This window comes from Rana temporaria, chromosome 9 (genome assembly GCF_905171775.1).
Source record: "Rana temporaria chromosome 9, aRanTem1.1, whole genome shotgun sequence".
NCBI lineage: Eukaryota > Metazoa > Chordata > Amphibia > Anura > Ranidae > Rana > Rana temporaria.
This window is the reverse complement of record NC_053497.1, coordinates 36,864,601-36,936,689: the sequence shown is the minus strand read 5'-3', so window position 1 is coordinate 36,936,689 and position 72,089 is coordinate 36,864,601. Positions and strand designations below refer to the sequence as shown.

General features: G+C 46.1%; 1 protein-coding gene across 2 annotated transcripts; it reads right to left on the bottom strand.

Annotated features, from left to right (window-relative positions):
* Positions 1-11,831: 11,831 nt before the first annotated feature.
* Positions 11,832-52,775, bottom strand: RAB4B (RAB4B, member RAS oncogene family). 2 transcript variants are annotated; one of them, XM_040323178.1, is made up of 8 exons: positions 52,626-52,775; positions 41,828-41,908; positions 35,962-36,076; positions 34,586-34,648; positions 25,704-25,858; positions 17,989-18,084; positions 15,338-15,465; positions 11,832-12,774 (listed from the first exon to the last, which is right to left on the bottom strand). In XM_040323178.1, exons 1-7 carry the CDS (start codon positions 52,639-52,641, stop codon positions 15,350-15,352), a joined length of 642 nt encoding a protein of 213 aa, XP_040179112.1. In that variant the 5' UTR covers positions 52,642-52,775; the 3' UTR covers positions 11,832-12,774; positions 15,338-15,349. The 2 variants fall into 2 exon arrangements, with proteins under 2 accessions (XP_040179112.1, XP_040179113.1); XM_040323179.1 differs by having other exon boundaries at positions 11,832-12,776; positions 15,342-15,465.
* Between the last annotated feature and the right edge of the window lie 19,314 nt (positions 52,776-72,089).

The following is a 72,089-nucleotide window of genomic DNA, read 5'->3' as shown; positions in this document are numbered from 1 at the left end:
CATACTAAAAAAACATATTTTCTTGTTATACATGCTTTGCTTCCTCCTCGGTAGTCCTGCAGTGTGTGCTTCATCACTTTTCTCAGTTCAACAGAAATTCAGCAAGGATGCAGATTGAACTGTCACATAGCCAGTATATGTATACAGAATACCAAAATAAATATGCATGCAAGAATATGCGAACTCGCCCTTAAAATGTCAAATAAATTGACATCATTATTGCAAAATGTGCACAAAGAAGGTAAATTTTTACAATAGTTCCCCTTTAACAGACATGTGATTTTTTTTTCTTTTATTTAGCCTGTCTCTTCTTCACTTCCTATAGTTCACTGTTGCTCAGGAACTTGAAAAGCCTGGAGACCTCTGCTTCACATTGTGCTGGTTCTAAAAATGCATGTTATAGTTTCTTTATCTGTTTTAACCTGTCTCCTACCCTTCCTGCTACCATTTCCTGCCTCATACCGCAGACAATGTATAGATGAAGACTATGTAGCTCCATTGACCCGACACAATACAAGCTCATGTAAGACAAAGTAAAACTCTGCATTCCTCAGAACAGCCAATCGGATTTCTTTTTTTTTACCCAGTTCAGGTCAATAGGGAACGTAGAATCTGTTCAAGATTTGTTTAAAAGAAATGAGCTTGGTTAAAATAATATCTCAGTATGTGTAAAAGCCAAACTCTGGGCATTTATTTTATATTACATCAGCCCCAGGCAATGAACAAAATTAAAAAAGCAGCCACGGCTGCAATACACATATTCAGTCTGGAGCTGTGCCCAGCAGTACTTCTTGTTGACCACCAGATGTCCTCAGTTTCCCAAGTTGAATGACACCCAGCTTAATTTAAATCAGAAGACTAAAGACATACTATGAGGCGGGTTGTCATGGACTCACATCCCGAGATAGTGGCATCACCGCTACATTCTTCACTTACAGTGTATTGAAACAGAGAGTGTGACGTTACATGTAGAGGGACCAGGGAGCTCTTAGTAGGCTATGCTTTAACCACCTCAATACATAGTTACCGTATTTATCGGCGTATACTGCGCACTTTTTCCCCCTTAAAATAAGGGGAAAATCGTGGGTGCGCGATATACGCCGATCCCCGCGCTGTGTTTGAATGCCGCCGCCGACATATACCGAGCGCAGTACACTCGACCAGGCTTGGCTCCCCTCACGGTCACGCCCTGTGCCGCCTTCTAGCCTTTATGCGAAAGGAGCTGAGCGTGCCCGAGTGTACTGCGCTCGGTATATGTCGGCAGCGGCGTTCAAACAGCGCGGGAATCGACTCAGAAACAGCGCGGGAAAAGCGGGGAGGACACCACCAGGGCCGCAGACGGACGCCAGACCGAACAAGGCCGCCGATGGATGCCGGGCAAGACACCGATGAGGGGCATTCAAACTAAGTATTTTCCCTATGGGGGGTGGGGATGGCGATTTGGTTTTGAAGCACATGGCCCAGTGGGATCAGGAGTTGGGCCTCGAATATGACTACAAGGACTGGGAGACATGCTGGCAGAACATGAGGAAATGTTCTGTCTCTCTTTCAGTTAGGGAGACAGCAGTGAAATTGTTCACACGATGGTACCTCACCCCTCTCCGTTTGAGTAAAATTTTTCCTCAGAGTTCCCCCTTATGCTTTCGCGGATGTCCCCATCAGGGTTCTTTCTTGCATTTGTTTTGGGAATGTGAAAAGTTGCGCCCAACCTGGGGGGAGGTCTTGGTCTTGATGGATAAGTTGGCTGGGGGAGGCATGGCTCTGACACACACTCACTGTTTGCTGTTCGAGAGTATCCCCGATACTCCTAAACCCCTGATGCGGCTGCTACACACTATCTGTGTGGCAGTTCAGTGGACAATTGCGCTCCACTGGAAGTCCAGTGTGGTCCCTCTGGCACAGATAGTAGCTAGGGTGGATCAGATTATGCTCACAGAGAAGATTCATCACACTCTTAGAGACACTATGCATCTTCATGATGCTAAATGGAGCCCTTGGTTCTTACATCGTATAATGGAACAGTCATAGACTAATTTAAGTATATGGTTTATTAGAGAAGAACTATCTCGATCTCGTTCAGATGATAAGTGTGATTTCATGTGATTCGTTATGATTTTTGTGTCTTTTATTTTTTGTCATCTTTTTTGATTTGTTTTTTACTTTTCTTTGGCTTTTCCACGTTAACCTGGTTGACCCTTTGCTAAAGGCTTTCCTTATGACACTTATGACAGATGATGGTTACGAGTTCAAATTAACTGTCTTCGTGGATATGATGTCTCTGTTCTAATTGATGATCACAGAGGGCCTTTCCTCTGACTGTTTTATGTTGGGATATGCCTTATCGGAATGTTCATGCTTATAACCAACCTTGTTGGATGTATTTTGTATTTTGTCTTCTTCAAAAATAAAAATCTTTTCAGTAAAAAAAAAAAAAACTAAGTATTTTCTTTTTTTCAGGAAATTTCCCTTCCAGGTTGGGGGTGCGCGCTATACGAAGATAAATACGGCAAACTGTTGGCGCTATATAAATCCTGTATAATTATAATAATAATAATAATACATAGTACAGGTGATACTCGAAAAATTGGAATATCGTGCAAAAGTTGATTTATTTTACTAATGCAACTTAAAAGGTGAAAGTAATATATGAGACTCATTACATGCCAAACAAGATAGTTCAAGCCGTGATTTGTCATAATTGTGATGATTATGGCTTACAGCTCATGAAAACCCTGAATCCACAATCTCAGAAAATTTGAATATTACATGGAATCAATAAAACAAGGATTGTAAATAGAACAATATCGGACCTCTGAAAAGTAGAAGCATGCATATGTACTCAGTACTTGGTTTGGGCCCCTCAATGCGGCGTGGCATGGAACCTATCAGCCTGTGGCACTGCTGAGGTGTTATGGAAGACCAGGATGCTTCAATAGCGGCCTTCAGCTCCTCTGCATTGTTCGGTCTCATGTCTCTCATCTTTCTGTTGGCAATGCCCCATAGATTCTCTATGGGGTTCAGGTCAAGCGAGTTTGCTGGCCAATCAAGCACAGTAATCCCATGGTCATTGAACCAGGTTTTGGTGCTTTTGGCAGTGTGGGCAGGTGCCAAGTCCTGCTGGAAAATGAAGTCAGCATCACCTTAGAGCTTGTCTGTGGAAGGAAGCATGAAGAGCTCCCAAATCTCCTGGTAGACGGCTGCGGTGACCCCGGACTTAATGAAGCACAGTGGATCAACACCAGCAGATGACATGGCTCCCCAAATCAACACAGACTGTGGAAACTTCACACTGGACTTCAAGCATCTTGCAGTGCGTGCCTCTCCATTCTTCCTCCATACTCTGGGTCATTGGTTTCCAAATGAGATGCAAAATTTGCTCTTATCAGAAGACTTTGACCACTGAGCACCAGACCAGGTGTGTTTTTCTTTAGCCCAGGTAAGACGCTTCTGACATTGTTTGTTGTTCAGGAGTGGCTTGACAAGAGGAATACGACATTTGATTTGTGATTCCTACTGAACCCAACTGAGAGACCATTTAACCACTTAAGGACTGGACCAATATGCTGCTAAATGACCCAAGGGGTTTTTACAATTCGGCACTGTGTCGCTTTAACAGACAATTGCGCGGTCGTGCGACGTGGCTCCCAAACAAAATTGGCGTCCCTTTTTCCCCACAAATAGAGCTTTCTTTTGGTGGTATTTGATCACCTCTGTGGTTTTTAATTTCTTGCGCTGTAAACAAAAATAGAGCGACAATTTTGAAAAAAAATCAATATTTTTTACTTTTTGCTATAATACATATCCCCCAAAAACATATATAATTTTTTTTTTTCCTCAGTTTAGGCCGATACGTATTCTTCTACCTATTTTTGGTAAAAAAAAAAAAATCGCAATAAGCGTTTATCGATTGGTTTGCGCAAAATTTATAGCGTTTACAAAATAGGGGATAGTTTTATTATTATTTTTTTTTTTACTACTAATGGTGGCGATCAGCAATTTTTTTCGTGACTGCGACATTATGGCGGACACTTCGGACAATTTTGACACATTTTTGGGACCATTGTCATTTTCACAGCAAAAAATGCATTTAAATTGCATTGTTTATTGTGAAAATGACAGTTGCAGTTTGGGAGTTAACCACAGGGGGCGCTATAGGAGTTAGGGTTCACCTAGTGTGTGTTTACAACTGTAGGGGGGTGTGGCTGTAGGTCTGACGTCATCGATCGAGTCTCCCAAAAAAAGGGATCACTCGATCGATGCAGCCGCCACAGTGAAGCCGTGTTTACATACGGCTCTCCCTGTTCTTCAGCTCCGGGGAGCGATCGCGAGGGGGCGACTAGAAACGAATAAATAATTTTCTGAGATTGTGGATTTGGGGTTTTCATGAGCTGTAAGCCATAATCATCACAATTATGACAAATCGCGGCTTGAACTATCTTACGTTGCATGTTATGAGTCTATCTCATATATTAGTTTCACCTTTTAAGTTGCATTAGTGAAATAAATGAACTTTAGCACAATATTCAAATTTTTCGATTACCTGTAACTTACTTCCCAGGCCATTTTTCAGCTTTGAGCTCTGTGACACTTTGAATGACAATTGTATGGTCATGCTACACTGTAGCCATTTGATTTTTTTCACACAAATAGAGCTTTCTTTTGGTGGTATTTAATCACTGGATTTTAAATCCCCCCCCCCCCCCCCCCAAAAAAAAAGACTGAAAATTTTGAAAAATAAATTAAGTTTCTGTCAGTAAATATGTAATTTTTCTTCTTCACTTCAATGGGCGCTGATGAGGAAGCACCTATGGGCACTAATGAGGCAGCACTGATGGGCAGATAGCCTGCACGGATAGGCAGCACTGACTGGCATCACTAATGGCCACTGATTGCTGGCACTAATTGCTGGCAGTAGTGGGCACTTAATTGTAATCAGTGCACTGATTACATACCTAGATGTCCTATGCAAGCAGATGCTGCTGATCGGCTATCCTCTACTCACTCTCTGTGTGCGGCGAGGAGCGACGATTACCAGCATCTTCATGTTTACATGTGACCGGGTGTAATTGGACACAGCCGATCACATGGTTAAAAAGCTGCGGCTCTTTGCAGAAATCGGGTCCTAGCATTACGGTGTGCTCGCGGGCGCATGAGATTGATCGTTCTGGGAAGCGGGTCAAATGACATCTACCCAGAACGAGAACCGCCCCGCCGTTATTTGACGGTGGGAGGGCAACAAGTTAATTTCACAAATGTAATTTATGAATCACAAATGTACGTTGGGGCAGCCATATTTACTCATTACAAGTTGTGTCTAAAAAGTTTGGTGAATTGTAACAAAAAAGTGAAGGTACAAATGACCTTTAAAATAATGGCCATCCCTCACAGCACACTTATAAAGCTTCTGGAAACTGACAGCAAAGGCCTCTTTAGGAACAGATTGCAGAACATTCTTGAATTGTCACCACGTCCACCTTCCATGACGCTCATTAGGTAGGGAAACAAAAAGTTTAGCAGGCGCAAGATCAGGGGAGTACGGCGAATGACTGAGAACAGGAACACACGCCGCTTGGTCTCCAGATCGAAGTGGTACACTAGGTCTCATCCCCTAAGGCAGTGTTTCTCAACTCCAGTCCTCGGGGCGCACCAACAGGTCTTGTTTTCAGGCTTTCCATTATTGTGCACAGGTGATTTTATCAGTTTCACTGCCTTAGTAATTACCACAGCAGTTTGATCTGAGGGAAATCCTGAAAACATGACCTGTTGGTGCGCCCCGAGGACTGGAGTTGAGAAACACTGCCCTAAGGTGATGGTTTGCAGAAAGGATGGATCCTAGTCACACATGCCTCCAGAGGTTTCCATCCGTTTTGCTTTCCACTTGTCAGCTTGTATGGCACAAACCGAGAACAGATTTTCCGCTTACCCAAATCTTTGCAGACAATGGTACGCACCCAGTGTCCTTGCTAATGCCCAATTCCTCCACCATTAATCGTAGAGTCAGTTGCCAATCGTGTGCCAGCATCTGTCAAACTTGTGTGATCATGTCTTGGGGTTCGGCTTGTCGATGGCCAACCTGAGCGTGGCTCATCCTGTTTCCTTCCCGTCGCAAAAGCGTTTAAACCGAGCACCTCTTCTAAGTGGTCTTGGTACAGTACGCTTAACTGTTCCTGGGCAGGATCCAAAGCACTCACACCATGCAAATGAACTGGACAAAGGGAATGAACTGTGCAAATAATGGTATGAGTGCAGCCTCATACACACGGTACAATTGTTGGCCAACCAAGCGTCTGATTTTTGTCAAAAGGGCATGTGCCAGGATCCTGTGTTGCATACTAAGGCCGCTTTCACATTGAGCCGTTGGCGGTAAAGCACTTCTATCTGTAGCGGCGCTTTACCGTAGTTTTTGCTGCGATTTTCAGGCGCTAGCTGGGTGCTTTTAATTTCCGCTACCAGCCGAAAAAGGGTTAAAACCGCTGGCAAAGCGCTTGTATACACGGGTCTTACAACGATGCAAAGATGCGGCTAGCAGAACTTATTTTACCAGCACGAAAGGAGAGGCTATTTCAGAACGCTTTGCAGGCGCTATTTCGCCTGCAAAGCACCTCAGTTTGAAAGCAGCCCAACGTTACACAATTGTTGTGCCAAAACCACGAACCTAGTGACGTACTACAAGGAATTTCAGCTCTTCAGCACCATCTTTTGTGCCCCTTCTGCTAATTTCGTGTTTGGGGAGCATTGATTCCAAGCATGCTTGTTTGTACTTTCAACTAGTGTGACGGATTTGTGTACTGACCATACGAAAATATGACGTCAAACCACTGTCTGCCGAAAATGTACTAGCCTGTCATCCAACATTTGTTGACCTTAAGTTGGACAATTGTCAAAAGGAGCATACTAACAGTAAGATTTAAACAGTCTGTCAACAGATAATCCCCTGCCAACAATCGTACCATGTGTACAAGGCTTACAGCTCCATTCACACTTGTAGGATTCCAAAGATGTGTGCTCTTATCCCAGCGATTGCTCAGAGGAAGAGAGCCGGTCGGATCATCAGAGAGCGGAACATCGCTTTAATTTCAATTGCCGTGTGTTCCCCGCACTTGCTGTCACATACAGCCCCACGTCCTAGCCCAGGTACTTTGATAGACAGATCAGTCCAATCCCGGGACGTGTGACGTATATCAAAGTCCCCAGAAGGCGGGGCTGTGACGGCGGGAACACAGCAATTGAAATGAAGGCTGTCACAGTCATGTTCCTTTGCGCTCTAATGATCCCGTTTGCAATCCTCTTTCTCTCCTCTTTTCCCTGCACAGGTGAGGCAGCATTGATGGGCACTGATAAAGTTGTTGTTAATATTTAATTTTATGACTTAATTCTGCATAAAACATTTAAGCTGGAGTCATACTAGTGTGAACTGGAATCGGATTCTCCCTGTATCCAATTCGCAATAGCAGGAGATCGTGACCGGCTCTCTATGGAGCCGGTTCACATATGTCCACAGTGGCTCCGGTGCAACTTGCACAGGAACACTGTGCGTCTTTTAATCCATTTCAGGTCCGAATTCAGCCCAAAATTTGGGCTGAAACGGTGAATGAGGACACACCGGACTCCTGCTGTGAGCCGCTGCATGCTCATATGTGAACCCAGCCTTAAGTGTAATTTCATGAGATCATTTATAAGAGCGTGTTAAGGGCTAGAATTAGGGGCAGGGTAGGGCAACTGGTGGCGAGTAACCCTTGAGGCCTGGCTAGTAGCTCGGGCCTTGGAATTTTGAGCCCTGGTATAACATTCAGACATGACTTTCCAAGAAACTTTTGAGTCAAAATTTAAGTCTATGGCCCTCAAGTTGCATCAAATTCAGACCCAAGTAGTGCATGTTCATGCATCTTTTGAAGTCGCTGCATATATGAATGGTTATCATTGGAAAACGACTTGTAACGCGACTTTTATTTACAATGTTGCATGACAGGTGCCACAAGTGTGAATGGAGCCTAAATCTACACCAGTGCCTGAACTCTACATACTGTTCAATAAGAAGACTCCTGACAGTTGTACAAGCAAAGTTATAAAATAGTTATACAATATAGTGAAACTAACTCAGAGTTGGGCACAGATAAGTCTTTTATGACTAATAATGTGGACATTTCCATACCGGGCCTATTTTGGCACTTCTCTCCTACATGCAGAAATCATAATTTTTTTGTTAGAAAATTACTCACAACCCCCAAACACTATATATGTTTTTTTGTGACAGGTACTCTTTATGGAGAGATGCAGGGTCAATAAGACCCCACATCTCTCCTCCAGGCTGGAAAGCATTAGATCGTAAAAAAAAAATCACCGATCGAATGCTTTCAGCCGCGATTGTGGCTGTGTTTACATTCCAGGACCCGGGCGTGACGTCATAACATCGAGCCCGGGCCTCCGACGATCATAGAGATGACTGGTGACCATCTGGTCACCAGTCTACTCTATGGTTTCCATCGGACACCGGCGGATCGTTTCTCTGGGTCTCCGTTGGCAAAGGAGAGCCCGGAGAAGCACCGGATGGCGGCGGGAGGGGACGCCCCTAGGAAACGCCGCTATGATCGTTTTTATGGTGCAGGGATTCGTCGGCTGAAGAGATGGATATCTGAATGATGCCTGTGGCTGCAAGCATCTTTCAGATATCCCCACTGAAAGTCCAGGACGTCATATGACGTCCTTGGGCTGGAAGTGGTTAAGCATTGACTTTAAAATAGTTTGAAATGGAGTGCAAGTTCACTTTAAAAGATAAATCTACAATCCCAAGCCATCACCTTTTACAACATACTGTTATCCAGAACTACATGTGCGCTTTCAAGAAACATTGTCACCAGAGGGTGAAAATCCTCCTAGAATCCCCTGTGCACATAGCACACAGTACTGTTAAGTTGTGTCAATTCTGTGCTGTAGCTTCACCCCAGACTAAAGCACAATTTGTGGGCGTTCCTATAGGGGAGCTAGAGTACAGCACTGAGACCCTGTCCCTTCTTTGAGCTGACTGATCATTATGAATGAGCAATCAGCACTGCAGGGCTATGTGATAAATCTGCCAGCTGTAATAAACCTACATGGCACCAACAGATCTATCACACAGATCTAGCCCAGACAGTGCCAACTGCTCATTTACAACAGTAAAAGTTCAGTCAGTGGTGGGGCTGTGTGAGCTTTCTGCCAGCACAGTGGATGTTTACTATCAGCTGATAGATTTACCACACAGCTCTACAGCGCTGACTGATCCGTTATGTTTGTGAATGAACAGCGTGTGTTGTGACTGGAGCCGACTCCGCACCCTGTCTCCAGAGTGCCCCTACTGCCAGAGACCATCGCTGTCAATCAGCCCTCATCATAAATTTGTCTCCTTGTTGGCAGCGTCGTTGGAAAGCAGTGGGCGAGGAGGCAGGCAAACTGTCCAACCACGCAGTTCAGCAACCACAAGATGGATTTGAACATGATCAAGTGCTACAGGGTGGATTTGAACATGATCAAGTGCTACAGGGTGGATTTCATAAAACATTTAAAAATAAAGTTATACTACTTCTTTTAGGGAACAAACTCAAAATTTGACTACATATTTCATGAAATGATTGGACGCTGTCAAATGGCATCTCCGTACACAGTCCTGGACTAGCAACAATCAAAAATTTCCAATGCAAATATCTGATTATTGTGCTTAGATAAACCTTTTGGTCGGCATGTGGAAGCTACATGGCTTTGTTAACCCCTTCCTGCCCAACCTTGGCAACCCTTTAATGGAAAGGAGAGACGATCACTGGATGTGAATGATTGGCAATCATGTGACAACTGATCAGCTGCCACAGTGGTTAATTGATCAGGAATCAGCCTTGACAGCTCTGTGCTGCCCAGCCCAGGGATGCATGCATGCATGTGTGTGTGTGTGTGTGTGTGTGTGTGTGTGTGTGTGTGTGAGTGTGTGCGAGTGTGTGAGTCAAAGTTAACCGCAGGTCAGCAACAGGTTAGGATTATTAATCATATATGGCATTTTGTCTACAAATCAAATGAAATATTGATAAATATTACATATAGATTTTATTTAATATTGTATTTATAACACACAAATACAATTATAACAGTATTTTCTCTTCCTTCCATCCCAGGCATCATTGCAGAGAACGTCGATGACAAGTGTGGTCAGGCCAGTTTTTTCTACCGTCAATTATAAAAAACAAAACCAAAAAAAAAAAAAAAAACACACAATAGTGGAGGTTTAATGATAATAAAAAACATTACCAGTTTGACTTTTTTTTTTCTATCTAACTGGGGCCCTTAAGTTTCATTGCGTTATCCACCGCCTGCAAGTCCAGGGGTTTAGCAGGAATGGAAGCTGAAACCAAAAATCACTCTGCGGCACCATCTGATGGAGAATTGTTTATACCTAAAGTGGTAGTAAATCCAGATAAAAAAAAAACACATTCCAGGCCCCCTGCAAGGTAATAGCATAATGGGCTAGTATGCACTGCCAAAGCCAACCCCACCAGCAGCGCGCAGTCACCGGTCTACTTTGCGGGTTCATGGGCTGGGTTGTTTGAATGGGAGCTATGATCATGGCACAGCGCACTGAAAGGATGGCATACCGAGTATGCCGTCCCTTTAGAGCGCACTGTGCCGGTGCTCACCGGCTGCAAAATGTGAATATATCCTTAAAGCGGATCTCCACCCTAAAGTGAAGTCGCGCTGATCGGCACCCTCCCCCCTCCGGTGTCACATTTGACACCTTTCAGGGGGGAGAAGGGTGCAAATACCTGTCTTTAGACAGGTATTTGCACCCACTTCCAGCCACACGTCACGGGCAAAAGACGGGTTTTTCCTGACTTCCCGTCTGTCCCCCGTTGTGTGCTGGGAACACTCGGTTCCCAGCACACAGCGTGTGAGCCAATCGGCGGGCGCAGCTCGACTTGCGCATGCGCTGTAGGGAACCGGGCAGTGAAGCCAGAGCGCTTCACTTTCTGGTTGCCTCACCGTGGATGGAGGGGGGAGCAGCAGGGTGACGAGCGATCGTTCGTCCTCTGCTGCGGACACCGCTGGACTCCAGGACAGGTAAGTGTCCTAATATTAAAAGTCAGCAGCTGCAGTATTTGTAGCTGCTGGCTTTTAATATTTTTTTTTGAGCGCACATCCGCTTTAACGGTGCACATTTAGGAGATCCTAATTTTACCTACAAGTAAGCTTTATCATAAACTGACCTGTAGGTAAAAAGTTGCAAAGCGCAATTTACTACCACTTTAAATCTGCTATAAACCACAGTGGGACAAGAGTCCTGCAACGGTTCACAACAGGGTTGCAATGAGTTGGAACCTCTCTGGGTTACTATAAGGAAGGGTATCATTCAAATAGGTTTTCAATTAAACTGGAATTTAACTTAGGAGGAACCTGTCTGAATAAATATGTGGAAGCTGCCACTGCCAAAACATATCCGTAGATGCAAGCTTCAGGTCGATCCTTATTCTTGCTTCACTACTTACTGTACATCTTTCCTTTGGTTAAACGCTATAAAATTGAAATGAAATTAAGTGAAATGAAAAGGAAAGCAGATACCCTCTGGGGATATATAGATATATAACCTTAAAGCTCTACTCCTAAAACCCAAGCTGCTCCTATATGCAAATACTGCCTTGGAATCAAGGGTTGGCCTGTCCCCTCCTAGGCCAAGCATGGTCAGGCTTGCTGCATGCTTGTTCTTGCCAGTGGTTTTACTAAATGGTGAACCTGAGAAGACAGCCCTGAAGCATGCACCTTCAATAGCAGCTCCCCTACTTGTTTCCCGACAGGTCTCTTTTAAAACGCATGATAAAAAAAAAAGAAAAAGAAAAAAAGTAAAGCAACATTTTCCTGTTCATCAAACAAGATAATTAAGACAGACACAAAACATATATATATATGGTAGACATGTACATAGAAATACAGTTTCCAGCCATAGTGATGTATAGAACAGGACAGAGCACAGAAGGCCAATGTGTCCTGTAGAGCCTCAGAAATCAAATTATGGCAACTTAATATGGCGGCAGAGGAGAACGTCAGCTCTGTAAAGCAGCAAAGCATTATGGGACGTGGATAATACGCAGTACATAAGCACTGGAGGCATTAAGTGGGCAGCTGTCTGCCACGGACGGACTGGGGCTCAGGACCTGTTCTTTATTCTTAATACGCAAGCTCAGATTCTTCTCAGGAGAGGTGAGGACTTCAGTGGTCAGATTTTTGGCTGTACCGCCGGCGTAAAAAAAAAAAAAAGTCTTCAAACACGTTTGCTCCATAAAAAGGTGTGTGCCACTGGTTAGGGCAACTCTTCGTTCTCAGCTTCTGATAAACAAAACGAAAAAAGTGATTTCACTACCAGCAAGTCCTCTCCGAGTAATCTCACTCCAGGTCACACCTTCACCATCGGGCCTCAATGTCTCCTACGCCTGGTCTACTAAAGTCACTTGAAAAGGACTCACCGGCAGCAGCGCCGACTCTTCAGCACTTTCATGGAATGGAGGTAACAGGCTATGAGAGAAGCAGGGATGGGAGATTATTAAATATTACGGGTGCGTTGAGAGCCGTATCAGGAGCCAGGCCGTCATGGGGGCTTCTAAACACAGATATACATATATAGAAAGAGAGGAGACAGTTGGGATAGCCTTCATGTAGATTAAGTGCAATATTTCAGGGAAACGTGCAGTCTAGTCCTGGGGGTGGGGGGGGGCATGACGAAAAGTGCATCGTCGTCTGAACAGTAGATTCACAGGAATATTTCTGGGGGAAAAAAAATAGGAAATTATCAGCAGGAAAAAAGGAAATGCAATAAAATAATGGATCTACTTGTATGCAACGCCTCTATGTATCCCCAGATAAAGCATTTAAGTCTACCCTCTCATATAAAAACTCTATCCATCAAATATAAAAACAGATCGCAGACTTCCATCTCCTACAGCCCAAAAAAAAAGTTAAAAGGGGTTGTAAAAGTTTGTCTTTTATTTTCTAAACAGGTTCCTTTAACCACTTAAGGACCGCCTCCTGTAAATATACGTCAGCAGAATGGCACGGCTAGGCATATGTACGTACCGGTACGTCCTGTACATCTACCCAGCCGTGGGTCGAGGGCACACGCCCGCGACCCGGTCCGAAGCTGCGGGACCCGATCGCCGCTGGGGTCCCACGATTAGTCCCCGGAGCTGAAGAACGGGGAGAGCCGCGTGTAAACACTGCTTCCCCGTGCTTCACTGTGGCGGCTGCATCGATCGTGTCATCCCCTTTATAGGGAGACACAATCAATGACGTCACTCCTACAGCCACACCCCCCTACAGTTGTAAACACACACTAGGTGAAACATGACCCCTTCAGCGCCCCCTTGTGGTTAACTCCCAAACTGCAACTGTCATTTCCACAATAAAGAATGCAATTTAAATGCATTTTTTGCTGTGAAAATGACAATGGTCCCAAAAATGTGTCAAAATTGTCCGAAGTGTCCACCATAATGTCACAGTTACAAAAAAAACAAAAAACAAACGCTGATCGCCGCCATTAGTAGTAAAAAAAAAAAAAAATTAATAAAAATGCAATAAAACTATCCCCTATTTTATAAACGCTATACATTTTGCGCAAACCAACGGATAAACGCTTATTGCGTTTTTTTTTTACCAAAAATATGTAGAAGAATACGTATCGGCCTAAACTGAGGAAAAAAACTATTTTTTTATATATTTTTGGGGGATATTTATTATAGCAAAAAGTAAAAAATATTGCATTTTTTTTTAAATTGTCGCTCTATTTTTGTTTATAGCGCAAAAAATAAAAACCGCAGAGGTGATCAAATACCACCAAAAGAAAGCTCTATTTGTGGGAAAAAAAGGACGCCAATTTTGTTTGGGAGCCACGTCGCACGACTGTGCAATTGTCAGTTAAAGCGACGCAGTGCCGAATCGCAAAAAGGGGCCTTTACCTGCATTTTGGTCCGGGGCTTAAGTGGTTAAGCTAGTGCATTGTTGGTTCACTTACCTTTTCCTTCCATTTCCCTTCTAAATGTTTTATTTCTTTGTTTGAATTTCTCACTTCCTGTTTCTCCTCAGTAAGCTTTCCACCATCATCCGAGCGGTGGAAAGTCATTTAGAACAGCTTACTGAACAGCTTACTGAGGAGGAACAGGAAGTGAGAAATTCAGACAAAGAAAAAAAACATTTAGAAGGGAAATGGAAGGAAAAGGTAAGTGAACCAACAATGCACTAGCTTAAAGGAACCTATTTAGAAAATAAAAAACGAACCTTTACAACCCCTTTAAGTGTTACTAAACCCAGGACTCTGCATTCGCTATATCTGGTATCCCACAGTACATGGAAATACAATTATTTTAGTAAATCTAAACTGATAAATACCATCTCCTCAGCCGTATAGAGCAGTCTTATGACTTCTATCAGTGTCTGGTTAAACCTTGTAGGAGTTCATCCTACTTTGACTGTCCTACGAGGTTGCAGGACCCCTGATCATCTTGATCACAGGTGTCAAACACAAGGCCCGCGGGCCGAATCCGGCCCTCCAGGCCATTTCATGTGGCCCTCGCATCGCTCCAGCCCTCCTCTGGTTCTACTCCAGACCATTACTTTCTGCTTTCAAGCAATGCATCCAGCTTCTTCCCAGCAGCAGCATAAGGAAAGGGGGGTGCACTGTGGTGCAAGGGAGAGTGGGGGACTCAACTTCTGATGGTGGGGGGGCTCTTGACATCTAATGTAAAGGGGAGGGGATGCGCTGGACGTCTAATCTTACAGATACAACCGGCCCTTTTGAAGCCAATTATAATGCTGATGCAGCCCACAATGAAATCGAGTTTGACCCCCCTGCTCTAGACAGTGGGGATTGGCCCTGTGCTAATCACATCCACTCTCCCAAGAAAAAAAAAAAAAAAAAACTCTAGCAATACACACCAAAATGAACATGTACAGAGTGCCCCTAATGCTCTATTCTATCTGGAGATGGTTTGGGAACTGTGGGAGGAGCTCAGCAATGCTGCAACAGGGGAGATGGTGGACTACACATGTGTGGGGGTTTGAAAGCGCATTCCTGTGAGAAGTAACAGCTGGGAGTGTCTTAGCAATGTCCTAGCAATAAAGCAGGACAGAATAATGCCCTTTCTGGGAGATGTATGTAAAGGGCATCATCCAACTTTATTTAGAGCTGCTCAGTTTGTTTTTTATCTACAGTTACTCCTCAACTGCATGGGCAGTTTTTTTGGTAAATGTGAACTAATATTGAAATAATAAAAGTGAATAAAAAAGGTTAAAACCTGAAAGAATATAGGAGAACACTGAAGGGGTTAAAGTTTACCTCTCTTGCTGCTTAACAGTTGCACTGTTGTCTGTTTTGCAGCTGCGTCCCATGCATGTGCTTTGCGTGCCGTGGCGAGGCTTCTCCATACTGGATCCCAGATCCCATCCTCTCTGGATCAAGCTCTCCTGAAAAAAAAAAAAAAAAAAAAAAAAAAAAAAAAAAAAAGGGGGAATGACATTTTTAAAGCATTTGCAACCCTAAAAAAAAACAAAAAACAAACTCCAGTTTAAAGCATGAACAACAGCGTAGTGGATTTTGTCCCTTTCTGTGCTTTAAAATACCTGGTTGATCCTGCTTGTTCCTGTGTTCCCCTATGTGAACTCACCACAGTAATCATGGTCGCTGATCCAGGATACCATGGTGAGATTACGTCTCTCCCTCTCCCCCACTCTCCCTGCCTGTCAGCTCAGTCTGTGTAGTGAGAGAGACGATCGCCCTGCCCATCCCCTCTCCTCCTGCTGCTATTCCCGCTGCAATACATAACCCCATTACTTGTATCCTCTGTTTTATGAAGATCTAAAAGGACTGTGTACATTTTTATTAAATTATAATCATAAATACCTCCCTGCACAGAGCCACTCCGTGGTCACGTGACCTCCCTCTGTTGGCCGGCTGACATCAGAGGGGAATCTCAGCCCCTCCCACTGCTGTCCTTAGATCACAGAAGGAGAGCAGAGGGCGGTGTAAGAAAAGGTATTTAGGATAATAATAAAAAAAAAAAAAAAAAGAAGGACACGCAAAACTTTAGATCTTCATAAAACAGAGAGAATACAAGTAAAGGGGTTATGTGACTTAACCACATTAAGATGTAACAGATGTAAATGTTCTATGCGGAGTGGCTTCCTCCTTGTATATTGTGACAGCAAGAAAAGTGATAAAAACAAAACAAAAACAAAAAAATGCACAGTGTAAAAATAAAAAATAAGAAAATTCCACGAGTGTCCACAATTTTAAAGCAAGGCATTGGGGGTGGGGCTGTGTAATGAAAAGGCGTCCAGATTATCATCTTCAATTATTAGCAGGTGAATGTGGCCCTTAAGTGGAAAAAGGTTGCCAACCCCTAATTTAGGCCAATATGTATTTTGCAACATGTTTTCGGTAAAAAAAAAAAAAAATCCCAATATGTGTATATTGATTGGTTTGTGCAAAAGTTTATAATGTCTACTATGTGATATATACTGGAATTTTTTTTTTTAACCACTTAAGGGCCAGCCGCCGCAGTTCTACTGCGGCAGGTTGGCTCCCCTGTGCGAATCGCCATCATTGTACGCTGGCTCGCGTACCCTCAGGCAGACTCAATGTCCACTGGCGACCCGCGATCGCCTAGTACAGAGGCAGAATGGGGATCTGCCAAGGTACATATACACATATTCATTCTCTCTCATAATTTTTTTTCTTGGATATGTATTAAAGCAATAAGTGAAAACAAAAAAAAAAAATTCTCAAAATTGACACTCTTTGTTTATAAAGCAAAAAATAAAAACCACAGAGGTGATCAAATACCACTATTAGAAAGCTCTATTTGTGGAAAAAAAAGAAAAAAAAAAAAGAAGAAGGACGTAAATTTTGTTTGGGTACAACGTCCCATGGCCACGCAAAAAACCGTGGCCATGGGACCCTGAACGTCGGTGCGGCTCTATACGGCGCCTGCGCACCGACGTTGGGGTTCTGTCGGCAACCTGTGACGAGCAGTATGCGCCGTTCGGAAGCCTGTCAATCACAGGCAGTGCTTGGGAACTCCCAGTCCCGCGGGATTGCCGGGGGGTGAAAATCGTGATAACGAGGTATGTGCTGAAAAAAAACAAAAAAACACCGGCATTCTGTCGGTAGGATGGCTCGACTCCATGTGATGTCAGAAATCTTTTTGAGGGTGAACCTCCACTTTAAGGACAGGAAGAATCTTCCCCCTTAATGACCAGGCTATTTTTTGCAAAACAGCACTCGCTGATCAGCGGGTACCGGCGAACATTGTGGCCGGCACCCACCGATTGGCTTGTGCTGTAACTAATCACAGCACAGGTGGTGCACGCGCCCCCTACCCGGAAAAGCAGAATCATGTATATCTATGTGATTTTGCTCAGCTGGCCTGCACTGTCCCAATAGATGTACAGTGTGTAGTCGGCAAGTGGTTAACCCTTTAAAAAGAAGGATTGACAATCATGTGACCACTGCGATTGTCCATCACAGTGGTCATGTGATTGGGAGTCAGTCCTGCTGGCTACTGATGATTAGTAGGTACTTGGAGCTGTCAAAAACAGCTCAGTCTCTGTGCTGGGAGAGCGCAGCGAGTGTATTCTCAGCACAGAAACATCAGTCGTCTAGTGGCAGATATTTGCGATGACAAAAGAGTGACTTTAACGCCCACACGCTGCACATATCCACTACTTGGCGGCGGACGTTTCTGTGCCGAGAGCGCACCCACTGCGCACTCCCAGCACAAAGACCGAGCAGCGCGTTGGCGTTAAAGCCCAATCATTTGCCACCGCACATAAGTGTTACATGGGTGGCAACAGGTCACAACACATAGCTGTACTGGTAATCACAGCACTGCTGTTTGGTAAGCGATCATCTTTAAAGCCCAACTCCAGCTTAAAATAAAGTGGACTTAGTGGGATTTAAAAAGAATTCCATGTACAGCCCGCTCTTACCTGAGTCTATTTTATTTAATATCGTCCGGGCACATTTTAAGAATGCTTCTTCCACGTTCTCTCCAGTCAGAGCACTGGTTTCCAAAAACATCAGCTCTAGAGGGAATAAAGCAATATAGGGGTCAGTGCAGTTTGTAATGCAATCACTGCAGCATGCAGCATAACCAAAAGGCATACCTTTTTTTAGTATTGGATAGAGTAGAGAAGAATTAGAACCCCTGACAGTTTTTATTGCTGTCTGTGCCCCCCCCCCCCCTCCTCCTTGTTAGAAAGATTCATCTGCTCACCGTTATCCAAATTTAGGGGTGACACCAGAACACTAATATGGGGAAATCTTCCAATGGGGACACCAATTCTGGTGACACCCTGACTTCCTGTTTTGACTACAGACATAAAAAAATAAACACACACGCACACACACACACAAACACTGTATGGGGTCCTAACACTCCGTGCATTTAGATTCACTTTTAAACAAATGCCCAACTGCATCTGTCAGTTACTAATTACTTACAAATACCTTTCCTTATTCGGGTATCCATCAAAACAAGCCAAGAACAATAAAGTAAACCTGTCAGGAAAGACATATTGGGCCAGATTCAGATAGGTGAGCGAATATTTACGTTACGCCGCCGCAAGTTTTTGAGGCAAGTGCTTTATTCAGAAAGCACTTGGCTGTAAACTTGCGGCGGCGTATCGTAAATCCCCCAGCGGAATTCAAATTCCGCGGGTAGGGGGCATGTAAAATTTAAATCAGGCACGTCCCCGCGCCGAACGAACAGCGCATGCGCCGTCCGTAAAATTTCCCAGCGTGCATTGCTCTAAATGACGTCGCTAGGACGTCATTGGTTTCGACGTGAACGTAAATTACGTCCATCCGTATTCGCAAACGACGTAAAATTTCAAAACTCGGCGCGGGAACGATGGCCATACTTAACATTAGCTACGCCTCATATAGCAGGGGTAACTATACGCCGGAAAAAGCCGAACGCAAACGACGTAAAAAAAAGCGCCGGGCGGTCGTTCGTTTCTGAATCGGCGTAACTCCTCATTTGCATATTCCTCACGTATACAAACGGAAGCGCCACCTAGCGGCCAGCGTGAGATTGCAGCCTAAGATCCAGCCTTACACCTGTCGGATCTTGGGGATATCTATGCGTAACCTGATTCTATGAATCAGGCGCATAGATGCGACGGCCGGACTCAGAGATACGACAGCGTATCAGGAGATACGCCGGCGTATATCTTTTCTGAATCCGGCCCATTGTCGATAGGTAAGCACCAAGACTGTTTTTTTTAATTGACGAGTACAAGTATCGATACTTTCGGTCAAGTACTTGCCAGTTACCAAGCACTAATACATCGAGGTGCGACTTGCGTCCATACAAAATGAATGTGCAAAAAAATAGGATTTTTTGTACTCGCCATAAAATCCTTTTCTGCGTTGTCCATGGACGGACACAGCTCCTTAAATCTTGACATTTGTGTTATGTTCCTGTTCATAGGAGAGGACTCCTATGAACAGGAACATAACCCAAATGTCAAGATTTAAGGAGCTGTGTCCGTTCAAGGACGAAAAGAGAAATTAGCACTGCAAAGTTTCGCATAGGGATTTCAGCCTGGGTTCACACAGGAGCGGTGCAGGAAAGTGCGAGTTGCACCACATTCCTGTTCAAAAGGCATGCGATTCTTTGCAGTGCGACTTGTGCTCATTCATTTTGTCTGGGTGCAAATCGCACCGCAAAGTATCGGTAGCATTTTCACCAGTACTCATGAAGATACTCTGTTACCAGCACCAATACTGGTATAGGTGCATTCCCAATAGTCGATATTCTTCTGCTAGTTGCTTGGCTGTTATACTGATCTCTTGGTTTCTGCACTTTTAAGGTTAACCTCCTTAGCAGTAATCCAGAGTGTGGCTTGGGGTGAATTTTCAGTACCAAAAGTGGTAACCCCGCGCCACACTCGAGATCGCAGGATCCAGACAAAAAGTTACTTACCTTGTCCCCAGGATCCTGCAATATCCCCCCCGCTGTGTGTGTGCCCCGTGTACTCCACTCGATTCACAGTGCCGAGCTCCGTTCCCTGCGAGTGTTGCGACACACGGCGCCAAATTCAAAAAGTAAAACAAAAACCCTATCTTACAGATTACATTACTGAATCAAATCATTCCACATCCCCTTTGTCCCTAGTGGTCTGTCCAGTGTCCTGCATGCACTTTTATATTATAAATACTGTTCTTTCTGCCTGGAAACTGGAGATTGTCCATAGCAACCAAAAAGCGTCATTTTACGTCAAAAACATCGATAGTAAATTAGAATCACTTGCAGAATTGATCGATAGTGATTTGTGGGGAAATTTGTCATCGAACACGGAAAGTAATGACAGCGACAATTCTGAAACGGAGCAAATTTCGGTGTTTTTGATTTGATTACATTATTGAATAATTTTTCTTATTATTTGTTTTTTTTATAGACATTTATTATATTATAATTTAGTGTTTCAAACGTTATCATACCCGGGATGTCTACTAGACTCTTGTTCGACAGATTTAAGTGAGTTATTCCTAAGAATTACAGGCCTACAATATAAAACGCCAAATTTCCATGCAAAATAATGTATCGCTTTTAGCAACAAAAATCTGACATAATCATACCGCCGGGGAGGTTAATGACCCGTTTGCTTATGGTCAGTGACTAAGTAACCAGCAACAGCAAGTCCTCAGGTTTCTCTCAGATTATCTTTAAAGTGGAGTTCCAGGCAAAAAAATCAATTGTCTCAAACAATTGATCCCGCCCAGCGTTTTTGGATATTTTTTTTCTTCGAGACTTCCGTCCTATGTTGCAGTGGCAAGGTACGTCACTTCGGGTTGCATCCGGCCCTCCTCCTTCCCCCTGCTGCCTTCTAGGACCTGTGTGTGTGTGTCCCACAAGATGACAGGACCATTCGAAGGCATCACTGCCGGTTTCCCTTACTTGCAATGCGGGTGTTCCGTCAGAATCGGCGACCTGTCAGATTAGGTAACGGAAGTGACGTTCCATCAGCTGCGCATGCATTCCATCATTACCAGCTTTGCTCATCTGACGGAACACCAGCAGTCAGAAGAAGGCAGCGGACATCTTGGTACACCCAGCTAAAACTTAAATTTCACGGTAATTTTAGCAATAAAGTGAGCGTATATAAAATATACTATAGCACCTGTGATGCCGTTTGGATGCTTAATTTTAAAAGCCTAAAAAGGTTTAGCGCTGGGCAGTGCGGGGTGTACCAACATGGCCTCCGCCACCTTTCTACTGCTGACATCCAGCTTCTTTCAAAATGTAACATCCAAACACCTTCACCAATGTCAATATACTATATTTCTATACGCTCACTTCCATTGCTAAAATGAAATTACTCAGAAATTCAAGACTCAGCTAGGTGTAGCAAGATGTCCGCTGCCTTCTTCTGACTGCAGATGTTCTGTCAGATGAGCAAACCTGGTAGCACTGGAACGCATGCGTAGCTGACGGACCGTCACTTCTGTTACCTAATCTGACAGGTCGCCGATTCTAAGGGAACACAGGAGCCTGCACCTGAAGCCAATGAACAGATCGGATTGGGGTGCCGACATCGCTGGCTCCCTGGACAAGCGTCCTTATATTAAAAGTCAACAGCTGCAGTATTTGTAGGTTATGACTTTACTTTTTTTTCCCCCCCAGGCTGTAACTCCGCTTTAAGAACTGGATGGCATTGATTTGATGTCAGTTTGAGACACTTGGATCCATAAGCATCAATGACAGGCGATTTGACTTGTTGTTGACCATTCAAATGTAAAACCAGTTTATAGCCAACAAAAGCTCCACAGCTCAGACACTGACTGGGAGGAAATCCTAGAGAACACAAACAGTCTCCCCCAAAATGTCAGATTGCTTAACACAATTATACATATTACATCAGGCATACATAAAGGAATTGTAAAGCTTTGTTTTCTTTCCTATAAAAATAATAAACATGTTATACTTACCTGCTCTGTTGCAGAGGTTTTGCACAGAGCAGCCCCAATCCTCCTTTTCTTAGGTCCCTCTTCAGTGCTCCTGGCAGCTTGCTATGGGGGCACTCAAGCCGAGTCACAGCACGGTGTGTCCATTAACCACTTCCCGCCCGGCCTATAGCCGATTTACGTCCGGGAAGTGGTTATGAAATCCTGACAGGACGTTCTAGAACGTCCTGCAGGATTTCATGCCGCGCGCGCCCGTGGGGGCGCGCATCGCAGCGATCGGTGATGCGGGGTGTCAGTCTGACACCCTGCATCTCCGATCTCGGTAAAGAGCCTCCGGCGGAGACTCTTTACCACGTGATCAGCCGTGTCCAACCACGGCTGATCACGATGTAAACAGGAAGAGCCGTCGATGGCTCTTCCTCACTCGCGTCTGACAGACGCGAGTAGAGGAGAGCCGATCGGCGGCTCTCCTGACAGGGGGGGTTCGCGCTGATTGTTTATCAGCGCAGCCCCCCCTCGGATCGCCACACTGGACCACCAGGGATGCCCACCCTGGAGCACCAGGGTGGGCAACCTGGCAAAAATCAGTGCTGCCACACCAGTGTCCATCAGCGCCACCCCAGTGTCCATCAGTGCCACCCCAGTGTCCATCAGTGCCACCCCACAGTGCCCATCCATGCCCAGTGCCCACCTATCAGTGCCCATCTGTGCCACCCATAAGTATCCATCAGTGCCGCCCATGAGTGCCCATCTGTGCCGCCTATGAGTGCCCAGTGCCGCCCATGAGTGCCCAGTGCCGCCCATGAGTGCCCAGTGCCGCCCATGAGTGCCCATCAGTGCCGCCTATGTGTGCCCATTAGTGCCGCCTATGTGTGCCCATCAGTGCCGCCTATGAGTGCCCATCAGTGCCGCCTATGAGTGCCCATCAGTGCCGCCTATGAGTGCCCATCAGTGCCGCCTATGTGTGCCCATCAGTGCCGCCTATGAGTGCCCATCAGTGTCGCATACCAGCGCCGCCAATCAGTGCCACCTCATCTGTGCCCGTCAGTACTACCTCATCGATGTCCATCAGTGCCATCTCATCGGTGCCCATTAGTGCCGCCATATCAGTGCCCGTAATTGAAAGAGAAAACTTATTTACAAAAAAATTAACAGAAAAAAATAAAAATGTAATTTTTTTTCCAAATTTTCAGCCTTTTTTTAGTTGTTGCGCAAAAAAAAAAAAAAAAAAAAAAATCGCAGAGGTGATCAAATACCACCAAAAGAAAGCTCTATTTGTGGGGAAAAAAGGACGCCAATTTTGTTTGGGTACAGTGTAGCATGACCGCGCAATTGCCATTCAAAGTGCGACAGTGCTGAAAGCTGAAAATTGGCTTGGGCGGGAAGCTGCGTAAGTACCTGGTATGGAAGTGGTTAAGATACAGAGCCCCGTCCCCTCTCACGATTGGCAAATTTACAGCAATAAAAAAAACAAAAAACAATGGAGCCACTGCTGTGTCTCAGCCAATCAGGAGGGAGACTCTCGGACAGCTGAGACGCACGTTGACATAGATGGACAGAGAGGGACCTCAGGTAAGTATTAGGGGGGCTGCTGCACACAGAAAGCTTTTTATCTTAATGCACAGAATCAGGGTGGATTTGATTTAAATCAACTCGATTTAAATCATAATTTTTAAAGAGCAACTGTCATTTCTGTCCAGCAGAAGCTCCTCCTTCTCCTCTGACCCACTGTTGACTCAACAGTTCCATTCACTTTAATGGGACGGCTGGTGATGCAGCAGTGACACAACAAAGTGAGGGACGTGGCGGTAGCAGGTGAGTGGATGCCCACTAACAGGCGCTGCCATGATGGACCTGAAATGACAAGTGCTCTTTAAATATAAGGACTTATTCTTAGGCCTCATGCACACTGGACGTCAAAATAACGTTATAAAAAACGCCAGCAGCTTTGCAGTGAGTTTTTCAACTTTTTTCAATGTTTCTGCAATAGCGTTTTTAGCGTTTATTTTTTAATTTATTATTATTTTTTAATGGATCAAAAATGTTAAACGCTGGTGAGTGAAGTTTTTGAGCGTTTGTCGACGTTTATCAGCGTTAGAGCATTTTTACAGCTGAAAAACGTCTCTCAGAACCCACTAGTTTTTTTTTTTTTTTTACTGCTCATAAACGCCACTGCCCAAAACTGCTGATAATAGCCTATGTGTGCATGGACACATAGGATAACATAGAGAGTTTAACAACTGTAGAAAAAAATTTCTACAGAAACAAACTGCTGTAAAAACGTCAAAGCCAGGTACTGGCCCCCCCACCCCCCTCAAAAGATGCCAAAATGTGGCAGCGGAAGAGGGGGCAGGGGGTGCAGACAAGCGGAGCTTCCCCTTTTTGGTGGAGCTTTGCTTTAATTTGATATCATTATTCTAAACAGATAGAACTTTCTTTTGGTGGTATTAATTTATCACCAATCGCTGTGAGAGGAAGAGGTTCAAAGACTGCAACATGCAGCCTTTGTTTACAAGCGTAATCACTGTGATTGGTCATAGCGATCACATGGCACAGGGCCAATTTCATTGGCCCTGTACCCCAATCTATAATTCGCCACGTCTGGTCACAGGGTGCGCCGCTGAGCGCCCTAGAGCCATGCACGACAGGGGAAGACTATATGTATACACCCTCATGCTCTTACGAAGGCACAGCCCAGCCATTTGTATGCAATGACTGGGTGGGAGGCAGCTAGAGTATAACGGCACACACAAACACAAAAAAAAATAATAAAAAATAATAATGGAGTCTTGAATTGGATAAAGTGCTTCTGGTGGCCAGACACTATGGGCTGGATTCAGGTAGATCGGCGCATTTTTAGGCGGGCGTAGCACATCTCATATGCGATACGCCGACGTAAAGCAGAGAGGCAAGCACCCAATTCACAATGCTCCCAACGTTGCGCCGGCGTAACGTAAATTAGTCGGCGTAAGCCCGCCTAATTCAAAGTAGGTGGAAGGTGGGCATGATCCATTTAAATGAAGCGTGACCCCATGCAAATGATGGTCCGAACGAACGGCGCATGCTCAGAATCATGTTTAATATACTCCCTAAGATACGACGGCTCAATACCTACGACGTGAACGTAACCTACGCCCAGCCCCATTCACGTACTACTACGTAAAATATGACGGCTGTTCCCTGGTCCATACCTTAACATGACTTACACCTGCTTTATGTGGCTTAACTATACGCCGGACGCAAGCCTTACGCAAACCGCGTATATTATGCGCCGGGCGCAAGTACGTTCCTGAATCGCCGTATCTCCCTCATTTGCATATTTGCAATGAGGCGGCCAGCGTAAATATGCGCCGAAGATATGCCGACAGAAGAAAGTTACGTTGGTCGGAGGAAGCCTATTTTCAGGCGTATCTAGTTCTATGGGCACGGCGCATAGATACGACGGCGCACATTGACACTTACGCGGCGTATCTGTAGATACGTCGGCGTAAGTGCTACGTGAATCCAGGCCTATGAAACCTTTGCCCATGTTACTAGTGTTACCTGGGGGTCCCCATAAGGGCAACTAATAAGATTAATGAAAAAGTTTATGAAACTCATAACTAGCCACTCCGACATTAGAAACTATAGCAAACGTTTTTGTATTTTTCTGGGATTGTAAGAATACTCATAACAGTCTTTTGAAGGCGAGGAGTACACGGAGGATTCTCCCTTACACCCCAATTCCTCTCACCATTCTCTTGGGCAAACCGGGATGCCTCTAGAAACGTCACCTCTCGCTCTGCTTCCAGATCCTTCTTGTTGCCACATAAGATGATGATGATGTTAGGGCTGGCCAGTGTCCGGGCATCAGTCAGCCAGTTGGTGAGAGAATTGTAAGTCTCCCGGCTGCAAAAGAAAACAGGAGACAAGATTTCAGTTCTCCGTAAGCTGGCATTTCTCACATTACAGGGTAACCTACTGATAATGGTGCCAGCGACTCCCACATTACTAGTATACGGTCATTGCCAATGTATGCTCTCAGGTTCTCTTCCTGCAACTTCATAAATATTTTATTAGATAGCCAGATTCAAAGGAGTTGTAAAGGCAGAATGTTCTTTATCTTAATACTTTCTTTGTATGAAGATTAAAAAAAAAAAAAAAAAAAAACCTTCTGTGTGTAGCAGCTACAGGTAACTCTATATTAAAGGCTTACCTGTAGCTACCCAGGATATCTCCTAAACCTGCACCGTTTAGGAAATATCCATTGTCCCCTGCATGTTCCGATGTCATCAGCACATGCTCACTGGGGCAACCTGAAGTAACGACACCTATGTGCCATTGCTTCAGTCTGCGTGACGTTACCAGCGCATCCGGCCAATCACAGCGCTGGAGACGCAATACCCGGAAGTAACCCCGGGACGACATGTCGGCGGCCGAACGGGGAGACGTGGACCGCTGCAGGGGCTTTGATCTGAGGCAAGTAATACATGAGCCAGTATGCTATGCATACTAGCTCATTATGCCTTTGTCTTGCAGTTTTTTTTTACGTGGGGTTAACTTCCTCTTTAACCACTTAAGGACCGCCTCCTGCACATATACATTGTCAGAATGGCACGGCTGGGCACATGTACGTACAGGTACGTCCTGTACTAGTACCCAGCCGTGGGTCGCGGGCGCGCGCCCGCTCCGTTCCGAAGCTCCGTGACCGCGTGTCCCGCGGACCCGATCGCCGCTAGAGTGCGGCGATCGGTCCCCGGAGCTGAAGAACGGGGAGAGCCATGTGTAAACACGGCTTCCCCGTTCTTCACTGTGGCGGCGTCATCGATCGTGTGATCCCTTTTATAGGGAGACTCGATCGATGACGTCACACCTACAGCCACACCCCACTACAGTTGTAAACACACACTAGGTGAAACTAAACTCCTTCAGCGCCCCCTGTGGTTAACTCCCAAACTGCAATTGTCATTTTCACAATAAACAATGCAATTTAAATGCATTTTTTGCTGTGAAAATGACAATGGTCCCAAAAATGTGTCAAAATTGTCAGAAGTGTCCGCCATAATGTCGCAGTCACGAAAAAAATTGTTGATCGCCGCCATAAGTAGTAAAAAAAAAAAAAAAAAAAAAATTTATAAAAATGCAATAAAACTATCCCCTATTTTGTAAACGCTATAAATTTTGCGCAAACCAACCGATAAACGCTTATTGCGATTTTTTACCAAAAATAGGTAGAAGAATACGTATCGGCCTAAACTGAGGAAAAAAAAATATTTTTTTATATATTTTTGGGGGATATTTATTATAGCAAAAAGTAAGAAATATTGCATTTTTTTCAAAATTGTCGCTCAATTTTTGTTTATAGCGCAAAAAATAAAAACGGCAATGGTGATCAAATACCACCAAAAGAAAGCTCTATTTGTGGGAAGAAAAGGACACCAATTTTGTTTGGGAGCCACATCGCACAACCGCGCAATTGTCTGTTAAAGCGACGCAGTGCCGAATTGTAAAAACCCCTTGGGTCATTTAGCAGCATATTGGTCCGGTCCTTATGTGGTTAAATACTGTATATCAGGGATATGCAATTAGCAGACCTCCAGCTGTTGCAGAACTACAATTCCCATGAGGCATAGCAAGTCTCTGACAGCCACAAGCATGACACCCAGAGGCAGAGGCATGATGGGACTTGTAGTTTTGTAACAGCTGGAGGTCCGCTAATTGCATATCACTGCTGTATATTATTGTCATCCCACTGCTCTCACCCACCACAGTGCATCATACGATGTTACAAGAAGCCTGGCACTTTTCAGCAATCACAATAAGAAAAAGGTACAGATCCAGTACAGCCATGCGAGGGGGATAAGTGGGGGAGGATAGTTTGGGCAAAAATAAAAGGCTCCATTTCATTATGAATTGTGCAAATCTGCTAGAAGATGTGAACCTGACGCTCACATAAAGCGCAAGCAGTCAATTGGTGCAATGCACAACGTTTCCTAAAAGAAATCCAGCCTTTTTATTGAGAATGTGACTTCTTAAGCCAACCAGAGATGGATCAAAATTCCTTCTGAACCGTTTGAATTTCAATCCATCTATAGGCAGTAGGGTGGTCTCATGCGATTCTGCTGGAGAAGTCTCCCCGCCTGCAGAACACAATAGCGCTGCGGGACACATTCCCCCATCAACACTGAGGGCCCATGAACACTGGGCTTAAAAAAGCATTCGTTCTTTTGGTAGGGGGAAAAAAAAAAAAAAAAACGCTCAAATTGAATTTTTTTTACAAGCATTTAGTAAGTATTTCTTGAAGAAAACTGCTCCCAAAAACGCAAACCAGAAGGGCTTTTCTTTCCTGCCTCTAAATGCCGACCTTAAAATATGCCTTTACAACATCCTTATGTGCATGAACACATAGGACATCAGCTGTTTCTACAGGCAAAACACTTACCGTATTTATCGGCCTATACCGCGCACTTTTTTGCCCCTAAAATCAGGGCAAAATCGTGGGTGTGCGATATACGCTAATACTCGCTTCCCGCGCTGTGTTTTAACGCCGCCGCTGACATATACCGAGCGCAGTACACTCGGCCTGGCTCGGCTCCCCTCGCTGTTATGCGAGAGGAGCCGAGCGGGCCCGAGTGTACTGCGCTCGGTATATGTCGGTGGCGTTCAAACACAGCGCGGGAAGAGGGGATCGGCTCAGAGACAGCGCGGGAGAAGCAGGGAGGACACCACGAAGGCCGCAGACAGACGCCGGACCAGACAAGGCCGCCGATGGACGCCGGGCAAGACACCAAAACTGTAAGTAATAATAAAAAAAAAAAATCCAGGAATTTCACGTCTAAATTAGGGGTGTGCGCTATAGGCAGATAAATACGGTAACTCCTCCTCCCGAAGCAGCGATTTTTTAAGCCCAGTGTGCATGGACCCTGAACAGGTTGATGGGGGGAAACAAGCGATTTTCTTTCCTTCAACCCATTGTTGAAGGAAAGGAAAGAAAAAAAGCACAATGCATGATCTGCCTTACACATTTTTATTTTTATTTTATTTCCTCAGGCAAAGCAAAATGACATCGCAAAACTCCACATTCCCATTAATGAACGTGTGTGGATTTAAACAAGGATGCTGCTGCCATCTACTGGAGGAGTCATGATACTGACATACTGAAAAGCCAACTGTCTGACAGTTGACCCACTGGCTTCATACTGCAGTTCAGAAAAGTCAGAATTACATGTATGTCTCTGGTTGGCGTCTTACAGGATTGAAGCAAAAGGGTCAAAACAATAAGCAGCATTTTCAGGTATTTCTAATAATAGCCTCAAGCTTTCTCCCATGACAGGTTTCTATTATAGCCCAACTCGAGGTCTGGTGTTAGTCTGGTTTAAAACAGTTCCTTTAGGTCAAGCTGGCTCAAACAAACTATTTCCATTACCCAGCGCTTTATAAACTGTATGAAGTTTATGTCGTAGTGATGTATGCCACAGGTGCCTTTTAACATATTTTTACTGCTGCTGGGTGGCTCGGCACCGGGGGTGGTTGTCCCCCCTCGCCTGTGCCTGGCACGCTTTGGATACGCTATTGAAATCGATTACATTCAATGTCTATTTGTTACGACTGTACGTCTGTACCACTGCTTTGTTTTTATTGCCGAACAAAAAAAAAAATTGTTATTTAAATAAACTGTATGAAGCATCAGGTATGCTCACCTCCAGGACTTCTCCAGAGCTTCTCTCATCCTTTGGAACTCCCTACCCTAATCTGTCCGATCATCTCCTAATCTATCCATCTTTAGATGATCCCTGAAAATCTCCCTCTTTAAAGAAGCCTATCCTGCTTCTAACCAATACACCATTTTAACTTTCCCTATCAGCTCATCCCACACAGCGATTACCTTTTGTATCACTTGACCCTAAAGTATACAGCACTCTGTTCCAGCAGCAGTACGGGGACATTCGCTGAGCCCAGGGAACCATTCAGCATTGGCAGCGTTTTACCATAGAGATATGCGATAGCAAGATGGCCACGTAAGGCAGTCGGCAGTGCGATGCATACTAGCTCATTATGTCTTTGTCTTACAGGGTTTTTTTTTTATTTATTTAATCGGGTTTACAACCTCTTTAAGTGGTTAAAGTGGTAGTAAACTCACGTGGGCGATTTTTACCTACAAGCAAGTCTATAATAAAGCTTACCTATTAGATCAGGCATGTCCAAAGTCCGGCCCACGGGCCAAATGCGGCCCCCCCTGTTGATTTAATATGGCCCTTCTGGGGATTTGGATATATATATTGTTTGTGGCCCACGGTGCCACAAAAGATAAATACAGTATATATCGGCGCTGCTGTGGAGGGGACAGGACGAGCGCCGTCAGATTACATGAAGAGAATCTCCTGTTTACTCAGCAGCGTCTGTATTGGAAGTCCTGTCTCCTGGGATGCCATTGGACGACTGTTCTGTCTATCATAGGAGGCGGGACTTTGTATTAAAGAGGCCAGAGAGTAAACAAGAGATTCTCCTCCGTGGCTGCAGATGGGCATCGATCAGGCTGCACTGATGACAATGGTAAGGCTGCATTCATGGCACATGTGAGGCTGCATTGGTTGCAATGGTGAGGCTGCATTGGTTGCAATGGTAAGGCTGCATTGGTTGCAATGGTAAGGCTGCATTGGTTGCAATGGTAAGGCTGCATTGGTTGCAATGGTAAGGCTGCATTGGTTGCAATGGTAAGGCTGCATTGGTTGCAATGGTAAGGCTGCATTGGTTGCAATGGTAAGGCTGCATTGGTTGCAATGGTAAGGCTGCATTGGTTGCAATGGTAAGGCTGCATTGGTTGCAATGGTAAGGCTGCATTCATGGCATTGGTAAGGCTGCATTCATGGCATTGGTAAGGCTGCATTCATGGCATTGGTAAGGCTGCATTCATGGCATTGGTAAGGCTGCATTCATGGCATTGGTAAGGCTGCATTCATGGCAATGGTAAGGCTGCATTCATGGCAATGGTAAGGCTGCATTCATGGCAATGGTAAGGCTGCATTCATGGCAATGGTAAGGCTGCATTCATGGCAATGGCAAGGCCGTGCATGTTATACACCGATAAATATGGTATATCCAAATAACACGCCCAAGCTCATCCTTAGACCCCATTCACATCTAGGCGTTTTTACGCCTGTAGCGCTACGCCGCTGCCGCCAGAGGGCTGAAAACAGATGTCCCTCTATGGAGATGGTTCACATCTCCACGCCGAACGCCTGTCCCCTGCCGCGTGAAAAAAGGTCCCGGACCTTTTTTTCAGGCGTCTTCGAGCGTTCGGCTAGGAGATGGCAATCATCTCCATAGAGGGGGTCATCTTGGGGCACATCTAGGCGGACAATACCGGCGTTTTGTCGCCGCAAATCGCGGTACAAAACGCCGCTATTTTTACCGCGCTTTGCGGCGACAAAACGTCGCGATTTCGTCCGCCTAGATGTGAATGCAGCCTTAGTCCTGAGCAGCGCTCTGGGATTCATTGAGGCCACAAAAGAAATATATACAGTATATCCAAATAACACGCCCAAGCTCATCTCTTCCCCACACACAGCCACAAAGCCAAGAGAATTCTTGTTGGGCAGTGTATTAGTGCTCAGACGAACACACTTAGACCGAATTTTAATGGTTCAAAGAATGTCAGGCAAAATGGTCGGCCCTCACGCATGTTCACTTCATCAAGTCTGGCCCTCTTTGAAAAAAGTTTGGACACCCCTGCTATAGATACAGTAAATATCTAATAAATGTGCACCGGGGCACACACACTGGGCTCTGAATGGATTGTGCCGATAACCGGCAAATCCTGTTTACACTGATCAGCGGTGATTGGACACAGTTGATAACCTGGTAAAGGGCTGCTGTGATTGGCCCTTTACCCTGATCAGTGATTAGCTGTGCCTGAAGGACACAGCAATCACAGCAATCAGAGAGCTCCTGATGCGCTCCCTGGGGGTGTGTGGGGAGGCAGGGTCCTGGGAGGACATCAATAGACACCCTCCTGGAAATGTGCGACTGCGCTGTAGTCCAATAGCTTGGTCAAGAGGTTAAACTGCCCAGGGCCCATTTTTTTTGGTGCAGTTTACTACCACTTTGTCAGTCGATTATGTTCATCTAAATCTACTACTACAACAACACCACCCTTACCACAGTTAAACAATGCCGCTGTACAAGGGTGACTATGCTGCTCCTCAACAGTGAAAGAGTGAGTGTAGCCACCCAAAAAAAACAAAACTAAAAAAGATTTTATGGGATTAGAGCAGTGCCAAAAATAGAAAAATGCTTACGTAGAAATCCATATATACGTAAGCATATTTCTATTTTTGCCACTGCTATATTCCCATAAAATATTGGTTCGCCCCCATATACTAATCAGGGATGAGTTGCCAGATATAGCGCCGTCACCTGGTCGCAATCCTATACACCCCAAGAAGGGACATCTGTTACTGCCAGGATCACCAGGTGAAAATAAAGGGGAACAAAAAGCCTAAAAAATACTAATACAGCCATGTATGTTTTTAGGTTTAGATATGCTTTAACCACTTAAGACCCGGACCAAAATGCAGCTAAAGGACCAGGCATTCGGCACTGCGCCGCTTTAACTGACGTGCGACGTGGCTCCCAAACAAAATTGGCGTCCTTTTTTTCCCACAAATAGAGCTTTCTTTTGGTGGTATTTGATCACCTCTGCGGTTTTTATTTTTTGCGCTATAAACAAAAATAGAGCGACAATTTTGAAAAAAATGCAATATTTTTTGCTATAATAAATATCCCCCAAAAATATATAAAAAAAACTATTTTTTCCTCAGTTTAGGCCGATACGTATTCTTCTACCTATTTTTGGTAAAAAAAATCAAAAAAAAAAATCGCAATAAGCGTTTAATTGATTGGTTTGCACAAAATTTATAGCGTTTACAAAATAGGGGATAGTTTAGTATTATTGCATTTTTTTTTTTTTACTACTAATGGCGGCGATCAGCGATTTTTTTCGTGACTGCGACATTATGGCGGACACATCGGACAATTTTGACACATTTTTGGGACCATTGTCATTTTCACAGCAAAAAATGCATTAAAATTGCATTGTTTACTGTGAAAATGACAATTGGAGTTTGGGAGTTAACCACAAGGGGGCGCTGAAGGGGTAAGTGTGACCTCATCTGTGTTTCTAACTGTAGAGGGGTGCGGCTGTAGGTGTGACATCATCGATTGTGATTCCCTATATAAGGGAACACACGATCGATGACGGCGCCACAGTGAAGAGCGGGGAAGCTGTGTTTACACACAGCTCTCCCCGTTCTTCAGCTCCGGGGACCGATTGCGGGACTCCAGCGGCAATCGGGTCCGCGAGTCCCGCGGTCACGGAGCTTCGGACCGGCTGGGTATTATACAATCACGTATAGGTACGTGATTGTGCCCAGCCGTTCTATTCTGACGACGTATATCGGCGTTAGGCAGTCCTTAAGTGGTTAAACAAACTAATAACACATCCTACATATATAAATCTGATATATTGTGGAGGGGATTTACTACAACTGGAGCACACAGAATCTAGTGCAGCTGTGCATGGCAGCCAATCAGCTTCTAACATCAGCTTGTTCAATTAAGCTTTGGCAATAAAACCTGGACGCCGATTGGTTACTATGCAGAGCTGCACCAGATTCTGTATGCAGCAGCTTAAAGCGGGAGTTCACCCGAAAAATAATTTTTAATATTAGATTGAGGCTCGTTTTGTCTAGGGGAATCGGGTGTTTTTATTTAAATCGAAGCAGTACTTACCGTTTTAGAGAGAGATCTTCTCCGCCGCTTCCGGGTATGGTCTTCGGGACTGGGCGTTCCTATTTGATTTTACAGGCTTCCGACGGTCGCATACATCACGTCACGAGTAGCCGAAAGAAGCCGAACGTAGGTGCGGCTCTATACGGCGCCTGCGCACCGACGTTCGGCTACTTTCGGAAAATCGTGACGCGATGTATGCGACCGTCGGAAGGCTGTCAATCAAATAGGAACGCCCAGTCCCGCAGCCCATACCCTGAAGCAGCGGAGAGGATCCATCTCTAAAACGGTAAGTACAGCTTCGATTTAAAAAAACAAACACCCGATTCCCCTTCACAAAACGAGCCTCAATCTAATGTTAAAAATGTAGTTTTTGGGTGAACCTCCACTATAAGTAAATCTCCCCCATTGCGTCAGCGGGGAATGACTCAGATTGATCACAAGTGTCTTTATAATTCACATAAACAGCATGTGACATGTTCATGTCCAAAGCTTGTCAGCAACCATATGACATTGAGAACTGTACCCAGAGCAGTTAATGATTGTCTTTTTGTTGGGCCAATACCAAACAGCACACAGTAAACCCCAAGAACAAGTCTGACCAGAGTGTTTGTATACAGGGCGGGTCCAGCTGAGACACCGCGTCTCCTGGGTGCACAAAGCTGGTTTAAATAACCTTTCCGATGGAGAAACACTTATCCGAGAGACGATGACAAAAATATATATTATATATATATATATATATATATATATATATATATATATATATATATATATATATACACATACATACATATACACACACACACACACACACACACACACAAAAAATATATGCTATATGCTCACCTTGCAATGTCATAGACTAGCAGTGCCCCTGCTGCTCCTCTGTAGTAGCTGCGGGTAACAGATCTGATAAGAGGAGACAGGAATTAGCAAAGATCAAATCACATGTTCTCATAAACTGCCTCTGCAAACTCTGCATATCTTATGACCTTGCATCAATTATTAATGTTTATGAAACCCCCCTCCCCCAAGCAAGGCAGGGTTAGATCCCCCATCGGGACTTCATTGCTATGAGCTCATCAGCCAGATTTCCCCCGATCTGCAGTCCCTGTGTGCAACCCTGGGCTCTGCTGTGCCCTCTCTTACCCTTTTTGCTGCCAGAGACAGTTTTTGTGTTTTTTTTGCACACATTCAGGCCTGAAGATTGCATAAAACCCATAAACATAATATATTTTCTGAAGGCAGACACCCTAGAGCAGGGGTCTTCAAACTACGGCCCTCCAGTTGTTCAGGAACTACAATTCCCATCATGCCTAGTCATGTCTCTGAATGTCAGTGTGTTACAATGCCTCATGGGATGTGTAGTTCTACAACAGCTAGAGGGCCGTAGTTTGAGGATCACTGCTATAGAGAAAAAAATAGTGGTAGTTTCAGTTTTTTATGTCACACGACATTACCGCAGAGGTCTAGGAAACAGCCATTTCAGTAAAAAAGTTAATTTTCGGCCACACAAATGCAATAAATCACCATTTTTTGGGGGATTAAATATAAAAGATGAGGCTGAGTAGATAGATACCAAACACGTCAAACCAAAAAAATTGTGTGTGCTTGCAATGTGGCAACAAACCCAACAGTACCCTATATTTTCTATAGCCGACACTTTAAAGGCCCCCTTTAGGTCATCAGTTTAGCGTTATGGAGGTCTGGTGTTAGAATTGCTGTTCTCACTGCGGCGTGGGCTGCGATATGCACCATCTATATCGCAATCAACCTTTTTAAGTGTAGGCGCCCCCAACGGGTGCATTAACGTTGTACATGTATATATGTGGGAGTGGGGAGGCTCAATATTTTTCAGTGTAACTTACATTTTTTACAATTTACCCCCCCCCCCCCCCATCAAAAAGGCCCCTATGTGATGATTTTGTGGGGACAGGTTCTCTTTAATGAGACACCCTGGGTCTAAAAGGCAGGGGTGCCTGTTTTGAGGGGATATGAAAGCAATCCAGCGTCACCGTAGGCGCCAGACTGCTTTCATCTGACAGCCAGAAGTTGGCTTGTCAACCTTACAAACGCTGTCAGATATGTACAAAGTACGGACCCGACAGCGAAAGGGATAAAAGGGGAACATAAAACTCTTCATAGCAAAACACAAAAACTATTTGGTTCGAAGGATGATCTAAAATGAAGCAGCCAGATCCTAGATGACACCCGAGTCCTACCTAAACCTTTCCTGTCCAGCTGTATCCCAGATCTGGAGTTTCACCGATTTACCACCAACATTCACGATCCTGGATCCAAACTCCACACCGATCGTATGATTGGAATCTTGTTTAACTGGAAGAAATGAAGACACATTGGTTGTTATTCTTTAACCACTTGCCCTCCACCAACGTACATTTTAAAACTGCAGTCAGGCGGACGTGGAATCTGGAGCTTGGTTTTGAAACAGCCGTTTACCACCTGTATGCACGACGGTTGTCACTATCCTTAGACAGTGCATAGGAAAAATACATAGAGCCAATCAGAGTGGCTCTTTGCCTTGTGATCCCTGTGATAGCCTACCAAAAATGTAAACAGTTTACAATTGAGAGCCCTCCCCTTTATTTTACAACAAAGGATGGAGGATTTTATCATTGGAGGGGTCCTAAGAAGGAAAGCAGCTGCAGCTCTCTAGTGACTTGTATGCCGACACCTTCAATTGCACATTAACCCCCTCATCTCCATCCTATTACTGTATGTGACCTGCACACTATTAAACGCTTCCCCTCTTTCTGTGTATGATCTAGAAGTAATGATGTGCTGTATCTAGTGCACCATCTCCAATAAACCACTTCAATACCAGTTTGTATCTTCACTTTTCACTGCTTATGCGGTTAAAATCAAATGTACTTCTATCTAATCCGTGTCTGAGTAGCTTGTAATAGCATCATTGGCAAGAGAGTATATGGTTGGCTGCTTAAGTGGCTGTAAAGACTTTCAAGCATTCCCTTCATTAAAGTAGAGCTCCGCCCCAAAAATGGAAAGCTCCACCTTAAGGACTCGTCCCCCGCCTCTCTTGCACAATTGTCGGGGGGGGTTTACAGGTACTGGATTTTGACAGGTACTCCATCCCTTCCTCCTGCAGTGTTCTAGGCCACCGACAGGTCCCAGAAGAATGCATTCACCAATCACGTTGCGCAGCGCAACTCACGCATGTGCAGTGGGCACATGGCTGTGAAGCCACAAGCTGTCACAGCCAGGTGCCCATAGTGAAGATGCCGGCACCAGGCCCTGAAGACAGCAGGTGAGACTGAGTGGGGTGAGCACACCACTGGATTGTGGGACATGCGAGTGGCTATTTTTTTTAAAAGTCAGCAGTTAGTTTTTGTAGGTGCTGACTTTTTTTTTTCCACAAGTAGCTGAAACTCCTCTTTAAGGCAACAAAAAAAAACCCTCCCCTTCCCATTCCTGAACACTTACCTGAGTCCCCTCTAGATCCAGAAGTGAGCCCACCTACAGCAGTGATGCTCTCTCTTCCTGGATTCACAGGATACACTGAGAGCAGCGGAAGTTGTAGGCTCCTGCTGCTGTCAGTTAAATCCTATGCAGGAGGAGAGGGCAAGCCATGTGCAGCGTGTGTCTATGGACACACGCAGCCCAGCTCAGGAGCGTACACCACACGGGGGCACCCGCAGAAAGGAGTGGGGGACCGCCACTCTGTGCAATATCTTATTAGAGCAGGCAAATACTGTAGCTGCTGACTTTTAGTATAAGGACACTTGCCTGTCCTGGAATCCAGCGCTGTCATCACCCAAGCCAATTCTTCAATCAGCTTTGGGTCCAAGAGTAGGCATCTTAGCTAAGTGAAGCCAGCCAGTGTCTCACAGCGCATGCACTTTGTAAACTGTCCCGGGGAAGGAGGGCCCTAACTTCTGCTTGGATCACAGAGGTAATTCGACCAGAAGTTAGGTTGGGTACTTGTCAAAACCAGGTACTCGCTACTCCCCCCCCCCCCTTCTAAAAAATGTTAAGGGGGGGGGTAGAGGATGCAAATAAGCGGAACTTCCCCTTTAGGAAAAAAAAAATCATATTTTTTATATATATATATATATATATATATATATATATATATATATATATATATATATATATATATATATATATATATATATATATATATATATATATATATTATATATATATATATATATATATATATATATATATATATATATAATTATCACAGCCTTTAGAATCACTTTAAAGCAGAAATATGTGAAAGTACCAAATGTTAATAGTACTGGGTCTGAGAAACGCTTGGTTGTCCCATACCAAACCAACTTGAGATAATTGAGTCTTCTAAAAAAGCAGTTTTAGAGAGTTACACAAGTAAATGAGCGAGACACAAGCCTGGAAAACAGTTTATGCATTTATGCTCTACCTGCCATTATTCAAGCTGTTCATATCTTGTGTGCGATAATGGTTGTCCATGCAAAAATAAGTATTTGAAGTTTTAACAAATTTTTACCTATATGGAAAGCACTATTAATTTGTCTGAATTTTTTATCTTTTGCTGGGTCTGCTGGCTTTCGCCTGTTTTGGAGGGGAGTTAAAGGATAAGTTGACCTTTCAGGCAAAAAATAATAAATGCACAGGAAGAAAAATTTGCATTTATTACTTTTTCCATGGAAAGCATTGTACCTGCGATCAGGGGTGCAATGCCAGACTCCTGCAGACAAGTCCTGCAGCTTTCAGCCGTTACCTGTATATAGGCTGACTGTTTACAAGCTGCAGGGCTTGTGAATGAATTACCAGGCTGCTCATCAGTGACCTCCAAGTCCATTCAGAGCCACAAGCCCTCAGCCACAATGGCTAACGGCAGTTTGTAGTTTGTGCTTTCACAGGAAACGGATGACATGGCTGTGTGGGTGGAGCACCGCACGGCCATGTAATTTTCAAATAGTGACATCGGGCGCAGGGAGAAATTCCCACGCTTGCTGTCACTGCAGGAACATGTTAGACCCTACATACGGGTGAAATGTGTAACATGTTCCAAAAGGTCAACTTATCCTTTAAAGCGTAGGTGCAGCCGCGATTTATTATTTTTTTTTTTTAAAGTCAGGAGCTACGACTTTTAATAAGGACACTTAGTTGTCCTAGGCGCCTGCAATGTCGACCCCCTCCCCCCCACCCAGAGACTGATCCCTTGATCTTTGCAGGTCCTGGCACCGACATCCTCACCAAGGGAAACAGGAAGTGGAGCCTTGCAGTTTCACTGCCCGTTTCCTACTGCTCATACCCGATTCATGCTGCGCTTTATGAATGGGCGGCTGTTCTCTGGGATACACAAAGTTCCCAGAAGACAGTGCGCCCCATTCCCCAGAAGACAACGCAAGGAGGACAACCAGCCGCGGACTTACCATTTCTGGTAAGTAAAAATGTTTTTATTTATTTTTTTATGAAATTTTTCTTTTTAGGGTGGACCTCCACTTTAAGCTGTCCATACAATGTTGCGGTTTCCTGATGAACCGGACACAATTTGCTTAGTGTGAGCCAGGAGGAAAATTGGAAGTACAACAGCACCATCCAATCAGATTCAGCTGCTGTTCGGACATTTCAACAACTGGTGGGGACTGCTGTCAAAGCACAATAGCCACAGACGGAAGTTTGTCCATCCACACTGAAAATCTCGAGGTCAGGCATGGCCGGGGCACAAGATTTGTGTTTAAAAAGGGGAAATTTGTGGGGCTGCAGATGGCAAGTATTGTTCTAGGAGGGGAATTTTTTTTGAAGGGGTACTAAATGTGTCGATTTAGGGAGATTTATGTTGGGAGGGGGGGGGGGGGGGGGTTTGTGCATTATTGTTGTCAGTGAAGGAAGAGTGCCCCAAGGGCTGGATAAAGGCAAGCAAAGAGCCACATCCGGCCCCTGGGCCGCAATTTGGAGACCCCTGCAGTATTTGTATGATCATCTTTACCATTTGCCACCACTCTGAAGTGTGCCATGTGCTGAGAAGTGCTGGCTGTGGATTAACCCGGTTTCAAGGTGAACCCCTGATTTGACCTTTTATAATCTTAAGATCCTTCTCAGTTCTGTCGGCCCGGGTAATAGGTCAGTGCAGCGTGTCCAGTCCTGTCTCACTTATCACAGAAGTGGATTACAGAGTCATCCGAGTACAAGGAGTGGACCTTTGGAGCGCACAGATTTTTATATAATTGAATTGGCATCATCGCTCTTTTATGATTGAATGGATGTACCTTGGTCACGACGAGCTGCAGCCGTGTTCTGTACATGATGTTATTTAATTGCAGAGGAACATTCACTATAGGAAACTTTTTTAGATCATTTAACATGATGGAAAAGCCTCAGTTTTTACACACTTTGAGCAGCTGATTAATCACTTACGGAGTACGCACCTTATCTATCTTTTAATCCTCGCCTATGTTCCAGTAAAGCTGGTGTCAGGTTTCCTGTTTCAGGGGGTGGCTCTTTCTTGCACCCCCCAGAGTCTCACTTGCACACAGGGACTAGAACTGCATTTCTCTACATCAGTAGAAACACACAGCCCCAGAGCCTAGAGTGTCAATGTGCTCCCCCTGCTCATCCCTTCTGCAAGCTGATTGGCTGGAGACTGCATTGCTCTGTATTCCCTGTGGAGATTGGAAATTCAGGGAAGCAGTGCTGAGAGAGCAGGAGTCAGCATCATTGAAAGTTGTGAACTGCAAGTGCGTGCTGGGGAAATCATTTTAGTGGCAGTAAAGTAATTGTTTGGACTTGTACCTACAGGTAAGCCTATAACTAGGCTTACCTGTAGGTACATTGAATATCTTCTAAACTTGAATGCACCCACTGAACGGAGCCTGTGAAGTCACCGGCGCATGCGCTCTGAAGGAATAGTGTCCGACCTTCAGAGCTCCATGCCACAGCAGATGGCTCTTTAGCTCATGCACGGGAGTGATGTCCTTGCAGCCCCTCATACAGTCAGAGCCCACGATCCAGGAAAAAAGGCCAGGGGAAGAAGGAAACCCTGTCAGCGGTGACAGCACGCCGACGGAGGGCCTCGTTCTAAGGTATTTCATAATGTGATAGTATGTGTTGCATACCATCACATTAGGCCATTGCCTTTGCATGGGATTTTTTGCCAGCCGTGGTTCACTACTGCTTTAAAAAAATAGTTTATGGGAGAATGAGTATTTTATTGTATTAATGCGTTAAAGTGATACTAAAGGCTCTGTTTTTTGAAAAAAAAAAAAAAAAAAATGAATTATACTTACCTGTACTGTGCAATGATCACACACAGAGCAGCCCCTTACTGTCTCATCTGGAGTATTTCGCAGGTGCTATCCATACTTCCTTTTTGTAGGCGTCACCATAGCAAGCCATGTGCCATCAGGGTGCCCACGTGTGCTCCACTACTGAGCCAGGTTGTGTGCATCCATAGATGCGCACAGTGCAGCCTGGCCATGTCCTCTCTCCCTCCTCACAGGATTTGACTGACAGCAGCAGGAGGAGCCAATGGCTTCCACTGTTCTCAAGAGTCTCCTGTGAGACCAGGAAGAAGGAGCAACACTAAAGTTGGCAAAGCACCTGCCCACACCCTGCCCCGATCCCCCATTAGGGCAGCAGGATCTTCTCCCCGCACCCACTGTCACAATTTAAAAAAAACATTGCCATGTGGGCTCTGCCCGCACAGCCACGTCATTTCCTTCACAGAGTTCTGTGAACAAATGAACTACAAGTACCATCTTCCACCTCGGCAGACAGCTTGTAGTTCTCAATAAACTGCGAGGATGCTGGTGAGTGCTCTCGTAGTTCATTGATCTTCTTGGACTTCAGTGACTGTCTGCCCGTAGAGGAGGTCTGGGCAGACAGCTGTACTGACAGTCTGCAGGAGGCTGACACTGCAGCCATGATATGCTGATCATGGGTGCAATGCTCTGAAGACTCCTAATAAAGAAATGAAAAAAAAAAATACTTTTTTTTTTTTTTGAAAAAGTAGATCCTCAGATAAACAGCATTAGGTTATGATAGCATTTGCCATCACTAGAGAATTATCTTAACATAATAATTAGTCTGTGACCAATGTAAATAATTGTGAATACTTACATTTGCTTTCAATGAACTGGTGCAGGAGGCAGGACTTCCCTGTTCCTGCACTACCAATGACCAGGAACTTGAATAGAAAGTCTGAAAAAAAAAAAAAGAAACACACCAATGACAGGCAGTCCACCAAGGGAATTCTTTTTGGTATATTTTTCAGATCAGCATATAAAAGATGTGAATACTGTGCAATGATACAAGCCCATGGGCGAATTATGGAGGTATACAGGACCTAGTTGACACCTGGGTATAGGAGCACCAGAGACTGGTGAGCCACTGTTTGTTAAGAGATTGAAGGCTTTGTAAAAAAGAGCGTGATGTCAGATTACAGTGCGCAGGATCTCGTATTTTCACTATTTGTATGTTTTGTGAGCAATAAAAACCTTTTTTTTTTTTTTTATAATCCAAAAAAAAAAAAAGAAGAAGAAGAAGAGCATGATGGTACTCCAACCTCTGATGAAGCCTTGACTTGTGGGTGTAACGTGGAGACAGGCGCATGTCGTCATCGCCGGTCGAGGGATGTGGGCTGATCCAGACTCCATGGTCGTGATGACACAGAGCCTGGACCGACTGTGACATCAGCCCGTTCTCACTCCTGTGATCCACATTAATTTTCCTACTTGCTGATGATCTTAGATGTTTTTTTTACAAATGTTACAATAGTATTGTTCTGTGTGTTCCTCCACAAGCTGACCTTAAAGAAATAAGGCCAACGATCGTTTGTGGAGGAGCACACAGAATAATACTATTGTAACATTTGTAAAAAAAAAAATCTAAGATGATCAGTAAGCAGGAAAATAATTCCATTTACAGAATTTTTAATTGTACATTTCTAAAGGATGATAGGTCTGTACAATCCAAATCAGATATATGTTCTAATATTAGACATTTGATTCACATGTTTGTATGAAATTGCAGGACAAGTCGCACCCTATTGTCCGCATTGGAATCGGTTAGACCCCTTTTACACCGAGGCGCTTTCCAGGCGCAATAGCGCAGAAAAAAAAAATGCCCCGAAATAGCCACTCCACTCCAATAGCCACTCAGTGCGCTGGCAGGGCGACAGAAAAAGTCCTGCCAGCAGCTTCTTTGCAGCGCATTAGGAGCGGTAAATACACAGCTCCTAATGCGCCCCTGCCCATTGAAATCAATGGGCAGCATCCCCAACGTGGGACCCGCCATTACGTATTTACTGTAATTTTGATGTGATAGCTGTATATGTGTGTCTTCGCCTGTAACACTGCTGACTTAATGTTTCTACTGTTTGTAGTCCTTGCGGACTGGTTTCTCTGACATAAATAAAAAAGAAATCAATGGGCAGAGCCGCCAAAACCGCTAACAAAGCGCCTCTGTAGCGGCGCTTTTAACCCTTTTTCGGCTGCTAGTGGGGGTTAAAAGCGCCCTACTAGCGGCTGATAAGCGCCGCAAAAACAACGGTAAAGCGCCGCTAAAGATAGCAGTGTTTTACCACCGACGCCCAAGTGCTGCGAGTGTGAAAGCACTCAAGATTGTGAGAGTAGATCCCGCACTACTTTTTTTAAGTTCAGGTCTTCCAAGTAGTACTACTATGAAATTGTGCTACTTTAAAACCCCTTTCACACTGGAGGCGTTTTCCAGGCAAAAAAATAGCGCCTGTAAAGCTCCTCATCTGTAGTCCCAGTGTGAAAGCCAGAGTGCTTTCACACTGGGGCGCTGCGCTGGCAGGACATTAAAAAAAAATCCTGCGAGCAGCATCTCTTGGGGCGATTTAGGAGCGGTGTATACAATGCTCCAAAAGCGCCCCTGCCCATTAAAATCAATGGGCAGCGCTACCAAAGCGCCTTGGCAGTGGCGCTTTGAACCCTTTATTCGTTAAGAGCGCACAGCTAGCGGCCGAAACGCGCCTCTAAAACGGCGTTAAAGCGCCGCTAAAACAATCGGTGCTTTACTGCTGACATGGCAGTGCTGTCAGTGTAAAGGGCTCCAAGTAAAGTAGCACAATTTCAATGTTGTGATTGGTGTGACCTTGGGGCTAAGTGTTGGATAGGGCAAGGTAATGGGGGAGGGGTGGGGTTTGTACAAATATAATATATCATTTCTGTCACACCTTTATTTAAAACCATAAAGAAGCATTTGGAAGGATTAGTAAATAAGATAAATAGATGCACTATTAGCAAATAACATAAATAGAAGGTACTTTGTATAAAATGAAGAACACAAGGAAACATTATAGAGCGATTGAAGCCAATCGAGAGATCGATTTCTATACAGCCAGCCAGACTCCGCCCATAGAGGGATCGCAATTCGGCCGGTCCCTGCTGAACCTGTACAACCAGCTTCATGGGAAATTGTTCGATTACTGCCGCCAGCTATAGCCAGGGGTGCTGATGAATGCATTCTGATGGCAACTAGGAGGGGTGTGGATGGGGGGGAAACAATTTCACTTTTTTTTTTGTTCAATCCGCTGGTTAAAAGGAAAGAAAATGAATCATGTCCGGTCTGCCAATGTATACATTTGTGGTGATAAAGGCGCACATAAAACTGACAAAACCCCGTTATAGACCACAAGCCTCAATGCACATCCTGTAGAAGTAGATATCAAAGTAAGCCAACAATAAATCACAACCTTTATATATTACCAACGTTGGGGGCATCGGCCCATTCCTGGACCTCTCACTGAGGACTGTATATCAGGTATATGGCCATATGGCCAAATACGCTCCCTCCCCGGTGTATTTTTACCCATAGACCTGCATTACCAAAAAATGCCGTGCATAGCTACCATATTTGCCGGCGTATAAGACGACCCCCTAATTTTCCAGCTAAAATGTTGGTTTTGGGATATACTCGCCGTATAAGACGACCCCCCTTACTGTGCCATTGCCTCACCTCACTTCGCCGATCTTCATTCCTTTATGCCTGGCAGAGAGAGTCAGACTGCGGGCGTCCATTTTTTAAAAGCAGCGCCTCCTCCTCGTGCTGTTCCGTGATACGCGGAACACTCGGTTTCCCAACAGAGCCTGTGTTCAGCCTATCACGGACATCCTATGTTCGTGATAGGCAGAACACGGAACACAGGCTCTGCTGAGAAACCGAGTGTTCCGCCTATCACAGAACAGCACGAGGAGGAGGCGCTGCTTTTAAAAAACGGACGCCCGCAGTCTGCATCCGGCGTATAAGACGACCCCCGATTTTTGAGCCATATTTTTAAGTATAAAAGGTCGTCTTATACCCCAGCAAATACGGTATGTGCGTGTAAACAATGGTACTCGTGTTTACATGCACATGCGTGTATTTTTCAAAAGGTTACATTTTATTTGTTGACAATTACACCCGTACGTTTGCAAATGCGAGTGCCGGCGTTTACTCGTGCACAGCCGTCCATGGCGTTTTTTTTGTAATGCAGATCTATGGGGAAAAAAAAAAATAGCTGTAGCTCACATAAGCCACAACAGGAATCACATACTATATTGTCGAAAGTATTCTAAAAGAATGGTCACACATTCCCATAGACAGTGACACCCTCCTAAACCTTGTGGACAGCCTTCCCAGAAGAGTTGAAGCTTTTCTAGCTGAAAAGGGAGGGCCAACTCAATATTGAACCCTACGGACTAAGACTGGGATGCCATTAAAGTTCATGTGCCCCAATACTTTTGACAATATAGTCTCTCTTACGCTGTACGTCATATATGGCCAGGTGCCAAAGCCCTAAAGTCTTATTTATACAACATATTTCAAACCTCAGGTGTGAACACAGAAAAATGCATGACCATCTAACAACATTCTCACATCTTCCCGGGATTACTGCTCTGTGTAGGTTGTGCGTGTTACAGCATGATGCATTTTCCTCCAACATACTGCAATCCAGCACATTGGTGAGAACATCATATGCTCATATCCCCCCCCCACCCCCCCCCCCCCCCGTGTCCCCTCCCCCAACTTTTTCATCCAGATCAATAACAGTATCAGTATCCTTCCCCACCCTCATACCAGGGAGCTTGCTGGACTCTGATCTCTCCTTTCAGCCTCATGTCCAATCGCTGTCCAAATCTTCCCACCCAACAATCCATAAGGCCCCCTTTCACACCAGGTGATTTGGGATCGTGGGCAGAGATTGCCACGATTCTGACCGCACTTCCAAATCGCACAGCAATAGTGGCAAAACGCACCAGGCGTGTTTGGGTGCCATTCATTTTTGCTGTGACAAATCGCACCAAACAACATCGTACGAAGCTTGTCACCCAAAAAGGAGCAGGAGCGTCTTTTGGGTGACAAGCTTTGCTCGACAATCGCAGCAAAATCAGACCGCGTTTTAAAAGGGAAGTATGGCTTTGAAAAAAAAAAAAAGAAAAGAAAAAAAAACGTATACAGTAATACCTCAGATTGCGAGTAACGCAGTTTACTAGCGTGTCACAATAGGAGCTATTCTTTTTTTTTTAAATCCTGACTCGGTTTGCGAGTGTTGTCTCACAAGACAAGCAGGATTTTAGCCTCTGGGGTGGCCAGAGGTGTTGGGGCGCCGGTGACACTCAGAGCCACTTGGAAACACTCAATTCCTGCGTGTATACAAGCCTCTCCGAGTGCATCCGATCGGTCTCTGGCGCCCCTCCACCTCTGGCCACATGTGGTACTGCATACAATAGCATTCACTGTGGAATTATCTGAGTTTCCATTGACTTCTATGGGGAAACTCGCTTTGATATACAAGTGCTTTGGATTACAAGCATTCTTATGGACTGAATTATGCTCGTAATCCAAGGTACCACTGTACTCACCTAGGTAGATGCAGCATTGATTTGATGCATCTGTCCCCCTGCCGACTCGGAAGTGAAAACTGATCAAAGACCGAATAGCCAATATAGTGCAACTGTGTGAAACTGACCTAAGCGTGAAACCTGCCAGTCAGTGCCACCTGACCAAAAAAAATAAAAAATCGGCATCATATATCGGCCATTCCAATTCTTAAATATCGGCATCGGCCAGAGAAAAACCCATATCGATCGACCTCTAGAGAAAATCGGATCAGATAGCGGCGGGCGTCAGTGGACAGGTCACCTCTGACATCCGCTGCCCCATAGGGGTGAATGCAGTCTCCGATCAGATCCGCCTGAAAAACTGACAGGCACCTGATTGAACAGACCTTGTGAAACGGGCCTTATATCACTTTAAAGCCCAACTCCGGGAAAGGTTGAAAAACCTCCCTTGCATTGCATTGTAGGGGTTAAGGCAGCATTAAACAAAATTGTTATATTGCAGCTTCCCTATTCTTTGAACGTGATGGCTGCATTCGTTTTCTCTTTTAGACTTTCTTCTAAATTTCATCTGGTGATCCGGCCAGCAAGTCAGAACAAGAACAAGCTCTCTTTCAGATGTATCAGTTGCAGGGATGAGACAAACTATTTACCACTGACAGGGGTGCTTACAATGATCATGTAAAACCGTTACCCCAAAAGTTTGCTATAACTGCTTGTAAAGTATTAGCTGGAGTTTGTTAGTGTGTTTAAATCTGCTAGTCCATCTAACACTATACCCCCCCCCCCCACCGCCGCCTATGTTGCTGTCCAAAAAGGTGCCCCTGCGCTCCATTATACAGTGGGGGCACACTAATACAGGAGGTGTGTTACTGGCCAGATCACCAGGTGAAATCAGAGAAAAAAAGAAAAATGAATGCAGACACCACATGTAATAATTGGCAAGCTGCAATATAATAAATTTTTGGGGTTTAGTGCCGCTTTAACTGCTTGCTTAATCTACGGGAGAGCAAAAGCTTTACTTACCTGATCCTCCACTCCGGCGGTGGGCGGTTCCTCATCATCATGACATCGAATGCAGGGTTATGGACCCTGCATTGGTTTAAATGACAGCAGGACCTTAGACCGGTGAAGCATTAAGGAGGAGGGGGGGGGGGGAGAGAGATATGCTGTGTGGACTAGTCTAGGATCCGGTCAGAAAATCTTCTCTATGCTCCCCAGATTTACATGAGCCTTTAACCCTTGCAGCACATGCTTGAGGATACTCAAGTATCCTGGAGGTGGGCTTTCGGGATTAAGCCCCACCCCCACCTCTCTCCCAATGGCTGTCCACTTGGGTACAGTACGCCTCACAACACAGAGGAAGGAAACCATTTTCTTAAAGCCTCACAACGTATTCACTTTTTCCATATCCCAAACTATGACCACACAGCGTGCCGTCCATCCCAGAGACCTCGTACAGCCGCCATATTCCCTGTGACTTGACAACAAATCACCACAATGAGACTCTCTCTCTTACACTGTGATTAAAGTTGTTATAGGTCACCTGGAGGACAGTGAAAGTTTGGGATAAAAGACATCCTGGATTTTGTGGATTGTAATAAGGCTTTGGAAAAAACTGGTTCAGGGCAAGGCTTCAGGAAAATGGCTGCCGTCCCCTAAAGCACGCGGATGCCTGAACCTCCTGCACTGTCTTGCAACCAGCAGTCCATGCATGCTGCTGTCATGGCTCAGCGGTTGCATCAACAGGAAACAAAATTGTGGCTTTCAAATGCTGGATGGGGAGAATAAAAATTAGAGAAGTATTAGTGACACGCACATGGCTCACAAGACCGAGATAGAAAACAGAGGAAGGGGGGTGTGTGTGTGTGGGGGGGGGGGGGGTAATGACAAGGGAGCACAAATGGATTGGCAATAAATGAGAGAATATCTGTAACATCACTGCTCTGTGATCCCTCCAATCATCTGCACCGTCACCGCTCTGTGATCCCTCCAATCATCTGCACAGTCACCGCTCTGTGATCCCTCCAATCATCTGCACCGTCACCGCTCTGTGATCCCTCCAATCATCTGTACTGTCACTGCTCTGTGATCCCTCCAATCATCTGCACAGTCACTGCCCTGTGATCCCTCCAATCATCTCTACTGTCACTGCCCTGTGATCCCTCCAATCATCTGCACCGTCACCGCTCTGTGATCCCTCCAATCATCTGCACCGTCACCGCTCTGTGATCCCTCCAATCATCTGCACAGTCACTGCCCTGTGATCCCTCCAATCATCTGTACTGTCACTGCTCTGTGATCCCTCCAATCATCTGCACCGTCACCGCTCTGTGATCCCTCCAATCATCTGCACAGTCACCGCTCTGTGATCCCTCCAATCATCTCCACAGTCACTGCCCTGTGATCCCTCCAATCATCTCCACAGTCACTGCCCTGTGATCCCTCCAATCATCTGTACTGTCACTGCTCTGTGATCCCTCCAATCATCTGCACCGTCACCGCTCTGTGATCCCTCCAATCATCTGCACAGTCACCGCTCTGTGATCCCTCCAATCATCTCCACAGTCACTGCCCTGTGATCCCTCCAATCATCTGTACTGTCACTGCTCTGTGATCCCTCCAATCATCTGCACAGTCACCGCTCTGTGATCCTTCCAATCATCTGTACTGTCACTGCTCTGTGATCCCTCCAATCATCTGCACAGTCACCGCTCTGTGATCCTTCCAATCATCTGTACCGTCACTGCTCTGTGATCCTTCCAATCATCTGTACCGTCACTGCTCTGTGATCCTTCCAATCATATGTACTGTCACCGCTCTGTGATCCCTCCAATCATCTGCACAGTCACTGCTCTGTGATCCCTCCAATCATCTGCACCGTCATCGCTCTGTGATCCCTCCAATCATCTGTACTGTCACTGCTCTGTGATCCCTCCAATCATCTGTACTGTCACTGCTCTGTGATCCCTCCAATCATCTGTACTGTCACTGCTCTGTGATCCCTCCAATCATCTCCACAGTCACCGCTCTGTGATCCCTCCAATCATCTGTACTGTCACTGCTCTGTGATCCCTCCAATCATCTCCACAGTCACCGCTCTGTGATCCCTCCAATCATCTGTACTGTCACTGCTCTGTGATCCCTCCAATCATCTGCACCGTCACCGCTCTGTGATCCCTCCAATCATCTGTACTGTCACTGCTCTGTGATCCCTCCAATCATCTGCACCGTCACCGCTCTGTGATCCCTCCAATCATCTGTACTGTCACTGCCCTGTGATCCCTCCAATCATCTCCACAGTCACTGCCCTGTGATCCCTCCAATCATCTGTACTGTCACTGCCCTGTGATCCCTCCAATCATCTCCACAGTCACTGCCCTGTGATCCCTCCAATCATCTGTACTGTCACTGCCCTGTGATCCCTCCAATCATCTGTACTGTCACTGCTCTGTGATCCCTCCAATCATCTGCACAGTCACTGCTCTTTGATCCCCTCCAATCATCTCCACAGTCACTGCCCTGTGATCCCTCCAATCATCTGTACTTTTACTGCTCAGGGCCACCATGTCCCCGAGTCCTCGCTGTCTCTGATCACTTCCTATGTATCATCCATTTCTCAGTAACTTACTAACTACTCACAGACTTATTTGGTTACTGTGCAGGAAGAGAGGATTCCACACACCTTCTATGTTTCCCACACTCCGGGAAGAATGTAATATTACATATAATCCACAGCAAGTCATACTGACCCCCATCTGTCAGCAACACCCACAGACTCCTCCCACTTCCCCCAATATCACCTGCACTATCCACCACTCAGGTCACCTGTCACCCTTCATCTCTGATGTCACCTGTCACCCTTCATCTCTGATGTCACCTGTCACCCTTCATCTCTGATGTCACCTGTCACCCTTCATCTCTGATGTCACCTGTCACCCTTCATCTCTGATGTCACTCCCCATCAACGTCACCCTTCATCTCTGATGTCATCTGTCACCCCCCATCAACGTCACCCTTCATCTCTGATGTCACCTTTCATCTCTGATGTCATCTGTCACCCCCCATCAACGTCACCCTTCATCTCTGATGTCACCCCCCCATCAACGTCACCTGTCACCCCCCATCAACTTCACCCTTCATCTCTGATGTCACCTGTCACCCCCCCCCCCCATCAACGTCACCCTTCATCTCTGATGTCACCCTTCATCTCTGATGTCACCTGTCACCCCCCCCCCCCCCCATCAACGTCACCCTTCATCTCTGATGTCACCCTTCATCTCTGATGTCACCTGTCACCCCCCCATCAACATCACCCTTCATCTCTGATGTCACCTGTCACCCCCCCATCAACGTCACCTGTCACCCTTCATCTCTGATGTCACCTGTCACCCCCCCCATCAACGTCACCTGTCACCCTTCACCTCTGATGTCACCTGTCACCCTTCACCTCTGATGTCACCCTTCACCTCTGATGTCACCCTTCACCTCTGATGTCACCCTTCACCTCTGATGTCACCTGTCACCCCCCATCAACGTCACCCTTCATCTCTGATGTCACCTGTCACCCCCCCATCAACGTCACCTGTCACCCTTCACCTCTGATGTCACCTGTCACCCTTCACCTCTGATGTCACCTGTCACCCCCCCCCATCAACGTCACCTGTCACCCTTCACCTCTGATGTCACCTGTCACCCTTCACCTCTGATGTCACCTGTCCCCCCCCCCCCATCAACGTCACCTGTCACCCTTCACCTCTGATGTCACCTGTCACCCCCCCATCAACGTCACCCTTCATCTCTGATGTCACCTGTCACCCCCCCCATCAACGTCACCCTTCATCTCTGATGTCACCTGTCACCCCCCCCCCATCAACGTCACCCTTCATCTCTGATGTCACCTGTCACCCCCCCCCATCAACGTCACCTGTCACCCTTCACCTCTGATGTCACCTGTCACCCTTCAGTTGACAATCCACTGTCACCTATCAACCAGCACCCTTCATTACCAACGTCACCTGTCAACTCCTACCCTCCATCACCTCCCACCCCCTCTTCACCCGTCACCTCCATCACCCGTCACCTCCCACCCCCTCTTCACCCGTCACCTCCATCACCCGTCACCTCCCACCCCCTCTTCACCCGTCACCTCCCACCCGTCACCTCCATCACCTGTCACCTCCCACCCCCTCTTCACCCGTCACCTCCATCACCCGTCACCTCCTACCCTCCATCACCTGTAACCTCCATCACCCGTCACCTCCATCACATCCTACCCTCCATCACCTGTCATCTCCATCACCTGTCACCTCCTACCCTCCATCACCTCCCACCCCCTCTTCACCTGTCACTTCCTACCCTCCATCACCCGTCACCTCCATCACCTCTTCACCTGTCACCTCCAATCCCCTCCATCACCTCCTACCCTCCCTCACCCGTCACCTCCCTCACCCGTCACGTCCATCACCCGTCACGTCCATCACCCGTCACCTCCCACCCCCTCTTCACCTGTCACCTCCATCACCTCCATCACCTGTCACCTCTCACCCCTCTTCACCTGTCACCTCCTACCCTCCATCACCTGTCACCTCCATCACCTCCCACCCCTCTTCACCTGTCACCTCCTACCCTCCATCACCTGTCACCTGTCACCTCCATCACCCTTCACCTCCTACCCCCTCCATCACCTGTCACCTCCCACCCCCTCTTTACCTGTCAACTCCTACCCTCCTTCACCTGTCAACTGCCACCTCCCACTACAGACATTATCATCATCAGCTGTCAACCCACATTCTCCATTACCAAGTCACCTGTCCACCATCACCTGTGACCTCTCACCCTCCATCACCAACTATCACCCCTCACCCTCCGTCACAGATTACCATCCCCCCACACTTCCAATCACTGATATCATCTGTCACCCCACACAATCTACATCACTCATCCCATCCTCCACCCCACAGCCCCATCACTGGAATGTCTCGTCACTCCAATCCCTCCATCGTCCTCCTCCCTTCACCTGTCTCCTCACCTCCCCCACCCCTGAGCTCTCACCCCAGCCGTCCTCCTCTCACCGTATGTCTCAGACATCTTTCCCTCTTGAACTCGGCTATCCAGGGCCCTCTCCTCCTCCTCCGGCCCCGGGGCCCGGCCTGTCTCTCGTCTTCCTCTAGCTCTCCTTGATGCACCAAGATGGCCGCTCCGGCTTCACGACCAGCTCCTGCCCATACTACGTCCCCTGCGTCATGACGTCGCCTGCCCGAGCCCTGACTTGCGGTTGTCAATCAGCGCAGATTGTGCTGGCGGCCGATTGGAGGCGGCAGATTCCACAGACAGGCCCGGGCTGGCCGACCATAGACTGTGTACTGTATAGTCCACTAATACCTATTCATTAGTATGGTGCTAGGTGATTGTATAATGCGTAGCTCCCAACTGTCCCGGATTACAAGGGACTGTCCCAGATTTGGAACAAAGTCCCTCTGTCCCGATTTCCTCCTCATTTGTCCCTCATTTTGATTTGATTTATATAGATGTCTATAAAATGTACCTTTTATCTTTCAAAAAGTGTTTCCCAGTGCTAAACCTTTCATCCAATTTCTAAATTACTGCATTTGCAAAAGCCAATATAAAGGAACAGTGGTTAACCACTTGCCGACAGTGGTGGGCAAATGGGCGTACAGGTACGTCCCCTTTAATGTGCCGTGTAGTGGGCGCGCCGCCGACGGGGCACACACGCGCACTCTGCTTCCTCCGTGAGCTCCCCCTGCAAACTCGATCTTCACCGACGGCCCGCGATCGTTACACGGAGAGAAAGAACAGGGTTCATGCTGACAGGCAGAGCTGATTGGCGTCTCTCTCTGTCAGAGGGGCGTCGGTGCTCATAATCAACACACATAGTTGCCAACAGTCCCGATTTTCCCGGGACAATCCCGAATTTGGGACCCTCGTCCTGAATTTAGCTTGTCCCGATTATTTTCCCGGGAATTTTGCTTTTGCCCCGGGAAAATCGGGAATATTTTAGGAAAAACCGTCTGGCGGGCTACAAAAAGATCGCCACCGCCGCCTCCCTCACAAGGATTATTTCCCCTTGTGTTCAGTGGAGAAGGGAGGGGCAGCCAATCAGCTTCTTCCCTCTCCACTGAACACACACACGAGAAAGCCAGGAACTGTAGCTGCTGCGCTGCTAGGTTACACAGATCGCTCTGTGAAGAGGGCTCCGCTGCTGCCAGGGACACTGAAGTAAGGAGGGCTCTGTTGCTGGGGGACACAGGTCTGTAAGGAGGGCTCCGCTGTTGGGGACACCAGATGTAAGGAGGAGCTCCGCTGTTGGGGACACCAGATGTAAGGAGGAGCTCCGCTGCTGGGGACACCAGATGTAAGGAGGAGCTCCGCTGCTGGGGACACCAGATGTAAGGAGCTCCACTGCCAGGGACACAGATCTGTAAGGAGGGCCTCTGCTTCTGGGGGGCACCTGATGTAAGGATGGACTCTGTTGGGGGAACCTGATGTAAGGACGGCCTATGCTAGGGGCACCTGATGTAAGGACAGACTCTGCTGGGGGCCCCTGATGTAAGGACGGACTCTGTTGGGGGAACCTGATGTAAGGACGGCCTATGCTAGGGGCACCTGATGTAAGGACAGACTCTTCTGGGGGCCCCTGATGTAAGGACGGACTCTGCTGGGGGTACCTGATGTAAGGACAGACTCTCTTGGGGGAACCTGATGTATGGACAGACTCTGCTGGGGGCGCCTGATGTAAGGACGGACTCTGCTGGGGGCACCTGATGTAAGGACGGACTCTGCTGGGGGCACCTGATGTAAGGACAGACTCTCTTGCGGGAACCAGATGTAAGGACGGCCTATTCTGGGGGCACCTGATGTAAGGACAGACTCTGCTGGGGGCACCTGATGTATGGACGGACTCTGCTGGGGGCACCTGATGTAAGGACGGACTCTGCTGGGGGCACCTGATGTATGGACGGACTCTGCTGGGGGCACCTGATGTAAGGACGGACTCTGCTGGGGGCACCTGATGTAAGGACGGACTCTGCTGGGGGCACCTGATGTAAGGACAGACTCTCTTGCGGGAACTAGATGTAAGGACGGCCTATTCTGGGGGCACCTGATGTAAGGACAGACTCTGCTGGGGGCACCTGATGTATGGACGGACTCTGCTGGGGGCACCTGATGTAAGGACGGACTCTGCTGGGGGCACCTGATGTATGGACGGACTCTGCTGGGGGCACCTGATGTAAGGACGGACTCTGCTGGGGGCACCTGATGTAAGGACGGACTCTGCTGGGGGCACCTGATGTAAGGACAGACTCTCTTGCGGGAACTAGATGTAAGGACGGCCTATTCTGGGGGCACCTGATGTAAGGTCAGACTCTGCTGGGGGCACCTGGTGTATGGACGGACTCTGCTGGGGGCACCTGATGTAAGGACAGACTCTCTTGGGGGAACCTGATGTAAGGACGACCTATTCTGGGGGCACCTGATGTAAGGACAGACTCTGCTGGGGGCACCTGATGTAAGGACAGACTCTCTTGGGGGATCCTGATGTAAGGACGGCCTATTCTGGGGGCACCTGATGTAAGGAAAGACTCTGCTGGGGGCACCTGATAGCATCTGGTGGAAGGCGACAAGGCAGGTGATATGCTTCCACTGATTCATCATTATGGTGAGTTGAATGGTTTTATTTTATATTACAATGCAATAATAAAAATAATGCGCTTCAATCACCCTGACACCATAACAACCAACGTGCCGGGATGATTGAAGCGCTAACCCCAGGTGTTTGGAGTATCTTTATCTGCTGATTGTTAAACTTTCTGGAATACACATATTTCTATTGTGGTGTAGGATCTGGGTCTTTCCTTTTTTTTCCTTTTCCTTTTTCTTTTCTTTTCCTTCCCTCCATCATTCATCTCAGACTCTAACCACACCCCCTTTCGAGCCACACACATGTAAGCCACGGCCACTATTTTGCATAAACCACAACAATTTTTCGCGCGCCACATTTTTCTGTTTTGGGATGACATGCCTACATGCAAAAAAAAGTGTCCCGATTTTTTTACAATGTTGGCAACTATGAACACATTGATTATGAGCACAGTCCCATGAGATGTGCCACCAACAGAGCCCATCAGAAACACCGGTCAGTGCCCATCAGGAAACCTGTCAGTACCTCATCATCAGTGCTGCCCATCAGAGTCCAATAGTGTCCATCAGTTCCGCCTGTCAGTGCCACCTATCGGTTCCCACCAGTGCTGCATATCACTGCCTCCTACCAGTGCCCATCAATTTTATATATCAGTGCCCATCAGTGCCAGCTCATCAGTGCCCGTCAGTGAACAGAAACAAAGAAACATTTTTTTTTTTTTTAGTTTATTTTGCAAAAAATAAAAACCCCAGTGGTGATCAAATACCACCAAAATAAAGCTATATTTGTGGGAAGAAAGTGTTAAAAATGTAGTTTGTGTGCAGTGTTGCATGACCGCAATTGTCATTCAAAATGCGCTGAAAGCTGAAAATTGTCCTGGGCAGGAAGGGGGGATTGCCCGGTATTGAAGTGGTTAAAGTCCTTGAGGCCGGCTTCACAAATGCCTGGGGCACGGTGCCTTCCTGTTCACCAGTTCAGGTGCAATTTTTGCCTGAATTTTTACCTGAGCCGAACCCAAAACCTGGACAACTCCTTTGAAAGCCGGTAACACTCGCATGTCATGCGAATTGGATGCGCTGAAAACATACTATAGACTTGAATGGAAAGCATTAAAAATGCTTCCCACGCCTCCAGACTTGACACAAGGCTTTAATTGTGAAGTGACGCTAATGCTTCATGTTTTGATAATGGGAACAGTGCTGTGTGCTGTCCATTGTATTATTCGCATAGGTGCTTGGGGAGCATTAAAAACGCCCCTCAAATGTCTGCTTTCACTGCCATTCTGAACTAGGCCTTTGAAGCCTTTCAACGCCTTCTATTGAAGTCTATGGAAACGCTCCACAAACGCATAAGCGTTGCGGTTTTAGCTCGTTAAAATGACTTAAAAGAAAAAAAAAAACATGCAGGAGGAATATAATGTCCCACAATGCCTTGTGATGATAGAGGAGAGCATAGAGTGTCCTGCAGTCACTTCCTGTTTGTGCTGCTGTAAGATGGATGATCACTTCTGAGGGTAGGTGTGTAAATCATGACAGGAAAGAGCCTTTTAGATTATGTTTGAGAGACAATTGGATGTACCCAATGCCCTTCTCTGCTCAGCCATTCCTCATACATCAGCATCATCTCCAAGAGGCTAGACATGAGATAAAGCAAAGTAAGGGAATCCATGCTGCTATGTTCCCTGCTAATGGAGCAGTGTTGCCAGATTCCCATTAATTTACAGGCAGCGCGTAAAATTATGCCCATTTTCGGGCTGCCCGTAAAAATGTTGGCTGCGGGCTGACAGTGATACTACGCATGCGCCATCCTGAAGCCTGCCAGGCTTGGGAAAGCTCGCTTATTTTTGGACGGGCGCATTTGCGCAGTGATGCAGCGCAATTGTTTTGAATTGGAAGACTCTCAGCGGCGCAGGCGGCTGCGCTGCCAGCCCCACAGGACACTGACTCAGTGACTCGTCATGTGAAGATGCCTGGTAATGTAAAGGTGGCACAGGTAGGCAGAGGAGGACACACACTACTGTGGGGGGTGAATGGAGCAGAGGATACTGCAGCCGATGTGGAGATAGAAGGGGGCAGAGGAGGACACTGATGTGGGGGTATATGAAGGTGTACCATGTCTCTAATCACCTCCTGTACCATGTCTCCACAGCCTCTAATCACCTCCTGTACCATGTCTCTGCAGCCTCTAATCACCTCCTGTACCATGTCTCTGCAGCCTCTAATCACCTCCTGTACCATGTCTCCGCAGCCTCTAATCACCTCCTGTACCATGTCTCTGCAGCTTCTAATCACCTCCTGTACCATGTCTCCGCAGCCTCTAATCACCTCCTGTACCATGTCTCTGCAGCTTCTAATCACCTCCTGTACCATGTCTCTGCAGCCTCTAATCGCCTTCTGTACCATGTCTCCGCAGCCTCTAATCACCTCCTGTAGCATGTCTCTGCAGCCCCTAATCACCTCCTGTACCATGTCTCTGCAGCCTCTAATCACCTCCTGTACCATGTCTCTGCAGCTTCTAATCACCTCCTGTACCATGTCTCTGCAGCCTCTAATAACCTCCTGTACCATGTCCCCGCAGCCTCTAATCACCTCCTGTACCATGTCTCCGCAGCCTCTAATCACCTCCTGTACCATGTCTCTGCAGCCTCTAATCACCTCCTGTACCATGTCTCCACAGCCTCTAATCGCCTCCTGTACCATGTCTCCGCAGCCTCTAATCACCTCCTGTACCATGTCTCCGCAGCCTCTAATCACCTCCTGTACCATTTCTCCGCAGCCTCTAATCGCCTCCTGTACCATGTCTCCGCAGCCTCTAATCACCTCCTGTACCATGTTTCTGCAGCCTCTAATCACCTCCTGTGCCATGTCTCCGCAGCCTCTAATCACCTCCTGTGCCATGTCTCTGCAGCCTCTAATAACCTCCTGTACCATGTCTCCACAGCCTCTAATCACCTCCTGTACCATGTCTCCGCAGCCTCTAATCACCTCCTGTTCCGTGTCTCCGGACAGTGTTGCCAACCGTCCATAAATTAACGGACAGCCCGTAAATTTAACCCCTTTTCGGGCCGTCCGTTAAAGTCCGTTATGGGCATCGGGTGCCCGTAAAAAAGATGGCCGCGAGCCGACCATGCAACTGCACATGCGCCGTTCCGAAGCTGGCCGGGCTTGGGAAAGCTCATATACTTTCGGCCGGGCAGCGAATGCGCAGTAACGTAATGACACTATGGCGGTCGCCGTTATTCAGTGGCTCATGCAGCAGTGGAGTCGATGACTTGGCTGAGCATGTGTGAGGAGGTCAGGAGGAGGAGAGTACAACTGGGGGGATATCAAGTGAGAGGAGGACATCACTGGGAGCCCGGAGAGTGAAGCTGTGGCACTGGCATGCAGACTGATGTGCTCTGTCCACCATCATATCTCCACATCATCAGTATGCTGTGTCCTCCTCATGTGCCCCTTTCACCTCTCCACAGGTCAGATCTGCCCTGACCTGTGGAGAGGTGAAAGGGGCACAGGAGGAGGACACAGCATACTGATGATGTGGAGAAGTAATATGATTGTGGACAGAGGAGGGGGCTACTGTGAGGGGATGAGGAGGACACTATTATATTTGCAGCCTCTGTCCCCCTCCTGTGTCATGTCCGCAGCCTCTGTCCCCCTCCTGTGTCATGTCCGCAGCCTCTGTCCCCCTCCTGTGTCATGTCCGCAGCCTCTGTCCCCCTCCTGTGTCATGTCCGCAGGCTCTGTCCCCAGCCTCTGTCCCCCTCCTGTGGCATCTCAGCAGCCTCTGTCCCCCTCCTGTGTCATGTCCGCAGCCTCTGTCCCCCTCCTGTGTCATGTCCGCAGCCTCTGTCCCCCTCCTGTGTCATGTCCGCAGCCTCTGTCCCCCTCCTGTGTCATGTCCGCAGCCTCTGTCCCCCTCCTGTGTCATGTCCGCAGCCTCTGTCCCCCTCCTGTGTCATGTCCGCAGCCTCTGTCCCCCTCCTGTGTCATGTCCGCAGCCTCTGTCCCCAGCCTCTGTCCCCCTCCTGTGGCATCTCAGCAGCCTCTGTCCCCCTCCTGTGTCATGTCCGCAGCCTCTGTCCCCCTCCTGTATCATGTCCACAGCCTCTGTCCCCCTCCTGTGTCATGTCCGCAGCCTCTGTCCCCCTCCTGTGTCATGTCCGCAGCCTCTGTCCCCCTCCTGCAGTGTGTCCACAGCCTCTGATAATCTCCTGTCTTTTATCATGTCTGCAGTCTCTGAGGGGATCCTAGAAAGGAGTCAAGTGTGGGAGCGCCGGGATGGGGGTTACGGGAAGAATCAGACGTGTGGACTGTGGAGAGGAGATCAGAACAGCCAAGCTGGAGCCGTCTGACTGAGCCCCACACGGTGCACCTGAGAGGAGGTCAGTGACAGTACCGCCAGGCCAGTCTGAGGGGGGGTCACTGATCTAAGGAGGGGAGTGAATACAATAATGTAAGGGGGCACTGATATAAAGGTTCCCCCCTAGATTAATAACCCTCCCTTACCTTAGTGTATTCACTCTGTGGAAGGTGGTCTCTATTCACTAGAGCCCCTCCCCCCACATCAGAGTTCCCCTTGCATAATGATCTGCAGCGTTCCCCTTTACATAAGAGTTCCCTTGCACTGTAAGGGGGCATCCTGCAGACTCTGATGTAAGAGGGAACTCTGTGCTGGCTGGGTTAGGTAGCCCAACCTTCATGTAAATTGAGAAATATGTTTTTTTATTTTTGTTTAACTTAAACACATTGATAATAGCATTAGATATGTGTTTATAGTTCAAATATTCATATTTGCACTGTTTAGCACTAAAAACAATAATTTTAGGTACTTTTTTGCAGTGCCAGTAAAAAATGTGGATTTGCCAGTAAATTTCATGCTTTTTTGCCAGTAAAAAATTGGTGCAGTTCGTAAATTTTGTCGTTCTGCCAGTAAATTTCACTTGGGGGGGTTGGCAACACTGTCTCCGCAGCCTCTAATCACCTCCTGTACCATGTCTATATACGGCTTTACCCAGGAGAGCCACCAGAGGGTGCACGAGCGCCGCCGGAGGGACGTTTGCATGTGCACAAGCGGCAGCACGGGGGTATGTGTGTGTAAACACACAAATCCACTCCTCCATGATGACATGACAGAGCTGGTGGATGTTGGAGACCTTGCACTCTTCCACCTTCCGTTTGAGGATGCTCCACAGATTCTCAATAGGGTTTAGGTCTGGAGACATGCTTGGCCAGTCCATCATCCTTACCCTCAGCTTCTTTAGCAAGGTAGTGGTCATCTTGGAGGTGTGTTTGGGGTCGTTATCATGTTGGAATACTGCCCTGCGGCCCAGTCTCCAAAGGGAGGGGATCATGCTCTGCTTCAGTATGTCACAGTACATGTTGGCATTCATGGTTCCCTCAATGATCTGTAGCTGCCCAGTGCTGGCAGCACTCATGCAGCCCCAGACCATGACACTCCCACCACCATGCTTGATTGTAGGTAAGACACACTTGTCTTTGTACTCCTCACCTGGTTGCCGCCACACACGCCTGACACCATCTGAACCAAATCATTTTTATCTTGGTCTCATCAAACCACAGGACATGGTTCCAGTAATCCATGTCCTTAGTCTGCTTGTCTTTAGCAAACTGTTTGCAGGCTTTCTTGTGCATCATCTTTAGAAGAGGGGTCCTTCTGGGACGACAGCCATGCAGACCAATTTGATGCAGTGTGCAGCGTATGGTCTGAGCACTGACAGGCTGACCCCCCCACTCCTTCAACCTCTGCAGCAATGCTGGCAGCACTCATACGTCTATTTCCCAACCTCTGGACTTGATGCTGAGCATGTGCACTCAACTTCTTTGGTTGACCATGGCAAGGCCTGTTCTGAGTGGAACCTGTCCTGTTAAACTGCTGTATGGTCTTCGCCACCGTGCTGCAGCTCAGTTTCAGGGTCTTGGCAATCTTCTTATAGCCTAGGCCAGGGATATGCAATTGGCGGACCTCCAGCTGTTGCAGAACTACAAATCCCATGAGGCATAGCAAGACTCTGACAGCCACAAGCATGACACCCAGAGGCATGATGGGACTTGTAGTTTTGCAACAGCTGGAGGTCCGCTAATTGCATATCCCTGGCCTAGGCCATCTTTATGTAGAGCAACAATTTTTTTTTTCAGATCTTCAGAGAGTTATTTGCCATGAGGTGCCATGTGGAACCATTCCAGTGACTAGTATGAGCAAGTGAGAGTGATAACACCAAATTTAACACACCTGCTCCTCATTCATACCTGAGACCTTGTAACACTAGCGAGTCACATGACACCGGGGAAGGAAAAAGCTAATTGGGCCCAATTTGGACATTTTCATTGTGCCCTGGTTCACACTGGGTACGATTTGGAACGATTTGAGATGCGATTTGACATGTCAAATCTGCGGCAATGGCACTGTCCTAATCAGTGCGACGCCGCATCTGCGATTTCAAAAAGTAGTTCCTGTACTACTTTTTGTGATTTTGGGCCACGATTTACATTAAATTGCGGCCGAAATCGCGGCAAAATCGCGGTAAAATCGCGCATTTTACCGCGATTTTGAATTTGCAGCAGTGTGAACCTAGGCTTAGGGGTGTACTCACTTTTGTTGCCAGCAATTTAGACATTAATGGCTGTGTGTTGAGTTATTTTGAGGGGACAACAAATTTACACTGTTATACAAGCTGCACACTCACTACTTTACATTGCAGCAAAGTGTCATTTCTTCAGTGTTGTCACATGAAAAGATATAATAAAATATTTACAAAAATGTGAGGGGTGTACTCACTTTTGTGACATACTGTACATATCTAGGGATGCAGCGATGTCGACACCCCAGACGATTTTTGGATCAGCTCTCGGTGCTGCTGCCACCATGTTAAGGGTAACCAGCAGTGAACCTTCACTGCCGGTCCCCTACTGCACATGTGCAAAGCAAGCTGTGCTTTCTGAATGGCCTGGCGCCAGAGAAAGGAGGGACGGCGGCGTCTCCCGGAAGTGGAGAAGGATACCTGTCAAAAACAGGTACCTAGTCCCCTCTCCCCCTTAAAGGGACTAAATGTGGCACTGGAGGGGGGGGGGGGGCAGATAAGCAGAGCTTCCATGTTTGGGTGGAACTCCGCTTTAAACAGTCCACATTCAGTGAAAATTCATGTACTGCAAAGTTCTCCATGCGATAATCAATACATAAATCATATACACTAATAAGCTGTGATATTATGAAACTAAGGAGGCTGCACTGATTGCCACTGATGAGGCAGCACTCTTAGGCTGCACTGATAAGTCAGCACTGATAGGCTGCACTGGTTGCCCCTGATGAGGCTGCAATGGGCTGGACACTGATGAGGCGGCGCTGCACTGATGGGACCGCACTGATGACCACTGATAAGGCTGTACTGATGGGCATTGATAACCACTAATGAGGCACTCTTAAGCTGCACTAATGTGCGCTGATAAGCTGCACTGATGGCCACTGATGAAGCCGTACTGATAGGCTGCACTTGTGGGCACTGATAAGGCTGCACTGATGTGCACTAATGAGGCGGCAAATGGGTTGTAAAGGTTTGTCTTTTATTTTCTAAATTGGTTCCCTTTAAGCTAGTGCATTGTTGTTTCACTTACCTTTTCCTTCCATTTCCCTTCTAAATTTTTTTTTCTTTGTTTGAATTTCTTACTTCCTGATCCTCCTCAGTAAGCTTGCCCCCATCATCTGGGCGGTGGAAAGTCATTTAGAACAGCTTACTGAGGAGGAACAGGAAGTGAGAAATTCAGACAAAGAAAAAAACATTTAGAAGGGAAATGGAAGGAAAAGGTAAGTGAACCAACAATGCACTAGCTTAAAGGAACCTATTTAGAAAATAAAAAACAAACCTTTACAACCCCTTTAAGCTTCACTAATAAGGCAGCACTGATATAAGGCTGTGTGATTTACAGATGACAGGGTAGGTCTTAAACAGGAAGGGGTGTGACCTTGACAGGAAGGGGTAGGTTATATTTAAATTAGGGGGTGCACACATTAACCCCTTCCATGCAGGGCATTTTCACCCCCTTCCTGCCCAGACCAATTTTTTAGTTTTCAGCGCTGTTGCACTTTGAATGACAATTGCGTGGTCATGCAACACTGTACCCAAACTAAATCTTTATGTTTTTTTCCCCCCACAAATAGAGCTTTCGTTTGGTGCTATTTGATCATCTCTGCGGTTTTTATTTTTTGCGCTATAAACAAAAGAAGAGTGACAATTTAAAAAAAAAAAAACACAATATTTTTTTACTTTTTTAGTTAATAAAAATCACAATTTAAAAAAACAACAACATTTTTTTTACTCAGTTTAGGCCGATACGTATTCTTCTACATATTTTTGGTAAAAAAAAATCGCAATAATCGTATATTGATTGGTTTGCGCAAAAGTTATAGCGTCTACAAAATAGGTGATAGATTTATGGCATTTTTATTTTATTAATGTTTTTACTAGTATTGGCGGCGATTTGCGATTTTTTTTTTACTGTCACCGTGACATTGCGGCGAACACATCGGACACTTTGGACACATTTTTGGGACCATTCACATTTATACAGCGATTAATGCTTTAAATATGCACTGATTACTGTGTAAATGTCACTGGCAGGGAAGGGGTTAACCACTAGGGGGCGTTGAAGGGGTTAATATGTTCCCTAAGGTGTGTTCTAACTGTAGGGGGGAGGGGACTCTCAAGGGGAGGAGACTGATGTGTGTTCCTCTGTACTGGGAACACGCATTGGTTTCCTTACCGCCCTAGATCGCCGGGAACGCAGGACTTCCACCCGGATCGAGGAGGGGTTCCTGCCGCCGTCATTTTACAATGACGCGGTATGGTAGTTGGGTAATTTTTTTTGCAGAAAAAAAAAATCCCAGAGGTGATCAAATACCACCAAAAGAAAGTTCTATTTGTGGGTACACAATGATAAAAATTTATTTTGGGTACAGTGTAGCACGATCGCGCAATTGTCATTCAAAGTGCAACAGCGCTGAAAGCTAAAAATTGGTCTGGGCGGGAAGGTGTATAAGTACACTGTATGGAAGTGGTTAAACTATCTAAACAGTATGGTCACCTGCTGATTCAGCACAATCTACAGACAGCTAAACTCTCCAATGACATGGAAGTTAAGGGCTACGTTCACATCTGCGTTTTGGCCCAACAGCGGGTACCTCCGAGAGCCCCCAGCGAGGGGAGTCCCAGCGATTAGCCATGGGAGACAGCCCTATTAAAAGCAATGGGAGGCTACTATCACACGAGCTGGTCTAGGGGGGCGGGACCTTGCACACAAACCCAGCTCCGTGACATCCGAGCGCCAGAGGACAGAGGGAGGGGAGCGCGCCACCCCTGCACCCACTGCCGCCCTGAGGCCTGGACTCGGTGGCCTTGTGAGGAATCCGGCCCTGGTGGGGAACCTTTCCAGAGTCCCGAGTAAAATGTTCTATTAGAAAACAGATATTGGAAATGCCTATCTCTCACTCTTCTTTTAACACATTTCTTTTTTTTTCAAGTGCCCCTTTACTCCTTTAACGCCGTTCTCTATAATTCCGGAGCTCCCAGGACAAGTAAATAGGCCCCTTATTTACTATCCCCGGAGCTCCCAGGACAGCAGTGACTAGGCACCTGGTGGTCAAGCGTGTATATTATTATTAAGCACCCCTGTTACTGAGATGGTTTCATTGTCTGTTATCCTTTGTTCAACACTATTCAAACTTTTCTACCATTCTATCTCTATTGTCAATTCATCTTATGTTTATTTTTGTGCTATTGTGTTGAATTTCCTCCAGACTGACTAACAGTAAACCTGTGCTCACGTACACCAGTGGTACCTTTCTCAGCACTTAGACTCTCTGTCCTTTCGACCTTTCTCAGTCAGGGCTCCCTGCTCTATGTGGTCTTCCAGTCCTCTGGATTTGGTTGTGTCGAGTCTCTCTGTCCCCTAGACTCGTTCAGACATCTTGACTCTCTGTCCCCTAGGCTCGCTCAGATGTCTTGATTTGCTCAGTTGTGTCGACTCTTCCCCCTAGACTCTCTCTGCCCCCTCGAATCTCTCTGCCCCTAGACTGGCTCAGTTGTCTCAACTCGCTCCGTTGTCTTAACTCTGTCCCTTAGACTCGCTTAGTTATCTTGACTCTCTCTGTCCCCTAGACTTGCTCAGTCTTCTTGACTCTCTCTATCCCCTAGACTTGCTCAGTCTTCTTGACTCTCTCGGTCCCCTAGACTCACTCAGTTGTCTTCTGTCCCCTGGACTCGTTCTGTCGTCTCAAATTTCTCAGTCCCCTAGACTCTCTCTGTTGTCTTGACACTCTCTGTCCCCTAGACTAGCTCAGTTGTCTTGACTTTCTCAGTCCCCTAGACTCGCTCAGTCATCCTGACTCTCTCTGCCCCCTAGATTAGCTTAGTTGTCTCAACCCACTCTGTCCCCTAGACCAGTGTTTCTCAATTCCAGTCCTCAAGTACCCCCAACAGGTCATGTTTTCAGGATTTCCCTCAGATGAAACGGCTGTGGTAATTACTAAGGCAGTGAAACTGATCAAGTCATCTGTGCAGAATAATGGAAAGCCTGAAAACATGACCTGTTAGAGATACTTGAGAATTGGATTTGAGAAACTTTGCCCTAGACTTTCTCAGTTATCTCAACGCTCTCTGTCCCCTAGACTCACTCGGTCGCCTTGATTTTCTCTGTCCCCCAGACTTGCTCAGCTGTCTCAACTCTCACAGTCCTCTAGACACAGATCCACCTGACTCCAGAATGGAGTACAGTGGAGCCAAGCCTATCCTTACACCTGTACACACACATGCTGGTCTCCAGTAAGACCTGAATACTGGTTTAAAGCGGGGGTTCACCCAAAAATCTATTTTTAACATTACATTCAGCCGAGTTGTCCTAATGACAATCGGCTGTTTTTTTCCCCCGTACATACCTTATTTCACCGCCGCTTCCGGGTATGTCTTCTCCAGGACTGGGCGTTCCTATCTGATTGACAGGCTTCCGACCGTCGCATACTACGCGTCACGAGCCGAAAGAAGCTGAACGTCGGTGCAGCTCTATACGACGCCTGCGCACCGACGTTCGGCTTCTTTCGGCAACTCGTGACGCGTAGTATGCGACAAAAGCCTGTCAATCAGATAGGAACGCCCAGTCCCGCAGAAGACATACACGGAAGCGGCGGTGAAAATAAGATATGCACGGAAAAAACAAACAAAAAAACAGCCGATTGTCATTAGGACTACTCGGCTGAAAGTAATGTTAAAAATAGATTTTTTGGGTGAACCTCCACTTTAAATACTTCTTCCCTCCCAAAGCTCTTTGAAGTCTCTAAACTCTGGAACCCAATCCGGGAATATCAAAACCAAAACCCAGAGAAAGCTGAACAACCACCTTTCTCCCCTCAGAATCGATATCGTTGAGCCCTGCACCGTGCGTTGTGTGAATCCTGTGTTACTTTTACACAGTGGCAAGGCTTCACGCTGTCACATCACATTGAATAAACATCAAGTTGCTCAATCCTGTTTGCTGATCATTCGGCTGATACTGTTACATACATTTTTTTTTTTTTTTAAACGCATTGTAGTCCCTACTAATGAGTGGCGGCTGCGTTTAGAAATCTGTATTGCTATCATCATAGGAACATTGTGGAAATCTCGAAGTCAAGGCTTTCTTGCAAATGTAACCAGAGTTGGCAAAGCATTCTCCGAGCCTTTGATCCGCGTTCATTGCTTTCATTTAGCTAAGTGGTTACTGAGTTACTGTGTATTGAAGTCGGAGTTCATTGTTGTTGATTTCTTTAGTGCCTTGGTTGCAGAAAACTGGTGTACTGCGATGCCGCATGTAACAGGAACTGGTTTGCAGCTTATTGCAATAGTGTGGAAAATCAGGGGGTAGTACAGACTTCCACAGTATAGTGTTTCCCCATGTCTCTTATCTGATGTGAAGAGAATCAGTCAGGGCTGGGCTCATATACAAATCTAAAGATTCTGGGGCAGATCCACATAGATCTGCACCCGCGCAGCGTATCAGAGGTACGCTACGCCGCTGTAACTTACTTGGCGTTCTTTCAAATCCACAACGAATTCTCGCCGTAAGTTATGGCGACGTAGTGTATCTTTGGCGGCGGAATTCAAATCGGCGATTAGGGGGCGTGATTCATTTAAATCGGCCGAATGAACTGCGCATGCTCCGTTTCGAAATTTCCTGCCGTGCATTGCGCAAAATGACGTGGCAGCGACGTCATTTTTTTAACTTAGACGTGAGTTACGTCCATCCCTATTCATGGACGACTTACGCAAAAAAAAAAAAAAAAATCAAATTTCGACGCGGGAACGACGGCCATACTTAACATGGCATACGCCACAAAATAGCAGCTTTAACTATACGCCGGAAAAAGCCGACTAGAGACGACGTAAGAGAATGCGACGGCCGCGCGTATGTTCGTGGATCGTCGGAAATAGCTAATTAGCATACCCGACGCGGAAAACGGCGTGAACGCCACCCAGCGGACGCCGAAGTATTGCATCTTAGATCCGAAAGGCGTACGAGGACGTATACCTGTCGGATCTTACCCAGATGCCGTCGTATCTTGGTTTGAGGATTCAAACCAAAGATACGACGCGGGTAATTTGAAAGTACGCCGGCGTATCAGTAGATACGCCGGCGTACTCTGTCTGTGGATCTACCCCTCTGTCTTTAACCACTTGCTTACTGGGCACATATACCCCCTTCCTGCCCAGGCGAAATTTCAGCTTTCAGCACTGCGTCGCTTTAACTGACAATTGCGCGGTCGTGCGACGTGGCTCCCAAACAAAATTGATGTCCTTTTTTTCCCACAATTAGAGCTTTCTTTTGGTGGTATTTGATCACCTCTGCGGTTTTTTATTTTTTGCGCTATAAACAAAAAAAGAGCGTCAATTTTGATAAAAAAACACAATGGCCCAGATTCTCAAAGACTTACGATGGCGTATCTCCAGATACGCCGTCGTAAGTCCGAATGGCCGCCGTTGTATCTATGCGCCTGATTCATAGAATCAGTTACGCATAAATTCTGCCAAGATACGAGCGGCGTAAGTCTCCTACGCCATCGTATCTTTGGTGCATATTTACGCTGGCCGCTAGGTGGCGCTTCCGCTGATTTCCGCGTCGAATATGTAAATGAGCAAGATACGCCGATTCACGAACGTACGTACGCCCGTCGCAATTAGTTACGCCGTTTACGTAAGACATACGCCCGCGTAAAGATAAAGCTGGTCTCTAGGTGGCGCAGCCCATGCAAGGTATGGACGTCGGAACAAGCGTATCTTTTTACGTCGTTTACGTAAGTCGTACGTGAGTGGGGCTGTGCGTAGGTTACGTTCACGTCACAGGCATTGAGCCAGCGTATCTTTGGGCGTAAATACGACGTAATACTGAGCATGCGCGCGCATGCGCCGTTCGTTCGGCCATGCATTTACATGGGGTCAAGCTTAATTTAAATACAACACGCCCACGACCTGCCTACTTTGAAATACGCGCGCTTACGCCGGCCGGTTTATGCTACGCCGCCGTAATGTAGGACGCAAGTGCTTTGTCAATACAGCACTTGCCTCTCTAAGTTGCGGCGACGTAGCATAAATGAGATACGCTACGCCCGCACAACGTTATGCCGCCCTACGTGAATCTGGGCCAATATGTTTTAATTTTTGCTATAATAAATATCCCAAATTTTTATTTATTTTGTTAAAGCGACGCAGTGCCGAATTGCAAAAAGGGGCCAGGTCCTGCATAATGGTCCGGGGTTTAAGTGGTTAAAATGAAAAAACATACACTTGCATACAAGTGAACCCGTAAAAATAAAATTTCTCCCGTGATCTACCAATTGTAATAGCTGATTATTGCCACTAGAGAGCAGTGTGCACCAGCCTTTGGTTGTATCATTTGTCCATTGAAGCCTCCAAAATTACACTTGCACATACTGTGCTTGCAGCGTATTTCTACTTTTTGCTGTTAAAGTTCAGAAACCCACCCACTAAATGTTTAGGTGTTCCCATTTACACAGCATGCAGAAAAATATTAGTAATAAAATAAAAATTCTTGCCTTTCTAGTTGTTCTGCAGATTTATACTTGGGACGCTTTAGACAGCTTCTGTTCAGAATGGGCAATTAGGTGGCGGATGTTGGAAGACATTTTTTCCCCTAAAAGTATATTAACATACAATGCACCCCTCCAAAGCCTTGAGATCTTTAACCACTTCAGCCCAGCAAGGTTTCACCCCCTTCATGACCAGGACTTTTTCGCAATATGGCACTGCTTCACTTTACCTGACATTTGCATGGTCGTGCGACGCTGTACCCAAACAAAATGTATATCCTTTTTTTTCCACAAATAGATTTATTTTGGTGGTATTTGATCACCTCTGCATTTTTTTTTTTTTTTTTTTGCACTATCAACAAAAAAACGACGACAATTTGGAAAAAAATTACAATATTTTTAACGTTCTGCTATAAAACACATCCTGATAAAAATATGTAAATAATCTAATTTCTTCATCAATTTAGGTCAATATGTATTCTGCTACATATTTTTGGGTAAAAAAATCTCAATAAGCATATATTGATTGGTTTTCGCAAAAGTTATTGGGCTAGATTCAGAGACAGTTACGCCGGCGTATCCGTCGTAACTCTGAATCTGCGCCGTCGTAAATTTAAGCGTATTCTGGAAACCAGATCACGCTTAAATTAGGCTAAGATACGAGCGGCGTAAGTCTCCTACGCCGTCGTATCTTAGGGTGCATATTTACGCTGGCCGCTAGGTGGCGGTTCCGTCCCACCTCTTGACAATTTGAATTTGGCGCGCTTACGCAGGCATATATCTGCTACGCCGCCGCAACTTATGGAGCAAGTGCTTTGTGAATACTGCACTTGCCTCTCTAAATTGTGGCGGCGTAGCGTAAATAACATACGCTACGCTCGCACAAATTTACGTCGCCGTACCTGAATCTAGCCCATTGTGTCTACAAACTATGGGATAGAATAATGGCATTTTTATTTTTACTAGTAATGGTGGCGATCAGTGATTTTTAGCAGGACTAAGTGACACTTTTTGGGGACCAGTGACACTAATACAGTGATTAGTGCTAAAAAAAATGCACTGTCACTGTATAAATGACACTGGCAGGGAAGGGGTTAACATCAGGGACGATCAAAGGGTTAAGGGCTAGTTTACACTTGCTTCAAAACATGGCTCCGGACACACTTTGTTAAAGCTCCCGAAACACCAGTCAAAGCTCCTGTCACTAAATAAAATTGTCAGCTTACAGCTCTGTGTACACCTTGCTTTTGCTTGGTGCTTCGGTGGGGCTTCAATGAGGCTTTGGTGGGGCTTCAAGCAAGCTTTGTCATAGACTTCTATGGAGGCTTTGAAGACGCTTTGAAGCATCACTGAAACTACAGGTATAGTTTTGAAGCAACAAGAAGACAAGATCTCTCTCTTCCTCTCTGACAGAACGGCGGTCTGCCTTGTTTACATCTGTCTCTTCAGCAAACCGAGTCCCGCTGGCCATGGCCGCTGATTGGCTCCCGCTGTTTCCAATCAAAAGCAGGAGTGGGTCTAGACCCCGAGGTGAAAACAACTTACAGGTACATTGTTTCATGCTGCCGGGACCGCCCCGCCGCAGAAAATGTGCGGTGGTCGGTCCGGAAGGGATCTAAAAAAAAAATAGTGTATTGCAACTTACCAAATCTTACGTCTAGTACACACAACCGCTGCGTTGAACGAAACAAAACTGACAGCTCAGGTTGAGAGCAGTGATCGGGAGCCGGACGGTTTTCCAGCATGCATCTGACAGAAGCCGGCCAAACTTGGACACACACAGGCTGAATGTCTGACGTTTTTTTTTATCGAACTGGTCGATGTTGCTCGACATACTATTACACACTAGCAGCTTTTTTTTTTCATTCAACTCAACAGGCTGAATGGATAAAAACGGAAGAGATCAGGAGGAGCTGCTGTACTAACTATTCGATTGTTAGTACAGCGATCTTCCCCACTGAGCTATAGTGTTCTGACAGAACACCCCAGTCAGCACTCTCAGCCAATGGCTAAAAAAGAACACAAATGCATCCACCACATTTAAGGATTAGAAGGCTGCAATATAATTCATGTTTTTGGGTTTAATTCCACTCTGACATTTCATGGAAGGGGAAAGTTGGGCAGATTTTTAACCACTTAAGGACCAAGCCTGTTTTTTAGACTCAGTGTTTACAAGTTTAAAACAGGTTTTTATTGCTAGACAATTACTTAGAACCCCCAAACATTTCTAACACCCTAGAGAATAAAATGGCGGTCATTGCAATACTTTTTGTCACACCGTATTTGCAAGCGCACTTTTTTGTTAAAAAAAATCACTTTTTTAATTAGAAAATAAGACACCAGTAAAGTTAGCCCAATTTTTGTTTATATTGTGAAAGATAATGTTACGCCGAGTAAAATGATACCCAACATGTCACGCTTCAAAATTGCGTGGAATGGCGTCAAACTTTTACCCTTAAAAATCTCTAGGCGACGTTTAAAAAATTCTTTAGATTGCATCTTTTGAGTTAAAGAGGAGGTCTAGGACTAGAATTATTGCTCTCGCTCTAACGATTGCGGCGATACCTCACTTGTGTGGTTTGAACACTGTTTTCATATGCAGGCGCTACTCACGTATGCGTTCGCTTCTGCACGCAAGCTCGTCGGGACGGGGCGCTTTAAAAAACAATTTGTTTTTGGTTTTCTTATTTATTTTACTAGATTTTATTTATTTTTACACTGTTTTAAAAAAAAAAAAAAATGGGTCACTTTTATTCCTATTACATGGAATGTAAACATCCCTTGTAAATTA

Excerpts from the sequence above, each read along its gene's own strand:
- RAB4B (XM_040323178.1), bottom strand. Across the intron at positions 18,085-25,703 it reads CCGGTTTGCCCAAGAGAATG|AGCTGATGTTTTTGGAAACC; the intron begins GTGAGAGGAATT and ends TATTCCCTCTAG. Across the intron at positions 15,466-17,988 it reads ATTAAATAAAATAGACTCAG|GAGAGCTTGATCCAGAGAGG; the intron begins GTAAGAGCGGGC and ends TTTTTTTTTCAG.